This window comes from Pholis gunnellus, assembly GCF_910591455.1.
Source record: "Pholis gunnellus genome assembly, chromosome: 10".
Lineage (NCBI taxonomy): Eukaryota > Metazoa > Chordata > Actinopteri > Perciformes > Pholidae > Pholis > Pholis gunnellus.
In genome coordinates, this window is record NC_136537.1 from 17,370,974 (window position 1) to 17,443,062 (window position 72,089).

General features: G+C 42.1%; 2 protein-coding genes across 2 annotated transcripts in view; one reads left to right on the top strand and one right to left on the bottom strand.

Moving 5' to 3' along the window:
- Nucleotides 1-17,300: 17,300 nt before the first annotated feature.
- apln (apelin) lies at nucleotides 17,301-35,008 on the top strand. Its single transcript, XM_079167767.1, has 3 exons — nucleotides 17,301-17,424; nucleotides 31,473-31,645; nucleotides 34,841-35,008. Exons 1-2 carry the CDS (start codon nucleotides 17,358-17,360, stop codon nucleotides 31,637-31,639), a joined length of 234 nt encoding a protein of 77 aa, XP_079023893.1. The 5' UTR covers nucleotides 17,301-17,357; the 3' UTR covers nucleotides 31,640-31,645; nucleotides 34,841-35,008.
- A 25,804-nt stretch (nucleotides 35,009-60,812) lies between these two features.
- The window catches only part of vimr2 (vimentin-related 2), a gene marked incomplete at its 5' end in the record, with an annotated part of 14,342 nt that continues 3,065 nt past the window's right edge, over nucleotides 60,813-72,089 (bottom strand). Inside the window, 6 exons of the mRNA XM_079167268.1 lie at nucleotides 60,813-60,935; nucleotides 64,573-64,697; nucleotides 64,835-64,945; nucleotides 67,676-67,807; nucleotides 69,597-69,728; nucleotides 71,402-71,497. Of these exons, the coding sequence (XP_079023394.1) occupies nucleotides 60,893-60,935; nucleotides 64,573-64,697; nucleotides 64,835-64,945; nucleotides 67,676-67,807; nucleotides 69,597-69,728; nucleotides 71,402-71,497 (639 nt within the window). The 3' untranslated portion in view covers nucleotides 60,813-60,892. The remainder of the gene's footprint in view (nucleotides 60,936-64,572; nucleotides 64,698-64,834; nucleotides 64,946-67,675; nucleotides 67,808-69,596; nucleotides 69,729-71,401; nucleotides 71,498-72,089) is intronic.

A 72,089-nucleotide genomic window follows, 5' to 3' on the forward strand; every position in this document is an offset into this window, starting at 1 on the left:
AAAGTTTGACAGGCAGGGGTTAGAGAACGGTCAATTACTGAACAATAGCAACATAAATCATATTTTGTGTGTTTCACCAGATTTATTATACAAAGAAATAACTCACTTACCACAACAAAGTGGCCACCCTGAGCTCAGGTCCACACAGTAACTATTGACATATTATTTTTGAGTTTAACACCTTGTTGTTACACCATTATGGTACAAAAATAGAACACGTTCAACTACATAAGAAAATCCTGTGGTCCATTTTTAACCAGTTACTGAGCAGTGCACATCAGCTCTCCAGCAGAAACAATCTGTCCCTGGGGGATTGGAAAACCTCAAGACAAGTCAAAGAAGTGATGAGTGAACCAGCTGTCCTCTCTGCTTCTTAAATCCCATGTGGAAGTGCACACACGCACAGCTCTCATCTGCCTTTCTGCTTCTCTGATCTCCTACTTGTTTAATGTGTGTCTGCTTGGAGGGAACAGAGTAATCTTGCTTAAATGTCAAACTTGGCACATGCGCTCTTATCCATCTCCCCTCCCGAGCGTACAAGCTCCTGTCTTGGGGAACACGATATCACGTCAAAACAGTAGAAGAACAGAAATAAGTTATGGACTGAAGAGTGCCTGGGATCCCTTGAAAGTGCTCAGTGACACACACACAAAAAAAGAGACGACGCTCTTCTGCTTTCTTTTACAACAGGCAGCTGCTCTTGGCCCCGTGAATCCTGAGATAATTGGTTTTGTTTGCAGGCACTGAAACAATTTTTCCATCACAACTGTGGCTCCATGCCACTGTGACTCCTACAGTTGTAAACATATGAAGTGTTTCAAAGACGGGAGCTATTGCCTCACCAACACTCACTTCTGGCCCGGCACCACACCATGCACTTATCTGCACGTACTCTATGAGAGGAATCTTAAGCTGACCTCCTGCTGTTATTACTGCTGCAGACAGCAAATGAGAAATTGTCTCACTGTTTTTGTAAGAAGATCCAAATTATAAGGAACCTGCAGATATTGTGCACATTACATTTTTTAAAAAGAAGATGAAATGTTTTTTGGCCATTTTTATGAAAACAGCATCCAAGCCTCATGCCGCTTGCCGAGTGTTTTCCACAGCAGCGGTTGACGGACATCTACGAGCTGGAAGTGCTTCAGTGAATACTGATGCAAGATGGGATTTTTTTTTTACAGGCTCACACAGAAAGACCCTCAAATTAAACAGAAAACACGTTGTGGGTCCAAATTACATGAAATATTTTGATCTGACGTCACCATTGTCAAGACAACATCGCATGAAGTTTGAAGGTTTAGTCAAAAAAATATTGTCTTAGCGCGCGAACATGATTTGGGTAAGAATAACTACTTGGTTAAGATTAGGGGACCTTCATCGTCATGGTTACAATAATAAACACTTGTTATTAGGCACCTATTAAATCATTTGTACGTTTACGGTTACAGACTCTCTCTCTACCTCCCTACACTCCTAATTTGAGAGTAATTAATTTACCAAAAATGGGACAAAATGCACAGCAAACAACATTAAAGGTAATTTGACTGTAAACTTGTTTTTATTGTTTTCTTATGCGATAATATTGTTTTTCGTGAATTATTGAGACAGACCTAGTTAATTCCTTTTACAACAAATTAATCGTAATTGTAATCTTTAAAACAAAAACCTTGTTCTTAGGTGATATTCAACTAAATATGTTTTATTTTGGGCTGTTCGTTGGATAAAACAAGACATTTTAAAACAATACATGGAGTGTAAGAAAATTTGTAAAATTTGTCACTACTTTCTGACATTTTATAGACCAAAAAATTCTGTGATCAATGAAGAAAATAATAAGGCATATTTATTGATACAATTACAAAAATGTTTTCGGCCTGCCCACACAGAGATTGCAACAATTTTTACCAATATACATCATTTTGAACCACAAAATCTTCCTTAATTTCTTCAATTTCTTCGCAAAAGGTTGACTTTACTTTCACAGGTGTTACCCAACATTTTACCGGAATTCTTTTTTTTATAGATATTGTTATTGTATTGGTTATGGTAAAAGATTTTCTTCAGGAAGTTCAGTCCGAACACTAATGCTGGTCATAAATCAGCTGCTCGTTGCTGGATTATCGAAGAACATGCTGTGAAGCAGGCGTTTGGAGCGTGTCCAACTCGTGAACAAAGAGCTGCCTATCTCTCCCTCTGCTCAGGCAATGCACTTGTTAAATTCTGCTTGACGTCTTTTTTTGGCTTCCTGTAGGCCGGTATCGCACCGCAACCAAAAACCTTCGTCTTGCCTTTTAAATGCTTTTCCGGCCCCCTTCTCTCCCTTGCTCGCTTTCTAATTTGCTGGTCACAGTTAGAAGCCAGCCAAGTGGGACTTGGTCAGTAATTGGAGTCTCTGCAGTGACTGCCTACAGCACAGCTCCAAACGATGCACCGGGGAGGCTTCCTAGGGAAAACTCAATAAGCTCTTCACACTTAAGTGTAGTCATCATTAGGATTTTTCCACTGTAGTGTACAGTACACTACTTGTTGGCAACGCTTTTGAATAATAGGCAGCTGTAAGAAAATACAACCATTGTTCGCTTTTGGGTGCATTTCTTTCATCTCACCTCTATTTTAAATTGTCCTTCATTCATTTCCCACGGCACAGCTCTGTTGTTTAAACTGGGTCAAGGTCCTTTCCATTCACAACATTGTCTTTTCCCAGTCTATCAGCAGTTACAGACATTCACAGTACATCAAAGCATAGAGCAAAATCATTCACAATACAAAGCATATTATTCCTGCTGTTTGATTTCAATCCAACTTCGTTTTTTTCTGTCGATCACAAGGGAGTTATGATTAAAATGAACTTGCCTTGAAGCATTATATTTTTGTCAACATAGGATGGAGTTTTAGTCTAAAAACTCTAGGATCCTTTGAGAGGTTGGTCCACTATACACTGAATGAGAAAGGTCTTCTCAAGTCGCGAAAACAAGGCCAGGGTTTCACGCAGTGGAGCTACCACACCTCACCGGAAATAAAGAGCACTTTCACTAATGTCAGAATGAATAATTATATTTTGATGAAGTAAATATTTGCCGTCTTTAGATTCAGTGAACACTAGCTCTGGCGCTACATCACAGTGCAAAGGCCACATATTTTGTGAGAGAGGAGATTGTTTAAACCCTCATCTGGCAGCTATCTAATGCTTTAAACCACAGCCTTAACCATACAACATAACTCTTCCCAATTTAAGGTGTCATTTCTTGTGATGTACCAGTACAGCATGCGCCGATACATACATGTAGGTTAGTCTGGAACCTCTTAGTTCATTTTCGATTTCCAAGGGGCGTCATCGAGTGGTGTCGACCAAAATGCCTCTGGATGCAATTGTTGAGCGACGGAAAAAGTAAACAGCCGAGACTGTGACGGTGTAGCATCAATGTTTGTGCACAATAACTGCCGTTTTTTTTTTGCCAAATCCAGTCAGACGTGTGGCAAACACATCTTTCTTCTCAAAAAAGCTTTTCGTGTATCTGATTGTTCTTCTTTTAGCATAAATATACCGTCCAGTTTGTTTAATGCTGACAGAATAGCGGCTTCAACAGAAAGTTCCACATCCGTTGTTTCCAAAAAATGCGTCAACGGGGCTCCTCTTGACAGTCATGGTCTCAAAATGAAGATGTTGTTGAGAGCAAATAAAACTCCACATTATGAACTAAACCTACATCAAATAGAACAAATTAGCTAAATATCCTGTTGATTTCAGTGGTAACACTCTATGGTTGACATTAATTCTGGAAGGTATTAAAGGCTGAACTTGAACACTTCGACTGCACATTTGTCTGACATCCTCTGCTGCGACAGAGATATTGACTGAGCTGCACTTGAGTAATAAAAGGCATTAAACGGTGATGCCCCGACCCACTTTAAAGATTATGTGCTTACTTCAGAGCCCACTGTGGCACCAAAGTGAGCGCATAAACAAAGTGTTAATTGCAAAAAATTGATTCGCTGCCAAGTCAGCGGTATGGCTGAACTTCTGCTGCTCCACAAAGGTCTAACCCCCTCTGGCTGACGTGGAAAAAACAGTCTGCAGATTTCGTGTGAAGGAAAAGATGAAAGGGAATTGAGTCCAAACTGCCTTTCAAACATTTATGTTGTTCAGCCTCTTGAGGTCTGTCAAAACTCCTGGAAAGTGAACTCAGGCCTCCACTCTGCCGAGGAAACAAATCCCATCGGTGCAGGTATAGCTCTCAGGAGTGGGAGCATAAATTTCAACTTCAAGATGCTTGCTTCTGGAGCTCAACATATATATATAGTATGACAACCAGACCGCACTATGAATCACGGCTGTTTGCCATCATTTCCTGATTAAGAGCCCAAAAAATTAAGAGCACTCTCACACCTGGTGAAGCACGCTGAGAGTCCTGACACGCAGGCACTTGGGCGACATTGTGATGAATGCGTAAGTGATGAAACACAGAGGCGCTGTGACCCCCCCCCCCCCCCAGAAAACAGTGCCTCTGCCCCTCAGGAGGACAGAACGCATTACATTCACAGCCTCTGGCCTTGGGTAGATGTCAACATGATGTAGCAAAACTGCAGAGAGCACCGCACGTTGCTCGATTAAGTCTTGTTCTCTTCACCGGTGCTGACAGTTTCATGTTCGTTATTAGGCAAGAGAAGTTAAATATGGTATGAAAACCTCCTGCACTAAAGAAAACCGAAGTGAGCTGCTGAAATTCAAGGAGCTTTCACCGTCTGACCAACACAACTCCCTGTCTGTAGTCATTGGAGGGAAGGAAGTGGATGATTGGCTGCTGAAGGGCCCGTGTTGACTAATTAAAACCGGAAGAGTGATGACTCGGCTCATCCTCAGTGAGTTATCGTTTTTGTGAGCGTCTCACTACGCGTGACTCAGCTCTCTGTGTCATCCTCCAGATAGTGCACTCAGGTTTCCTGACAGGACGGTTCCCGGCATGTTTAGCATGGTGTCACCTCTACCACACACGACGCCCATCCCACATCATCGAGACAGTGAGGAGCGCAACTTGTTATGAAACAGCCACGATGATGTAACACCGGGAGCAATGCGGCCTTAAAGGGTATAAACAAAACAATTGGCTGTGGAATGGCAGATGACTCCCCTCGGCTGAAGATTTTGTGCTCTGCAAATTGACTCTTAGCAGGAAGTGGTGGGCGATTTTTGCGATTTTTGAGGTGTAAAAGAAATGCTGCTGGTACAAAACGTCCATAATTCACAAGCTATTTAAGGGGGCTGCTCTTGGTCCACATAATTCTTAATGAGTCGGGGTGTTTTTAAACAAGAGGGTCAACCCAGTCACATTAATGCAGTCCACTGTTGCAGCATTGAACCGCGAAAACCTGACATTAATCCTGAGGGTAATGTGGCCCTTCCTGTGGCTAATGAAATCTGAAGCTTTTAAATGGCTGCACCTAATGACACTCCCTGACAGTTTTTGAATTAAGCAGCCATGACTTCTGGGACTGGACTAAATAGCAGACAGATGGCCCTCACCAAAGTTTTGTCCACCCACCCCCATCAGTGATTGCCCTTGGGATGTTGCAAGCGATGCCGTACCTGCTTGAGCATTCTCGCAGCAAAAGAATTTGAATTAAGACGACACAAACCTCCACTTATCTTTTATCAACAGTAATAGAGGAGAGTTTTCTTCCTTTAGCGAAGACATTCTTTTATATTGTGATTGTTTACATCTTGTTTGTATTCTAGCAGTATTTTTCTCCCCCATCTTTCCTGAAGCATTTCTACTTTTCCTGGCAACTGTCAGTCAGTAGAATAGATAACACTGCTGTCAGGAAGGTCTGTCATGTGTCAGTCAGTCATGCATGTGTGTTCACATGCGTATGTAGTAAAAAAAGACAGGGACCCGCTCATCATTGCTCCACAGTACTACTAGTGGATAAAGCTCCACAAGTTGCCTTTAATTAAGTTGCACATTTACAGGTAAACATGTGAAACTAAAACTTAAAACAAGTAGTTAAAAACAGTGATGATTTTTGTTTTGTTGTAAACAAACAGTTGTGTTCATACTCTTTGTAGGTTTTTCTCAACATGTGTACCTAACATTCATATTGAATGTATTTATTTCCTTGTAAAGTGTTTTTTCTACTATATTTTGAAACTGGCAATGCTTACATACATTTTTGTTGGCTAGCATTCTTATTATTTTTCTTCCTTTTTTTGGCTTATTGGCATGTTTCCTGGCACATTAGCACAACAAGCTGTCAATCCTTGCAATACCTTGAGACCGAGGGATGTCATATATTAACTTGAGAGAAATGGTAGTTTCTTTTACAGTTACAATGGGCGATTGGACGTGCAGGCCTTGCTGGCAATACTGTTTGTTTCCAAGTTTAAATGTAAGATGTTCATTAGCTAACGTGGCACTGGATCATTACACATTTGCATTACTGCCCTCTGCAGTCAGCAGAAAGTTATTTGCATCACTTACATCCTCTTACATGCACTAGTGTAGCAGGATATACAAAATGTGCACTCGTTAATGAAAGAAGTGCTCTATATGGCACTACAAGTGGTCAAAAACACCACGGGTTACCTTTAACATTCTCAGCAAGCTTTCATTTGACTGAATGCTTTAAAGAAAATATTGAACATGTTGCACAGTAAAAAAGATATACAGTACATACCCTACATGTGTAATCTAATACATAATATATTACATCTCCTGCTATTTGGTTGATTTGCTTCCCACTGGTGCTTGGACATTCTTCCCAAATTGTACATTCTCTACCCCAGTAGGCCCTTTCCACCACAGCCATTTTGACAAGTTATTGCAAGGTAAATACAGGTAATGAATTATATTAGTGATGGCTTTGTTCCATTTAGGTGGGACAGCGTCCTGGTATTAAGAATGCTAGCCTACTGGACTGACTGTGACACACTAAATAGAATGGGATCAATCAATTACACCTGTGTTTAACCCGCTATGACATGTCAGAATGGCTGCTGTGAAAAGGGCTGAGAGAAGCATCAGGTATTTTCCAAAGATCGACAGTAATGAATGACTCTTAGTGGTGTAACGGACCATTGTCGATCCGTACGGATCCCCCTCTTGGTTCAGCGTGCATGTGATCCGCAGACTAATTACACAGTTTAACGTTAACTATCATAGCGTGAAATAAAGTTTTACTGACTATCGATAACCGCCAATATTCAGTAAAATCTGCAATCAGGACATCAGCATTTATACTTCGCCGATATCTAATAGTTCAGTGAAGATTAGTATTATGAGAAGGTAAGTTATAAAGTTATCATAATGTGTTCAAATGTAATCTCGTAAAATGTAGTGTTGGTGAGAAACTTGAACAAATCCAGTTGTTTCAAGGAGATGTTTCCATTAAGCAGCTTATAATATATAATTAAAACTACTAATTACAAAAATAAAAAAAGTTATATTTGCTCCCATTTTTCTTTTGTGCTATTACGATCTGGGATCCGATCCGTGTCTCTGATCCGATCCGTAAGTTATATTATGCGAGCTCTATCATGAAATACGTGAAAGATTATAATATATTTGAATAACAACAGCATGTGTTTCTGTTGCGTCGACAAATGATTGCTTTGCATTAACTTTAGACATGATGCCAGGCAATCAGCCTCTTTGAACAGACATTAAATCCAGCCAGACTTCTCAGAGGACAGTTGAGCTCGTCACAGCTGGGTGCAAACATGAAATTTGAAACCACATAATTGCTGATTTGATTGCTCCAAATATGTGATCTGTGCAATCTTCCCCCGCCAAATAAATCCATTAATTTACAAGCTGCCAACCACAGAGAGAGAGCGGTCTCTCATGGACTTCTTCTGAGGCAGCGCCACAGTGAATAAACATCTGCAGAAAACAGCTCAGACCTATTTCTTTCATGTGCAACAAACAAACCATTCCAGCAACCCACAGTGGCACACTGCACCTGCTGCCAGGGGAGACAGAGTGTGAAAATGACTTTACATGGTTTGAAAACGCGTCACAAAACCAGAAAATGGAGCTTATTTCATATCAAGCTCAAATGATATCAGTCAGGGAGATGATGCTCAAAGCTTTTTCTCTCTAATATTAGTCTTATCTGGGTAGAAATAACTCAAAACTTGCAATTTGGGGAAAACCAGGTATCCCCAACAATGTTGACTACTCACGCACAGTTGCACAAATGTCACCAAAATTTTGTGAAACATGGTTTTCAAACAACAGCAGCGTCACCTTCTATGCACTGCGTGCTTTCGAGTGACACCAAACGCGAAGCATACCAGTCTTATCTGAGCTGAAGAGCCTCCCACAGGCTCAGTGTCCAGATAATGAGCGAGCACCGAGGGGCCCGACCACTCATTTGATCACAAACACATCAGAACGAGCAGGGCAAAACCCTTCAGCTGCCTGCTCTCCTTTTAACCAGCTGGAGTGGTGATCAGAGAGGGGAATGTGCTGCCATGTTGGAGAACTCGGCACACCGAGGATCATGCGCCGTTTTCCCAGGGTCACTCGGTCACCTCGTCATCTCCTCGAGTGAGAAATCCTGACATGCAGATACCGTACAACACATTTCAGAAGCAAGATCTAGTGTTGCAGTGTGGCAATTTCTTCTGGAATGAGCACAGTATTTAAAGAGAAACAGATTTTGGGTTCTTTGATTAGAAACAGTTGGTAATGTGATGTACTGTAACCGACAGTGTATTAACGTGTGCTGAACTCTATTGAGCTGGGTTTCATTAGCAGCTATAACTATGGTAAATTCTACTGTGAGTGAAGGTTTGTTTTTTTACTTCACCCTGTACCAAAGCTCTTCCAAAAACTCAACCAAACTGTTATAACTTTGGAAGAAACCCACTCAATTTGACAAAGTTTCATAACAACTGCCGATCAATTTGAGAACATGTTGTTCACTAAATGACGTCTGTGGATTTCGTCCCCCATCCCTTACATTGGAAACGCATTGTAAAGGGATCTCTCTGAGCAGAAGGACATTATGCAGGTCTTTAAAAACATGCAAACTCTCGTCTCCTGAACAAAAGTCAGACGTGCTACAAACTCATACACCACTTTAGCCTCAACACCGATAACGTCCACTGCATTGGCACTGAACATTGGAAATAAATTGTTGTGCAGAAACATCCAATATGGACACAATTTCTATGTATACTGGGCTGTGGTGTTTACAAGACTGCTGACCCACATGTCTGTGGGCAGGGAGGTGAGGTGAGGTATGTGTCTTTGGGTTCATCTGTGGAGTTCGTAGTGTACTTTAATGGTTCGATCGGAATGTAAAATGTATTCCAACAGCTGAAATCTGAAGCAGGAGAAACAGAAGCCAACACAGTACAGCGAGATCCATAACACACTTCAGAGAAGTACAAATACCAGCCTGGTCGTCAGTGTCGCACTCATAACTTCAGAAGATCAAAGAGCTTAAAGTCCAACTTAGAAGTAGACTTTTGAAGTGGGCTTTTATTGTAAGTGCACTGATTTCTAATCACCAAATAATGTGCCCTTAAGGTGCCTTTAAAAAGAAAAAAAAAAAAGTCTTATCGAATTCTTCCTCAAGAAATGCTGATTTCAAGCTGTTTCGAGTGGAGAGCTTGATTATTCCACTCCAAAATAACAGAACATGGGGAAACAAACGCTGGTCAAATCTGTGAACAACCACAAAACATTTGCTTACAATTACTTTTGAAGGTCCCCTCAAGCAACTGTATAACATTTTGCAATTTATCGGAATGCATTTATTTGTAGGCTATATTTTAGATGTATTCCCTTCTTCTCAAAATAAAGCACTAACAAATGTTTTGGTGATTTGTTACAGTGAAAATGTAGCTACGTGTCGACAGCGCAGCACTAAAAGGCATGGCTGTGGTGTGAAAGACTCCAGCTTCACAGTGTTGATGTGCTGGAGTGGCTGTGTGTGTACACGTGTTTTGAGGGTTGGTGGGAAGAGTTTATACTGAGGCATTTACCATTTGTTGGGCTCTGTCAGATCTAATGCCAGAAAAACAACGTCTGGCAGTTAGTGAAACCAAATAGCAGGAACTGTTCAATTGACCCCAAACATAAGCCGAAGAGTTAAGAGAGAAAGAGTTAGGAAAACGTTATCCTTCTTCTTTAATGGAACACACGTCCGCTTTAGATTTATGGCTGTGTGCATTCATAGATAAAAATGATGTGAAATATAATTCCCAACACCAAACGTCTAGTTGGAACTGAGAGAGGTCAGGCGTTCCCTGTGAGGAGACGTCCATTCATCAAGCGCTGCCAACATGCCAAAGCTACAAAGGACAGCATATCCTTCGCTGAATCCATTTCCCATTTTGTTCGTCTCTCTTGTCTCTTTTGTTCTTTTAGACTCTTCACAGTCGTATTTAACTTCTTTAAAATGGCCACAGCACAAAGGGGCGACCGTATTTCTTTTCCTGAATGGCAAGCAGACTTTGTTGGCGGAGAAGCACCACTAACTCTTTAGCTTTTCCAATATAGTTTTTGATGCCACCCATAAATATCGTGTCCTACCATTTGCCAAGTGCAGCAAACCACAAAGTGGTGAAAATAATTTAAGGAATATGAGCTTTCATTCAACTGTTAGGTGCTCTCTCCATCTGCATTTCATTGAGGTACATATAAAAGCCTCCTTAATGGGTCTCAAAGCTCATGTCGAGAAATGCCCTTCATCTACCCCAACCGAGGCAGGTGGGGACCGGGGTCACATAAAACAGAAACAAATTATGCACAGGATACTTCAAGTTCCAAGTCCACCATAAAACATAATGTGCCATTAATGAAGTTGCCTTTTCTTGCCCTTTTCCTCTTTCTGTTCATAACAATAGCAGCTGGGGAAGGAGTCACCAGATCTGCTTAAACTTTACAGTCTGTGCGAGCATGAATAATTTACTTTGATTGAACGTATCGGAAAAATAAAAAGGTAATTTAAAAAAAAAAAGGGGATTGTGGAGCTTTTCTTCCCGGAAGAGCAAAGAGAATTGAAAATGGGGGAAGGTGACAAGACATCAAAGAGAAATTTTAGAGATAGATAAGACACAAAAGAACAGTGACTTCAAAACACTCAGTTCCCCACTTTTTTCTTAAAGTAACCCTCACTTTTCTTCACTTGCTCACATTCAACTGAAAGAGTCAGCCGAGTTATTTTTCCTCCATTTATTTGCAGTGACATTTCAAAGTATTCCAGGCTTAAGAAGCAGTACACCATTACTCAGTCTGTAAGTATGAACAAAATCAATCACTGTAGGAACAAGAGACATTTGAGCTGCTTAATGTTCCACCATAATCACCATAATATATTAAACTACTTTACTAATGATACCAATAATTTAGCCGTTTCATGCATTAATTAGATATTCCCTCGTCAACATGCCGCAATCATCTCTTCTAAGAATATCGGTGATATTAAGATTAATTTAAGAATCTGTGTCTCCGTTCACTCAAAGGTCAATACTGCCAAGACGGCCTACTATTGGTCTAATTTGCAAGTCAAAAATCAATTTAACAAAGTTCACAATGTGATAAATTTGCACAGATTGAATTCACACTGCGAGCCAATCGACTAACAGTGCTTGATATAGTAATTGATTTTGTGGCAAAAAGTCGCTGTTTTAAATGCTGGTGTGATATTTGCAAAAAAAAACGACACTACCCAGCCGTTTTATGAATTAACTGAGCTAAACTCAAGTAAGGTAAAGTAAAGATTTATGTTTTTGGTAGAGAAACATCTAATATTCCGAGGGGCTGAGAGCCAGAGACTAAGCTTGCAATCTAATGCACTGCCAGTTTTGGTCTTTTCACAAGATGTGTTGGCAATATAAAAAATATATACTTTACCCCACCTCTGAAGAAGATTGGATTCTCTCCATGAATATGGAAAGCTTTGCAATATTGTGCTCCAAAATGAAATCAGATCATGTTCTCTATAGGTGGAAGCTGTGGGGAGATGTGTTTTGTTTTGGAGTTATTGTGTTCAAGTAATGTGTCGACATACGCACATAGAATAATCAAATACATTAAACAGCAAGGTGCACAAATGAAAACACACTTAAATGGCAAAAAGAGTTTCAGAGCTCATGTTCTTCTGTTACATGTAAAAAATATTGTTTTTATGACAAATGTGAACCTGTTTTGAAAAGTGCACTTCTCTTGCTTCTTAAAACATCCCACGCCTTGTATCAAGGCGGAAGAAAGAAGTGAATTTAGCGAAGGTTCAGTGAGCTGGTTTCCGACAAACGTTGATCTCCAGCTCTTTCACTTGGCGGCACAGACTCCGGCTTTGTGAGCTTTCAAACACACCTCATGTCTGTTTTCAAAGTCTGTCTTCTCCCCCAGAAAACTTTTCCTTATCTTTCATCTGTCAAGTCACATTTCTCTATCTCACTGTATGTCAGCAAGACCAAGCTGCGGCATGCTCAGCCCCTAGCTCTTAAAAAAAGAAAAAAAGCAGCATCTATGAGAAACAAATCAGCCATTTACAAACTACATGCCACTGTCCAGACAGATTAAACTTACGATAACGGCAACAATATTACAGGAGAAAAGAGCAATTACCACTTTGGATACAACACCTCCTCCATTCAACTTGTTTTGACTCTGTTTTATCCTCTATTACAATGAAGGAAGGGTGGATGATCATCATCTCTTACTCTTAAACTGAGGGAAAAAAAACACTCCTGAAGAATAGTGCACTCAGGGACTAGAAGATTGGTATATTTTTATGTGCATGGGAGCGTGTGAAAAGCTGGCGTGCCGCCACCAATTCCCTTCTCTTTGCAGCACATACCATACATATCAACGAGTGCGGCAAAGATAAAGGTAGGGAGTCAAACTTTAGAACGTTTCTGAGTATTGAAGAGACAATCAACACTATCAGAGCTCTAAGGGAGGGATGTCAGAAGCTGGGTTGGTATCACCTGCCACCTGGAGAAAAACCCTCAGTAGATTTTCATTACAGATTAGACGTCGGAGAAAAGATAAATTCAAAAGACTTCCCTTATTTGTTGTTTTACAATATCTTGGGAGAATCTGGATTTGACAGGCTTATGAGGGTAGAAAGCGTGTTTCTCCCAGTCTGATCCTGCCCTTGCTGCAAACTAGAGTGACAAATGTATGAAAATACAAGACCGTTTCATGATTTGCAGACCTACTCTGAGATGTGAATAGATTTGTTTTTTTTTAAAACACACGTTCTGCAGGTGCAACATCACAGGATAACAATTTGCAGCTCTGTGCCTGCAAAGCCGCTAAGATGGAAGTCACCTGATGGGGATATTGTGATTAATAAACCGGTACCGCTGATGGAAATAAAAGTTGCCTCTTTATCTTCGACGGTTACGGTGAACGGTCATCTTACAACGCATCTTCCTCCGCTCTACGGGCCACTTTGTTACCAAAGACTGATGAGCCATACTTGACTGATTACAGAGATGTCTGAGAGTCACGCAACGCACCACAGCACACGGCCCCAGAGGATCATCTGCTATTTGGTTATTTTGGATTTCAAATTAAACTGAGGATGAATCTGTCAAAGTAGAGAGAAGAAGCGAGGAAGATGAGAAGTTAATCTGTATTTATATGATTAGTGTGGTGTAAATTGCTTTCCTCCTTGGACTTGCAGCACTCCGATGTCAAAGGTTTGCGATTATTCTCAGCTCATGACTGAGTTCAGAACCTGTTCAACATTAGTGGAGACAAACCCCAAAAAATGTGCTTTACACAAACTGTTTAAGATAATTGTTAACTGCTGCATTTCGGGGGAACAGCAGTTATAGTCTTTTCATGATCACTGTACTAGGAACTCTATTTATGCAAGTCTGAATTTACAGAAAATGCGAGTGAATATACGACTGAATGAGAACCACAAACTGGCAGAAAATTGCTGCCCTAACTTCCAGGGGGGCTTTGGCTAGCCCCGAGCATTTCTCAGCTGAATTTGCAGTGCTGCTGATAATGTCACGATTAAAAGGCAGATAAGTTAATCCACCAAGCCTCTGATTCTTGACATTTCATGATACGAAGCACAGGCCGCCTGAGGGGAGAATCACATTTGTTTAAAGCTTCAGTCGCGCAAAACATAGCTCAGATTCTCTCACATCTTCAAAACAAAATACAGACTTCGCAATGTCCTAATGAAGATGTCCCACTCTCTTCTCTCAGTACTGATCTAGGAGCTAATTATCAACCACGACCTGATCTCACATTGACATTGTGCGTTCACTCCAGCTGCTGACTGTGACTCTTATCTCGATGGAGGTTTGATTTGTTTTCCATTTTAATAAAAAGTGTGCGATGTATCTGATCCCTGGAAATTGAAACGGACACGGAAGAGTTCACTTTTGCACAACAACAACAACACGAGTGGCCTGCCACTGTTCATTCAATCATCAAAACAACAATGCAAACAAACATCCGCACAATTCATTAGCATTTCAGAAATCAGGGGCTTTATATAAAAGCGGATGACAAACAGGAAACATATTAATTGTGAACACAGTAAATAATGCCGCATATCTTTTCTGAGATCCGGGGACTAATTTATCCACAGCTGAGAGGCCACCTGTTGACAGTTCCTGCAGTCTGACTAATATTTGAAAAGAAAACTCAGAGGAAATGCAAAGATATCTTTTCCATCATCTGGGTTACACTTATCTGTGGAATGTCTGTCTGGTATTAAAAACTCAGGAATCAGGAAAAGTCGTCATCTGTGCCCGAACACAGACACGCACCGCATTCCTTCATCAAACACTTCCTGTAAACAACCAAGGGTTTCCTGCGTTGAGGCACATGTGGATGTATTGCTGCCTTCTGACTGTCATGTTGCCAGGTCTCGCTCTGCATCCCTGGATGCAAAAAGGCAATCCTCCCCTGACTTACACAGATACACTCTGAGGAAACACCATCTGTTACATTTTCATTGAAGGCTTTGCTTCAAGCTAAGACAATTAAAGCTAATTGATTGCAAATGTTTGAGTCCGTACTGCCAACTTTACAATGTCTCACATATTCTTATCCATATCCAAAGGACATTTTAATGGCTGCTAAATCCACAGTCATAAATTATCACGGTTAGCACCTGGATTGAACACATTCTGGATAGTTGCCTCATATTGATGCCCACATTAACTGTTAATTTGAAATAACTCTGCAGGCAGTTATCCCACATTGCTTTGAAACTGTCCTTGAATGTTGAATTAGATTGAATTCTGAATCACTCCTAACTACTCCTGCCCACTAAACGGGCTGGTAATGGTGCTATAATCCCCACTGTCTCTCATTAAGTACAATTGGAAAGAATCGGTCATGCTTTCTGTCAGTGATCAGCGAGCACCTTTGAGAAAATGTTCTGAACAGATTCTTTTAAAAAGGCACTTGGGCGAATTATCTTTCAGCTAAAAAAAGGACAAGCTTGGATAAGCATCTTTAGCCCCCCGGGGGCTTGGCCACCCCTGAGGTGAGAGGATTTTCTTCACATGGAGTGAAGGCTTCAAGTGCTGCATGTAAAAATGGAAGGTGCTCTTGTTGTCGGATCTCAAGTGGGTGGCACAGACATGTTGCCCTCTGGGACCTGGAGCCTTAGGGAGACAATGGGCGGGCTGTGTGAAGCCGGAGCTGCAGAGCCGAGGGTCACGGGGCCCCTCTTCTCAGGTCTACACCACCAAAGTGACTGTTTAGTGACAACACATAAAAAAGGGGGTTGTGTGGAAGACTATGGTTGGGGGGTTGTGACCAAAGGCGGTCCATCCATCATGTGTCACTTCAGCCTTTTGGGGACCCAGATCTATGAGCCCAAAGTGAACTGAAGTCACACCAAGAATATTTCATAAACAAAACCCTATATTAAGATGATTAAATTGCATATTTTCAAGTATTTTACCAGTGATTAGTTTCCTACGGGTTGTTGGAGCAGATCTGCAGACTCATTGTATGAAGGCGGAGTATAAAATGACGTTCAGTGTTTCTTTTACATATTCTGTACACATAGTTCAAAACATACACAGTTTATGGTCCTTCCCGAACGATTCTCTTCTCAAGAGGGGATGTAGACAGTTCGCATTGATGTCGCTCTGTGGCTAAACACGATAAGAAAACGTCTTGTACTTCTAGTGCCTGCTTACAGTTCTCACAATTCACAGCAAGAAATGCAACCTTTCCTGTTGATTGTATGATAAACAAATAGAAAAAAAGAATTGATGTATTTTCTAGCCATTGCAGGGTGGTGGTTTTCTTGCGGCTTTTGTTTGTGGAAAGAATATAATCAGTGCAACAAAATAAAACAAATGACTTCAGGGACAGGGGAACAAACAGCGCGAGCAACGTCATCGAGCCGAGTCTGATAAGTTTTTTCCTGCGGTTACTCCCAGCACACTGACTTCAAACAGCGCGAATGATTTAAGCCATAGCTTCAGCACCTCTGAGGGTAAAGAACAGTGTGCGGAAGAAAGGTTCTATACAGCTGGCATAGATACAAAAGCAGGAAAGCATGAACCTCATCTCACACCTTCCCTTCTTTCATCTACTTCCCCTAATAAGCTGGTATTTTGATTCCTGGATTCCTGGCAATCTGCCCTGGTCGCAATTCAAAGAGTTTTCAACAAGAGCATCTGTTTGGGTATTATCATAAACCTGCATGCACCCCCACCCTTCACCTCCCAACTCCCCCCCCTCCCTTTTCAATCCCTCCCTTTGCTACCGCTCTCCTCCTCTTTCCTCAGCCGTGTGCACTTGCATGTTCGTGGAAAAGGGGTGGATGATGGTAGGGTTAGGGGGGCTTTTCCTTGACCCACAGAGTCAATGATACATAAGCCACATGACCAACTAGACTCATACACACACACACACGCCGACAGACAGACCTGCAAGCTGACTTCCAGCACGCTCACAGCTCCACTGAACTTGTCTCATGCTGCCGGGTTTTTTCTGACAGAGGAAAAGAAGAAACACACACACCTCCGTGGGAGAGCTTGGATAAAGACGTGCCTTTCGTTCTTGGAGTGGCGCTGTCACACATTGATATACAAATACGCATTTAGACAAATACACAGGCACAGTCAGGGAGCCACCACACACACACATATTCCCACGAATTGACACAGTCACTTCTTACACACACACACACACACACACACACACACAGGGGAGCAAACAGTCAGTCTCTCTCTCTCTCTCTCTCTCTCTCGCTCGCTCAGCTGCTCTCTCTCTCCCCCTCTCCCTCTCCCTCCCATCCACACACACACACACACACACACACACACAAAACACACACACACACACACCACTACAGTATATCAGCGAGTGACTAGCGGAGAGCCAGAGGGGAGTGCAGAAATGAATGTGAAGATCCTGACGCTGGTGATTGTGCTCTTGGTGTCTCTGCTGTGTTCTGCCAGTGCTGGTGAGTACAGGAGCGGCTCGTCGCCGGTCGCCTCTATCTCTGCTTTCTATTTCTCTTTCTGTTTGCCTTGTGCTCGTGCAGGCATCTGTAGTTGATCAGTTACCCAGCATGGTTAGCCTTGTGTGGGCTCTAAAAGGCAGGAATATCAGCACCTGGCTGTGTACAGTACTGCACTGCAGTGGTTATACTGTCTGCTATTGTACTGCCATTGGCTTTTATGGTAAACTTGAATGTGCTTTCTAGCTTAGATTGATCATTTTCCTCCCTGCCTCACCTTGATGTAAGCTTCTAAGACTTGGGGATGAAAACATTAAGAGGTTTTTTTGTTGATAGACATTGATGTGTGGAGCTATGCCTGAGCGATAGATAATGCTGGATGTATGGGTGACTGTTGTGGCTGTTATGAAATGTGAGATATGCATGGCACATGTTCTGTAAGGTGGAGTGAAACAGATTAATGTATGGCTTCATGTATTCCATCTGACCCCGGTGCTATATGATTATTACATGACTGTGATTGTGCAGCGGGGCAACACAGCACCTATATATGCATGCGTGCCTCCTGTGGTGATGATAATGAGGACTGTAATTGTTGTACGCATCGATGAGGGCAACACAGATCCCAGATGCATGGATCGTCTCCTGAGGGGCTCAGTCTTGATGCCTTGTCACAGTAAATTTCCATAAAGTGCTGCTGTGTCTCTGGAGCCATTGTTGGACTAGATATCAATTCCACTGTGGATCTAAAATGTCTAATATATTGGAACAAAAACACTGACTTGGGACAATTATACAGGGGCAGGGCATATTCATCTCTTGATTGTTCACGGGGTCAAAAATGGGTTCTGAGAAATGTGGCCGGGAGGTTTTAGTTTGGAGAACGATGGAGAGCCTGCAGATGTGATGCAGGTAACATTGTGGTGTGAAAAAACAACAGTTAGGCCTGTGTAAATGTCTGGACCATTCTTGGGATAATCACCTACCCACCAACTACAGTGGCTTAGAAGACAACCAGACACACTGTGTTTGTATTTAATCCATGTGAACGATGCTGCTTACAATAAAGAGAAGATGTAGCGGTTATCAGAAGATGCATACACTACATCTTTAGAAGGTATTGGCTTAAAGGGAGATATTGACTGTATAGGCTATAGCTTGCTAGGTGCTGGATAGACAGGTTGTAAGATGCTCTGTAGACTTTATGCCTGCTAGATGCTGTCCACTCTGTGTATCGATCCGCGGCCACAGCACTCACAGTTCCCATGCTTCCCAGCACATTTGTTACAGCGACATGCTATTTTTGTCTGAGGCTCTCGGCACATGAGTAAATGGGAAGCAATTATCTAGCATCATGGTCAGTGTCGTTTTTCACGCCCTGCATGTGGCTAAGCATGTTCCACGCCTGAGAGCCAACCGTGCTATACACCAGCAAACGGGGAAAAACAAGGCTGCTGTGCCTTCGGGCTTTCACGGGAGCTTATCCTTCTCAACGTTGTTCAAGTCATGCCGCCTATGTGCCTCTCTGTTCCCTAGCTGCTACTGTAGTATCAGAGCTCCATTGACACAGGGGAAGAGAGAGAAAGGGACTGAAAGAGAGGAAGGGATGCAAGTGTGTTGCGGCGTTGATGGGTGTGGGGAGGGATGCTAGCTGGAGTGTGTCTGCGTAGCACAAGCCTCTGCTACAGTATGCGCTGTCGCGGGAAGGTGTCGGAAGAGGCTCTGCATGTAGGCTGTGGGTGTGAAGCCTTTCATCTTGAGACAAATGCTTTTCCAGTTCAGTGGGCTTTCTCTTTCTCTCTCTCTCTCTCTCTCTCTCTCTCTCTCAGGCATCTGTGTGTGGACATGTGTGTCTGAGAAAGAGGAAGGATGCACCGAGAGTGAGACAGAGACAGCATGTGTGTGTGTGTGTGTGTGTGTGCAGGAAGCAATGAATATAGAACAGAATCAGACTGCTATAGGGTGGGGAAGTGTACATGATTGTATTTATGGATGTATTTGCACATTAGCAAGAAGTCCTAGTGCAACAGGCAATTCAACTCAACAACCTAATGCTCCTTACAATATTCATTTAGTACACTAAAAGAGCTGCTGTGGCCTTCTCTATGTAATATTAGCATCCTTTAGCAGCGCACTTCAATTACCCATCCTTGAAAAGCACTCTGGCTCAAGAGTGGGCTCCAGCTTTAGAAATGTGGTATCCATAATTCATCCTGAGGTCGATCGCGCTACCTCCCTGTGTAACTCTTAAGACTGGTTTATAAACAGTCTCAAAACATCCTTGTGTCTGTCACAGCCTCTCAAAAGATATCAAAGCTACATTTTTCTCTGCCGTGGAAACACCCTGCCAATGTTCACCAAGGGATGCACAGGATAAAAACAATAGCAGCTGGCTCAGACATGCACACGCGCACACACACACGCACAGACAGAGGTAATTCTGAGGCTTGGGTTGAACAGGTAAGCCAGTTGTGAGTGTAAGCGGGGCACAAGGCCCAGATCAGAGCCATTATCTGGCAGGGAAATCGTCTGCTCGGGGGGGGAGGGGGGATTTTATGAGAGCTGTCAACAGTGCTATTATTCCATATTAAACTTTGATGTATTGTTGGGGCTGGCTGCTCTGTGGCACCATCATGCATGCATACTGTACTGTGGCTCACCTCGCTCACATGCTCAACCAAGTGTTACGGGTCAAAGTACAGCCCAAAAGAGCAGCGCTCTTTAAGGGCATAAAACGCCGCCGAGCAGGGTGTGATCATTTAGTTAACAACATATATAGATTTAAACCAACCGAAACCAGGAAGCTTTGAATCGTAATCCCAGGTTTTCTAATGTAAAGAAGGTGTTTGTGCCTGTGGACGTGATTATGGTGGCCGTGGAGAGAACAAAAGCAGCTAAACTTTTCCAGATGTCCAGGCATAACATAATAACAGTGGGCAAACATCGGTGTCAATGGGGGAGCGGTGGAAAGGTTATTAGGGGATTATGAAGAACCACAGAGCCTTTTCCTTTTCATTTTTGAGGCACAGGAGCTTGTGAGCGCCAGCTGGGTTTATGTCTCTCTCAGTCACACACACACACACACACACACACACACACACACACACACACACACACACACACACACACACACACACACACACAAACAGTGTCAGGTGAAATTCATTTCATGAGGAACCTGGATTTCCTCTTCATGCAGTATAACGTGGAAATAGAGCCAGGAGCCTTCAGCATCAGTGTAGTTTATCTGCTGCAGACAGCACACACACACACACACACACGCACACACTCACAGATACGCACACAGACATACACACACACACAGACACTAAACATTCCATGAGTTGTGTTTGGGATGTGAGTAAAGAGGGATTTGTTATCTTCTTGTTACTTTGTCTCTTGTTTGGCCTCTTAAATAGCAGCATTAGAGCTTGTTGTTATGTCAAAGTATCCACACAGTAATATCCATGTTTCTTGGGTTTAACAATGGACATTTGACAATGTATAATGTTAGATGATCACAATTCATACTGTGGTAGCTAACCCTTTTATATTTCTGGATATATTATGCCAGTTTCACATCACATTGTTTAGCCAGGGAGGAATTATATTGGGAATTTCTGACAGTGAACATTTCTCCCACTTGGTGAAAAGATCTACAGAAATCTTTTAGAACATTTGAATAATATCCAAAATTAACAATAACACAATTGATGTTTGTTTCACTTGTTAGCGAACAAATATGCAACAGCCAAAGTAGCAGCTTTAGGCTGTTTAAAGGTTTCCACTACAAGGTTAGCAGCCGTCATGGAATAATGCATGAATGCTCAACGAGGTTTTCTAGTTCTTCACATTCTGCTGACATTAAACCACTGTAGTCTGTGTAAATCAATAAGAAGGACTTTTTTGAGATGAGGTACTTGGATTTGTCAGGTATTTAAATCTGATCAGCCCAAAACGTTGGATTGTGGGGTAATTCTATCTATTAACAATTTTTCTATTATAATATTTTTGATTTCATGATATACAATTATATATACAGCGATAAAAGATCTTATCCATAGTGCCCGCCCCTATAGGGTTCATAAAATGTAACTCAGTGTAGCTGTTCGTACTTTTCAAGGAGGAGTTTCTTTTTTTTAAAGGCTCTCTGTCATAAACCACTACACATCTGTATAATATCACCAACATGAGCTCGGTGAATGACACTCACAATTGCGCTGGAGTGGGTGGGAGTTAAGGAAGAGATTTAGTGAAAAATCATAACTCATTTGGTTGGGATATAAGGCTAACCTTTGGGCGAACACTCCCCGGAGAGCTCAGCTGTTGAAGACTTTGGCATATGTGACTGCTGGGCTGCTGTAATGTAATTCAGAACCCTTTGAATGAATAAATCTACTCACTTAGATCTTCCCTTGAGAGCAAATGCAGTGACGGGGAAAAAAAGCAAAAGGGGGGAGTAAAAGACAGGCCAAGGGACAGAAAAATAAAAGGGCGGCTATCTGGGAGCTGAGAGGTTGTATCAGTTTTCTATGGTGCAGGAAGTCATGGCTACATCCAAAAACTCACAGCTGGTGATCGAGTCTTTCTAATTAATATGTGGAACAATGACACTTATTGTCGGGTTCAACTCTATTTGCCCAAAGTAAATTTTGACTTGCCCCTATTCAAATTGGTTTATCCATTAGTGGTTATCAAATAACAACACAGAACGAAGTTAATTGTCATGTTTAGGATAGATGTAGAACATTCAATCCACATCCTCTAACGTCACCCAACTAAACTCCTGTTTCCAGGATCATTTAAATGCCCGATTGCTCTTCAGCTCCTAAACTTTGTCTTTACCCGCCGCCATTTTCTGTGCCCGATCTGTAACAGTGAATGTGCTACTGTCAACGGAGATGAGAAGGAAGCGAGAGGGCTCACCCCTTAGCTACAACAAAAAAACGTGTGTTCAATTCAACTGAGTTGCTATATTTACAAGCCCAACATGTTTTTTTACTTGCCCGAGGCAATGGTTATTATTGAGTCCTGTTCTTGGCTGTAAAGAACAGCTAAATATGCTAAATTACTTTTAAATTAAAGTCTGACTCCATTCTGATTCCTTATGTACACGTCTGTTGCAGTCCAGACCCCCCTTTGAGTTTGGAGGGCACAACCTGGAGGTTTGGGGTGGAGGGTGTGTGGAAGGGGGTCCTGTGTTAACCAGACCTCATGTGATCACCAGACCTTATCCTCAGGCCCGGGGCGCTCCTTACAACTTAATTAGAGCCAGATATTTCCCCAAAAACTGCTCTGTTTTCCACCAGTGACCAATATTAAAGTGATTTATGACTCTCTTTTTGAACATTAAGTGTTACATTTATAGCGGTAGTCCCGGCAGATCAGATTCCTGATCAAGATCTGAGTGGACATTTTTATTAACGGGCTGCCAGGCAGTAGAATAAATAGTGCGGTGTTTAGGAATGCAGGTGCTTTAATTACTTTCATGCTCAATTTGTAGGAGCCCAGAATGGAGAAATATGACTTCTGTGTATTGCTTTAGAGATGTCGTTTGTGGTAGAAATTCGTACTTACTGCAGCTAAAACATTATGTAGCAGTAGAAGTGAATTACCTGGGAGAATTAGATAAATATGGTTTTGGGGAATTGTCACCATTAACGTCAAACCTCTATAGGCGCCATCATGGATCAGAGAGATTTTTATATGGCTGAAAGTGCTGCCCAGCTGGCTGTTGTTAGGCAGTTCTATAAGTCAGACAATAGATCCCATAGCTGTGAAGATGGCTATAAGTCAGACAATAGATCCCATAGCTGTGAAGATGGCTGTGTGGATCGGGGCTATGGATGGTGTATAGGGACTTAGTCGATTTTGAGTTCATTTAGTGACGCCCCCACTGGGATCTGCGTAAACTCCAAGCCTTAGGCATCAGCATGTGCGTGTCGCTTTATTCTCAGAGAATTATAGGAAGTTGTGGTACACCTCATGTGGTTTCAAACTGTCATGCACCTCATGTTCTCGCCTCTAAATGAAATGCTCGGAAATGTAAGATCTCTTCCGTCTTCCACAGAACTGGGGTGTGACAACACAGAAATCATTCATTGATGAAATCGTGCATTATTCATCACAATCGCTCCGTCTTTGATCACAAATGTTACTTTCCCTGGGAGATTATTTTTACATGCAGGTCCACGCTTAAACGTTGGTCAATCCAATGATCTGCCACTGACTGGCAGCGTGGATCTCCCCACAGACAGACAGACACAGACAGACAGACAGACAGACAGACAGACAGACAGACAGGGCCCCTCGCTGTGTCCCTCTGTCTCAAACACTGTTCAGGGGAGGCCGCCGTTCTCTCAGGGCCCCTTGAACATGAACAGATGTTTGTAAAAACAGAAGAGGAAAACAAGATAAAGAATTCATAAATATGCAACCACATCAGGCAAACGGCTCATCCCAACAGTTGATGAAAACCTTGTAACCACAGAGGGCCAATAAACCCTTTAGCTCACCTGCAGCATAGATCAGCTGAACCTGTCCGTCAGGGAAAATCCTCGTAAATTTTATTTCCTCACTTAATATGTGTGAGAGAATTGCTTACTACGTTTTACTGCGTAACCTTTAGGCAAAGGTGCTTCTCTCCTGCACACCATATGCTCAGTATGTTAATAATAAAATTCAGACAATGAAGTCAAATAAGCATCCAAACAGCAAGAATGAATGGGAATTTAAAACAAATCACACGTTGACATTTATAATGAATAATGCACCTTGGCCAAATTCAATATGTGTCTGTATTATTATAGACATTTTGATCTCAATGCTATTGTTGTTTGTGCTACAAAGCATATTAATTTAACCTTACTCGTTTATTTTTATAATTCTTAAATCATTTATTCTATAATTCAATAACAGCACTACATTTAGAGGTATCTAAGTGGTGTTGATGTAGTATTTTGCATTATAGTAGTTTTAGAAAATTCTGCTGTCAAAATGAATAATTCTGAAGAAATGTCATTATATACTGAGACATTTTTTTTTGTTGTTTTTCATTTATTTGAAGAGTTTTGCCTTTAGGAATGCAGAACAATGGATCACAGCTGAATGCACAAACCTTCATTTTATTCTCTTACATGTAATTTAACACATATTTGCCAAATACCAAAATATATCAATATCTCAAATAGCGATATCTTTTGTTGAGTTTATCTATCCAGTTAAGCTTTCAGTGTCAGAGCCATGTTTTGTATTCTTCAGTTTGGTTGAGAGGTAACACAGTCTGATGCAATGCTGCTGCTATTTTCCTTTAATAGCACTGTATATGCTATAGGGAGCAACGGTGGTCCCCTCAGGCTTTAAGAGCTGCAGTGAACCCTGCGCGGTGACGTTTCTCTCCCTTTTTTTGTCTCTCTCTTTCTCCCACATTAAAAATGGGAGATGGCATGCAGGTTCACAGCATGGGGGGGGGGGAGTGATGACACAGGAGAGGGAGGGGGCTGTGTTTCACATCCGATTAGCGTGCCCATGGAAACGGATGGTTGGAGGATCCCTTTGCCCTTGACATGCAATCTCTAGAGAGCAGGGCAACGGTTGGTATCCTCACCTACCCGACTGTACCTGCCATGCGCAAAGGATTCAGCCACCAGCAGCTCTCCTTGTCTTGTCCTCAGTCTTGACACTCTTCGAGGAAAGTTGTGAGGAGAAATCTCGCCTTGCTTCTCTGATTGCTCGTGTTCAGTCTGCTCCAACCTGCAGTAACCTGGTAGCCACAAATTCACCCCTTCTACTGAAGTGGGATTGTGAATAAACCATCAGGCAGTCAAGTGGTGAGGGGAGTCGGTGGCTTTATTAGTGCTGCTGTCGGCCCTTTGAACTCACAGCGCTCTGATCATAGCAGAGCACGCAGTCTCACACCTCATCATTTCATACACTCTCTAATTCAGGAGTATATATAACTGACTCAAAGGGACAGCTGCAGAAAGCCAGAAACAAGAGGGCTGCACAGTTAGTTTTTAATTTGCTCTGAACCTTCAGAGAGAGAGTGGGGGGTTGTTTTCAAGGCAGGGTGGACGAGGGGTTAAGTTTAAAAGCTGCAGCAATGGGAGCAACTTTTCATGCACTTTGGTTTCCTCACTGGAGTTTGTATAGACAAAGCGAGCCTTCAACTCAGCCACAAGCCAAGCATTATCACAATACAACAATGCTGCATATCAAACAGTCCCCCAACAGAAATAAAAGAAAAAGCTCACGACCAAAACAAACCCCCCTCTGAGAGGAACACTCAGAGGCCAAGAGCGGTGGCCCACAGAGGAGGTTAAAAACATCACAGTCACAGTCAGAGGGCTAATCAGGGATTCAGGCTGTGTGCAGGGAAATCTGTAAATTGAGAACCTGCTCGATTTCAGCTGACAATGTCATTCTTTTTGCTCCAAACTGAGCGCCTTTCATAGTGGCTGCCATGGTAACGTGGTCTGAAAGTCGGCAAGCAATTGGTACCAGTTTCTGCCAAGGACCAGACTTACTGGTAGGCATGCGATAAGCAGCATTTCCGACACTAAACGTTGGATTGTGAACGCTGAACAACGAGCGACTGCCTCCTTGGTTAGGCACCATTCCATATGTGCAGGATGAATGTGTGTGAAGGGGGGGGGGGGGGGGGGGGGGGCATCAGGCAACGAGCAAATCCCCTGTATGATGCTGTAGCAGTGCCGGGGCTTATTCTAGGTTCAGGGAATGTTTGGCTTGAATATGGCACAATTAACACATCTCATCCATGGCTAAATAATCCTGATCCCCTAATGTGCTTATGCAGTGGGAAGCATTTCTTCCCGTGACATGTCTCTGTCTGGCTGTGTGGGTTTGAATGTCTGTGGTAATGGCATGCTATAGAGGGATTCATTAGGTAAAGCTACTTTTAGTGAATGAAGGAGGGAGGCACGCGATGGAGACAGCAGGCCTGCTCCTCCAACGTCATGGTAATAACCATGGCTACACACACCAGGGTATTTATTCTTCTTCTCTCCCACCAACACAAATATTGCTCCGTTACCCATAAGGATTACACACACACGTATAATGAGCTACAACTACTTCCCGTATTGACACAAATAATGCTGTTGTCTTTATCATACTGTGCAGGGCCTTCGTTTTATGTTGCAATAGAAACCCAATCCACCACTACAATGGAAATATTGTCAGAGTATGCTTCACTATTAATAGTGTGTGTGTGGTATGTGAATGTGACGTGTAGCTGTGAAAAGAGGGCAAGCTTTAATTGGGTCTCGGATTTAGTCCATTCATAGTGCTAAAAGGGAGTCTGCTGCCATTCTTTGAGATAAATGCAAACATCAGCATGCTATCAAGCTCACAATGACAATGCTAACATGCGGATGTTTAGCAGGTATAACGCTCTTCACGTTCACCATTTTCGTATAGGGATGTTAATAATTACCTTAAACCTACAATAAAAACAGATTAAGTTAAAAGAAATATGAAAAAGAGAACTCACTCTCATTTCAGTACCGACCCGTTCCCATTCTCCCAGTTGTTTGTTCACACTTCAAGATACATCTGTACAAACTGCAGTGAGCAAGATCCATAGCGCAGAGGTGTCAGACAAGTGATGTAGGGACAGTCGAGAAACACAGGAGAGATTAAATGTTTTTGAGACGCTCAGTCAACCGAGAAAACGGATCAATGAGATTGCACGCAATTGATTCATAATCAGCGTGACAGTGAGCGATGAACAAGACGAGTAAACACACAGACAAGATTCAAGAGGACAGCTAAATCAATTTGCCGTGACACGGAGAAAATTAAACACAGCAAGGACTAAATATTGGTGGCCATGGTTGACTGTGCATGTTTACATTTGACGCAACAGTTTCTAAACCGTGAACACAGCACTCTGCTTACTTGTTGCTACAGTTAAAATTCACGGGCTGGTATAGTTTAATCTCTCGTGTCATAATAGCAGGAAAAACATTATGCTGTGGCTGCATTCACAAGTGCAGACATTTGTTATGTGGTCGTTTTGGCAGTCGATACACACAAATCAGCTTTACAACTATTAATAAGCCGCTTTGGCCCATTCGCCATGCTGTCTGGGTTCCTGCATTGACACACAGCGCTGTGATATGCAGTTTGCTCTTGCCAGCCATGAGGGCAGCTGATGAACTTGGCATTAAACCAGAAGACAGCCATTTCTCTTCTCTGACTGGACGGACAAGTGCTGGAAGATGTACATCTCTCCGGGCTCCACTGATGGACTCTTTGCAGCATCAATAGGGATAAGCTGTCAGTATTCCATTTGCTGGGCCGTAATAAGACGGAGAGACGGCCATTTGGAAAACACAACATAACAGATATCACCTGAGGAGGTGGTGGTGAAACTAGGGCGGCTATTCATCTTTCGTCTGGAGACTGGCCAGTTTGTCACACCGTCAACTATTCTCTTCTCTGCCTGACTACTTCTATCTCTCCTCTTCTAGCCTCTCCTGTCTGAGGAGGCGGCAGCAGTAGTAAGCATTAACCAGGCATTCCTGAAATTCCCTCTTTATTAAACTTTAATTAGGGAATTACCAAGTAGGGGGGAGGAGTGTTGAGATGTGTTGGAAAGAGGGCAAAAGCAGGGCTCCAAGGTCATGAGGAGTAGAGATAAGGCACTTTTTTTTTGTAAGACATATGTTATCCTGCCATTTTACTGTTTTACCAGCTGAACATAAACATGGGAATCTCTCATGAGGAAAGATCAAATGGGATACTATAGGGACTGGAACCAATTTCAGAGCAATAAGATAGCAGAGATATCTTTGTTTGTAGAGATGAAATATGCATTAACCAATGATAAACCTGCCATGAAAACAATCAAAAGGTCTTAGCCAGATGCAACAGACACTGCCACATTCAATCTAGTTCCTCTACAGACGGGTAGACACAAAGCTATAGCTGTTGCTGTTTGTCATATCTGTCACACAGAGATGCTTTCCCGACAGGCTGCAAGAGTTAATCTATACTGCCAGTGTTATCACTGGGGCCCCGGCTTATTTTTAGCAGCTTTCATTACACTTTTCTATCCTGTAGCCAGATTGCATGGGCTGAGATTTGTCGGGAGAATCACAAGATGTTCTCCCTTCAAACCGCCGCGCCGAGCAGTGGCTGACAGCTTGGTGTGGCAGGAGACGTCTAAATTGTCTCATTATGGACCCGGGTCATGACAGGCTGAGCCACCCTGAGAGAGGAACAGCAGATGAGTTGTGTGAGCAGAGGTGTAATTACTTTACCATTTTGCATTGCAGTGTGTGCATGTTTGTTGTGTGCATAGCGACTGAGTGCGACTCCATGCATGTGTTTGCGGCACCTCTTAAACTAGCCATCGCTCAAACACCAGCTGCGGTTGGGCGAAGCAGCGTATCTGCTGCAGGTATCACAGTCAGACATTTACGGTGTCAGTATGCTTTAACTTTTAGTGCTTGTAAATGGTCAAACAGTGTCTGAAACCCCCCACGTTTGCATGTGACAGGTTATGCAAATTTCCAAAACCGACAATTTGATAATAACGCTCACTTCATGCAGCAGTTGGCAGGGTGTGTGGAGGAGGCAGAATTGTAACTTCTCTCTCTCTCACCATTGTCTTCGAGGACATTCTGACCACAAGTGTGCACCGTTTGATCAATGTCAGACTTTTCATTCCACCTTAAGCTGTGACCATATGAAACGGCTAAAACAACTTTAGACGATATGCCACAAACTAGTCATATAGCACATCGACTCCTCAAATAGCGAAGACCGTGTTTCTGTGTGTTCTGCGTCTAAATGCTGAGAGTGTTTCAGAGGCGAGAAGAAGCAGGGCCCCCCCATAATACTCAAAACACAGAGTGTATTCACATTCAACCCCCTGGATTTGAAAGAAATGAGCTGAAAGCCTTCAGAATGTGTCAACGTCCCTCATTCACAGTGTATCTGGAACAATAACAATGGGATAATGCGCAGCTTAGTGCTCCAAGGGGCAAAGATGGGCTTTAGATGCGGAAATATGCAACAGAGACTTTCCCCGCTGCAAATGAATTATCCTACTGTTCACCCACAAATACAGTGTGTAACGTGCTTGTGGAAGAAGATTAGTGTGGATGTGGAACTTGAGATGTCTGGCCTTACAGGGATATACTTTGAAAACATTCAACAATCTGTCTAGCTCAGACGTGAAGTCGCCACTATTTAAGGCCGAGGGCGAGAGAGACTTTTCCTCTTTTACTATGGAGAGTTGTTCTTTTAAAAAGGTCTTCGATATGCCACAGCTGAAGGTCACTAATTAAGAGATGCTGCAGAGAGCCTTTGCCTTCCTCCTAATGGTGCTTTGAAATCTGCTCTTGAAGAAACAAGTTGAACAAGTTGATCTCGGCTATTAGAGAAGTCTGAGTGTTTTTAAGGCAGCCGACGGGTTTTACAGACAATTTTTAACTCTTTGCCTTGTCTGAAGTATCACCACTCTGCCACAACATAGACACTAACTGATGAAAAACAGTATTAAGGAACCAGGGAAGCTAGCATCATCATGGCTTTTGTAAGCTGCTCAACTGCTGTCCTCAGTATACGTTCCGCTTTTCAAAAAGAAAAACTGCAGTCGACTGGCCGACTTATCTCAAGCTGTGTCCTCACCCGAGCCCTCGTAAACCAGAGGAAGGTCATTCTCTTGGGAATTCTAAAAATGGTGCCAGTGTCTCTAAGGAGAAGTGTCAGGAATGTCATGACCCCATGTGAGTGATGTCAATCAGCTCTTTGACCGGAAATACCCAATGGGGATTGGTAGTTTCTTTTGAGAGAAGGGTTAGTGTCTGGAGAACTCTTGTAGAAGGCTTCATAAGACATACAAATACATTTTAAAGGGGTTCTCCCCCGATTTCACCTGTCTAATTGGAAAAAGAACCCTCAGAATGGTTATCTCAGCTTGGTCTTGAGACTTAATATGTTTAATAAAAGGTCTACATTACAAACTAGAAGTCTGGCATTTGGAAAAAGTAGTTATTTAGGAGTTGCATTGTGGGAAATGTAGGATCCAGTGTTATTGGAGTTTGACCTACACTATGAAGAGATCAGGATATCTCGGCCTCTGTTGAATCCTTCAATCAACTGCTAAATAGCTAATCTACACAGCTCCATTAATTTACATTCTTTATGAGATGAATAAAAGTTTATGTACCTTTAATTGTTCATTAAAATTAAAAATGCATCACTGTATATGTCCTACAATGACTCGCTATTATGATATATAACCTTTTTAATGTCCAAATAAAAACTCCTTCTCTGCTTTTACTCACGTTTTATTGGACCTAATAACTGGCTAGAGTGTGAAAGATCACCCACATTAAATATCCCATTACACATAAAAATATTACTGCAAAAACATTCTTATAAAAAAATCTCTGGATCTCCAAGAGGAGGTCTTTCAGTTTATAATAGGTTAAAAGGTCATAGAGACACTTAAGGTGGACCAAACCATTTGCAAAAGAGGGGGCTTAAGGGGATCAGGCCACACTTATTGAGAGATGACTGAGAACATCTGGGATTGCTCTCAAACACACACGTACTCACACACACACCCAAGACATTCACACACATTCTCACACAGACACGGCGCTATTAAACTCATCTCTAATCTTGGATCAAACACTGCGACAGGATGCACCTCCACGAGGTCTGGTGCTGCGCGGTGTTTGTAATCTTGTGGGAGAGTGACAGAGACATGAGACACGAGGGTTTGGGTTTTTCTCGACTATCTGCTGCGCTTCGGTCCTACCACTCTGACTTGATGAACTACAATGCTGGGTGGGCTTGAAGAGGCCCACACACACACTTATCTATACATGTCTCTTGTTTCATCATCCATTACCAGTGTGATACCTCTTTGGATTTTGCTGCACATTTTTCGTATAGGCACCGATGGACGTAGCTGATAATCAAAACGTGATACTCTGGGTGAGAAGAGGCTGTGAAATACCATTCAATGGAGAGGTCAACTAATTGGTCTGTCCTCTATGTGTGTCCTCCAGGTCCCATGGCCTCCACAGAGCATGGCAGGGAGCTCGAACAGGCAGCTACGGTGAGAAAAATGGTCCAGCAAAACCCTGCGCGGGGCGGTCAGAGCCACAGACCAGCCGGCTGGAAGAGGAGACGCCCACGGCCACGTCTTTCCCACAAGGGGCCCATGCCGTTCTAGAGCAAGGTAAGTTTACAGCCGTCGGGCCAAAAGACACTCGTTAGGTTTTGTTTGTGCGCCATCAAACCTGTGATAAAACGGTCCGTGTCACACAGTTAAAAGTGGATTCTCACGACAAAGTATCCGCCTATCTCTGCAGCGTTGGACCAACTTTCTGTCAAGTCAGAGCTACTTGTTTCTCAGTAGTATATTAGCAAAAGCACTTCACGATATATTAACTCAGCTGCTGACTGAAGAGGAAACACAATTTCACAGAGGAATTTTTAAGAGGAATAGGATTTTGTTGGCAGGATCTGTTCGGATGTTTTCGATGACGAATGGGAAACTCCAACTATTACAGGAACACTGGAAACTCTACAGCCAGACTCACGTCCAACACAAGGATGTTATTGTTGGCACTGAAAATAAGGACATGTTTTAGCAGATTATTGGACTTTAGCCTACCAGCTTGCATGCCTTCATAGTACAGACAGAGGTTGTCTTTAAGGCTACATCATTTATTTCCTCATATGGGATATAGTTCTACTTAGAAACCGAACCTTCGAGTCACTTCAGCCAGCATAAATCTTTTCTCTCCAGCTGATTCTGTAAATTAAACGCCTTTTTCCAAAGATAACACTTTGTAGAGTTGGGTTTCCCAGCTGCACCGCTTTTTCTTGTGAGGGAATGTTTAACTTGCTGTCAAGTAAAAACAAGTCTTTGTGTGAAAACTCTTTCATCCAAAATCAGAGACAATATTTTACTTACAGTATCACCTTTACACAGTTGTATTTTCTTTTCTGAACCAAAACAAACTCTGTATTTCTATTAAAACAGATCAAGCTTCATTGAGAAACTAAAAACATACTACAACTAACTAAACAAGATGATCAAATTTACAATATATACAGATTAATATACTCTTTTGACTTGCTAATGTTAGCCCATCTCTGTAAATGGAAGGCAACAGCAGTAAAATTATGTGCCTGCATTAGAAGTGCGGGACCCATTACCATGACTCTTCCAGGCGCTGTGAGAGAGAAACTCAACCAGACACAATATCTCTGCAGGAGGTGCCGACCATACAACACTGACCTGCAGAGGGTCGCCATAAATTTGAGCCGTAGTGAGAGGAGGCTGCAGCCAGAGAGTGTCAAGGCATGGTTAATCAGTTTAAGGAAAAAGGGATAAAAGCTATAGAAGTTTCCTCTAAAATAATCCCAGAGGTTTTACAATCTAGCGAATATTTGATCATTATTGTTTCTTGTATTTTTGAAAAGGTTAGCGTTCTTTTGAACTGACTCCTGCTTTCAATATGGGACTGTAGAGGCTCAGCACAAAGGTGAAAACAATGAGTAAGGACCCGGCCAGGGCAGACTGCACTTGAAGGGCAACGTGGGTCCTCCAACTTTCCTCGCTCTGCCAATAAAATGTGAGAATCCTCTCTGCGAGTTGAGTGGTGAGAGCTTTAAATGGCCAGCGCCAGATTGCTGGCCACAAAATACAAGGAGCTTCAGGAAGTTGTGAAGCTCTGTGAAAGTGAATGGCTCAGTGAGTCACAATGCCGTCTCTGCAAACACCCCCTTAACCACAACACGCTGAAGATTTCCCTTTTTTTGTTAGCTTCCCACTCCGGCTTCTCTTATTCTTTCTGAGTTCATAGTTCACCTCATTCAAGGGTTTCTTCAAATACCATGCCAATTTACCCAAACCTGACCACAGTGGGAATTAGGCTGTCCGTTAACAGCGTCTTAGTGATAATACTACCAATGAGTAGACAATCCAAGGAGTTAAACTTCTTCGCAGTTCAGTCCCAGTTTGTGCTTAACTCATCAGTATGATTTATTCTTACTGAATAAATGTGCACGTATATAAGTGTCCCACTACAACGGTCCAAACACAACGATACACATCAAAATTGCAGCCGCTTTGACCGTCCTGCTCCGTTGACTTCAATGGGAATGTCGGTTCCATTCCTATTCTATTTCATCGGCTGTGTGAATCCTTGCGTGTCCCGTTTTCTTCTTCAGTTTGAGCTGAAAAACACCTCTCGAAGCAGCTGGAGATGCAGTTTGTTTGATCAAAGCTAGAGTTCAATGAAGACATCCAGCTGAGGGCTGGTGAGACGCGTAGGCAGACGGACTGTATGTGGATATGTCATTATTGGCCTCAACTTAATTACCGCGCAATGACTGACTTGACAGTGTTCATCCACCAACTCTGTGCTTTTTAGCGACATCCTCCCCCATTTCAGTGTCAAAAGCAGCTCATCTTTTATTCCCTAAGACACCAGAGGCAGAGTTTGACTTTTTCATCATTACACATTCCAGATGTGAGCGACTCTGAGAAGAAAGATGGCGTCCCGGGTCATCCTCTTTGAGCATCTGAGTAGACTCAGATACAAACGTGCTGTTACGACTCTTAGATCTAAGCCATGCCAGTGACGGTCTAAAGAAAAAACGACAGGATATTACAGATTTAAAGCCACAGGCAATTTATGGAAACCCCTTGAGAACCTGAGTGTGAGTAAGCTCAGTGAATGAGTCTTTCATCAAAACAATGTAGAACAGGTCTGCAACTCTTCCCATACACTCAGTCTGTGATGTAGAGTGACATCAAGGGACTGCTGCACTGAGATCATACCGTGAACCCAAAAGCACAAAGGACGACAACAGACAACAACTCCATGAAGATTAGAAGGATAGAAAATCAGTTCTCGGGGCATTACATGAGCACAGAAATATGCCATCTTGAAACAAGAGCAGGCTCTTATCAATGAATAAACCTTATTGTCATGCGACAAAGCCGACTGCACTACTCCTCTGAAATCTTGTGAAGTTATCACAGAACTTGGGAAGATAAAAGGTCGAGGGAAGATAAAAGATTTCCTCATCGCTAAGGAATGATCCAGTGCCCGGAGTGTAGAATACTGTTGTGCTTGTGTTTTCGAAGGCGAGATATACAATTGTTTTTCTTACTACCTGCAGCTCTTTTCTGTCAAAGACCATGAAATCCGGTTGGAACATGCCTGGGATTTTCTTCACTGTTTTCCAACTGGTGCAAGACAACATAGGGTACAACACAGTGAAAGCTCCCATAGAAACTCCCGAAGGGGCATCGTACTAGAGAGGAAATTGAAATGTCTGCAGGATTTTTAGGAAAAAATAAAAAATAAAGCACATGCTGATGGCACTTTTTCACTGTGATTTTCTTGTTTTGCAGGCACTGCTTTGAGCGCCCTCCCAAAGGTTCTGATTTCTATGCTCTTCCTTTGCCTTGGGGGGCCTTGCAACGAAGGGCCTACGTTTGCCCAGCCTGAAGAGTGATGTCCATAGCACCTGCTGGTTCTTCAAGCAACTCTGTCCACAAAAAAAAATCAGGACAAGCCGCTCACCCTCAGCTCTAGGAGGAATTGGGGGCAGGGAAAGTGGGTGGGGGGGTATGGAGCCCGAGCTATCAGACTCTATTTCTCTGTCTCTCTCTTTCTCTTACTCTCACTCCCTCACTACTTATCTATCTCTGTCTTCTCCCAAGTGTTTTTTTTTGTTTTTTTTTCGATCATTTGCTTAATAGAGCCCAATCATAGCGATCTCCCTGAGTGTCTCACACACTTTGCATGACATATGGTGGAGAGGGAGCCCGGTCAAAACAATCTGAGTCTTAAAGCATCTGTCACTTCTTCACGGTGTGCACGGTGTGGCATTCCCATCTCTCAGATCCAAGGTTACTGCAGCTACCTGCTGATTTAATTGCCGTGTAGCTACTTAATGGCTTTAACTAGGGGGAGAGGGCGTTGATTATGTGGAAGGGCAGCGTCAGTTTTAATAGTTGACAATAACCAATATCAAGTTCAATTGTGATACTCTGGGTGTCTGCTGCGAAAAGGAATTTGAGGTGTTTCAAATGGAAGAGCAAGTACTCTGAATGGCATTATAACCATCGCTTAATTATCATTATTAATGGTGCTTTGTACAAATGACAGTACGTCCACATGCAAAGTTAAGTTGGACTGAAAAGAGAGCACATTTTTGTCAAAACAATATATTTAAGTGACAGAATAATTCCTTCACTTCGGAGATTCTTTAATCCAAAGCTATTTTGGTGGTTCTGAACTCACAAACACCTTGGGGGTTTTACTGACGCGCTCAAGGTTACTGTAACATGTCCCACCTTGGATGAGCCCTTTGACCCCAAATCCCAATCCTGTCCCCAATCCCCAGCCTTCTCACCACAATGCTGCCCTGCGCAGCCACTCTACACGACTGTTAACTGGCAGAGGCGGTCTGCTCCACCGACAGGCTGCCTCGCCTTTTAATGAAGTGCCAAATAATAACCTTCTCCACAATGCTGCCAGGAACGAAGGAATGAAAGGTTAGGGAGAAACACATTACCTCTGTTTGAAGTCTTGATACACTGACACATTATGCATTTAACATTTTTTTGCAAACAGAAATCCCCTGTGAGACAATGTTAGTGAGGAGGACAGTTAAATTAGACCAAAAAAAGAGAAGAAAAAAAAGAAGCAAATATCAGCTCAGTTAATTATGCCACCATAATCAGCCTACCACTAGTGCTCCGGCTGTTTTAATATTCAGCATAAGGCTGGTTTGACCCTTTGACCGAAATCTTTCACTAACGAAATGCTATGCCTTTCCATTATACTGGAATATATTACTGTTTATGTTTATTTCTGTGTTTAAGTAGTTTTATTTCTTTTTCTCAGGGTGCTGTGATAGAGGCTTGTACTAGAGCAGTCTATTTTGTGCATTTATTTAACAGAACACAAACATACAGTACATTTAAATCTTATATGAGCATATTTTCGTATATTTCCTTACTCTCCCTCTATGTATTCACCTATATAGCCATGTATCCAGACTCAGTCGTTTCTAGTCCTGATCCTTTCCCTACATTATGTTGGGTACAGTTGCCTTTCTAGTCGGCCCTACCACAGCACAGGTGGTCGTGGCTTTGATCATTACGCTCATTAAATCCTGGAGTTAATCTTTCTCAGATGGATCTCCCCAAGGCTGGCCGGGGCCACTTAGTCTGAGCTCATTGTTCAATTGGCTTAGACTGAAACCACACCCTTCCCCCCTTTTCCAATCCTCAAACCCCCGCTGATTCCGTGTGTAACTATGTAACATATTAGGACTGTAACCTGTAGCGCAGCCACCTTGCAATCGTTTGTTGTGTTTTAGGTGTGCAAAGCAACTTCCTAGTAGTTGTTTTTAGGTGAAAATCGGATTTCAATCCACTGCGATTCAATCAGCAAACACACATATTTCCCCCCACATAAGCCGCTGGCAGGTTAACCTAGATTTCCAACACCTTTTCCCTCTCGCCATGTCTCATGCAAATATTATAATCAAAAGCGGAGTCTTCTCAGTCCCAGCATGAGAAGTTTTTATTAAGAGGGCATCTAAAATCACAGTGGTAATCCACCCAGCCAAGATCACCTTGATTAAAAATGTATTAAATCCTAGGGCACTGTGGAGATGTAATAATTTCAGTTCCACCATTATTTTTTCATACCCTCTCAGACAGAGATGTAGATTTCATTAATACTCCTCGGGAGTGAGACAGCTTTGCTGAGGATGTCTCATGTATTATTGGGGAAGACAGTAGGAAGATATGAGCTGGGGATGGAAGTTCAAAGCCGTTGGAGTTTGGATGCTGGAAGTAGACTGGGGTCATGACAAGGGGTTCAAATCAATATTTCCCCATCTCAGAAGTTATTGTTGTGGAGCCGAGCAACGTCTGTATCCGCACTGTTCTTCATGAATGTATCCACACCATCTGCACCAGCCATGCTGCCCTTTCAGAGACCAGAGCAAACCGATGTTTATGTAAAGTACTCTTTTTAATCTTGGTCTGGTTATCAGTTGAATCCAAAAAAAAATCAAAAGCCAAAAATCCCACTGATCCAAAGCCTCCAGTGTCAACTAGTCCCAACAAATAGACGTGGCTTTGCTCCAAGACTTCTCTGTGTGGGTTCGCAAAGGCTGCACTTTTGCAATTCCATTATGCTGCTGGAAAAATACACCCTGAAAACAAGAGTCTCTTGGTATGGAATGGTTTTCCAGTGTATTGTGACAATTTTTTTTGTCTGATTCTTGTCTAGCTGGTTGTCCAAAGCTTACTTTTTGAATACAGTGTGAAAAAGCTGTATCTTTTGTGGATGTAACAAAATAGAAAAGTAGTCTGCAGCACAATATGTCGTGGACACGTGAAAGCTTTCAGGCATTCTTTTCTTGTAGATCACAGCCCGCAGCCCTCCCCTGCACATCAGGTTAATGGGCCTTGTGGTGTGGAAGGACAAGCACGTCCAGACTCAAACTGAAATGGTAAACCAATACATTATGCTAGGGGAGCAAAACCATTTTCCTTAATGGGCTTTTCCAGCAAGGCTTACACAAGAGAAACGATTCCTATCCTCTCAATGTTTCCTCTCCAGTTCCTCTTCTCTGTGACCATCACAAGGCCTGAGTAATGTTCCTATGCACTTGTTAGCATGTTTTCCTGGTAGAAAAAATGTTTGTTCTAAGAACTTGCCCCCTTTTGTGTTTAGTTCTTTTTGTCCAAATGCATTTGGCTGGGAGTGTGTAAGAAGAGGGAATGAGCAGAGAGATAGATTTGTGTTATTGGTGAAGAAGAGAATAAGCTAGCAGCAGGTTTTGAAACATTAGCTTAGCCGTCGATCTCTGCTTCCCGATAGCTGTAGACACAACACCCACACAAAATGATGAACACAAGGTTTTTAGGTTGTTTTTTTATACCACTGTCATTCTAAACTCGGTTCTCTACCAGATAAAATTCATTAAAAATGACAAACAAGCATTTCACTCATTGTAGAAATGGAAACAGAGTTGGCAAGCAACACATTCCATGATTTTACTTTGTGAATCTCTAAGCCCATCAAACTGTATCATGTTGGCCTTCAGAGTGGGTGTCTGCAAGATCAAGTGGCTGATATTCAATCCAATGGATTCACACATTTCCACCAGCTGGGCAATCCAGAGGATAACTAGATTTTATCTCCCATGGGAAATGACTAAGATCTGTCATTATCTTGGAGCCTCAAAATGAGACTTCCTACACCCAGAATAGCACAGGCTCCTCCTGCCTTGATTACGACACATTCTCCATCTATGTAACCACGGTGTCCAAGATCAGCTCCATTCAGAACAATCTGAGGACAGATGCAATCTGTAGGCTTACACACCATCGCAACAGTGTTACTAGATCTCAAGCAGATACCATTTAAAAAGGAAAATGTATTACTCCTGAAACTTATATTCTGTTTATGGTGTGTGCTCATATTACTCACCAGGCCAAATGTACAGTCCCTGTCTCTGTTTTGATGTTGAACTGGGCAAAAATAAATGACATAAATAAATAAATAAAACAAGTGTATCAGAAATGGTTGAAATACTGTGTACATATTTGAACTTTTGGTTTCTAATTTATAAAAGATAAGCTTTAGCTCTTGGAGTACTTATTTTATTTTTTCCTTTCATGCGTAGCTTTGTGTTTTTATTTTCTATTTCTGTAAAGTGTGTAAATATATCTTTATGATAATAAGTAATATTAAAAATCTTATTTTAAGAAAACATTGTGTCATGTCTTTCTTGTTAGATAATGGGAAATAACTTAAGAGTCTGCAGCCATGCTAATGTCTGTGAGGCTATTGAGGAATAGTGGTGCTTTGAGCTAAATGTCAATGACAATGCTAACATGCTAATGTCCAGCTGGTAATGTTTATCATGGTCTCACATAGCCAGACCTATCTCCACAGAGCGGTGTCAGCACTAAAGACAGGCATTGTAACAACCATTAGCATTCTGGTATAAGGGGAAAAACACTCTGGCTTGTTTGTATTTCTTTAAACCAATCACAATCATCTTGGGCCACGCTAAGCAAAGTATGCAGCAAATTAGATAGCGGTGATTAGCCACGTAAAATACACGGCCAGTGGCAGCTTTATACCCACAGCCCACACCTGGTGAGTCAGACTTATGTTCACCATGTTCACCGTCTCAGTCCGATATTTGCTGATTAGAACCAAACACAAAGTACATTGGGCTGATGATGCGCTAGATAGAAAGTTACAGCAACAAGAAACCAAAGTTATTACAATTCAACCTGAAGGGGGACATGAATGTCCGCATGATAATGTTATTTAAATATATCGAATAGTTGTAAGAAGGCATTTTATACAAACTTTACTTTATATCATAGGTTCAGCACTCATTATCAGGACACTAAAAACAGACAGAAGTTAAATGCAGAGTGTGACTAAAGTTCAGCGAAACTGCACCTGGCAGAAACGTTGACACAGTGTAGTAGCATCAACGAGCCAAGTCACAGTTGTTTAATTTAAATGGGATGCTTTAATCAGAAAAATCTGCCTTCTCATTACTCAACAGAAGTGATCAGCTCCCTCACATTTACTCGCATTTTTGAGATATTTTACTCCAAATCAGCCCAGTTAAATTGTTTATGTATTTTACCTTTGTGTAGCAGAACCTGGCCTGAAACGCGGCAAAATACACATTTACCTGACGGCCATGGGCATTAACCTTTACTTTCAGTTGAATCTTGTGTAGAAATTCATTTGCTGCTGTATATGCACACGCCTGTGGAAATGTAAATCAACTCCTCATCCATTAAGGAACACTTCACCACTGACAGGTAGTCTTTCCAGAGCTTATAGTGCATACTAAGCATGCTGCACAGTAATGCATCACAGCTGCTGAGCATGCATGAAGACTATGGATGTGTCTAGAGGCACTGAGATTCAGCATGCATACATGTCATCATATCTACATACAATGGAGGCTCCTCCTGTTTTTACTGGCGGATAATCAGAAAATAATTCAGCAGAGTTACTGTGTCTACATTTATATTCAAGATTCTTTTGGGACACTTACTGTTCTGCCAAACCTGTCCAACAATTCATAATCCTTTGATTAATCATTTCTTTATACATATGAGGTGCATGTTAAATATTTACAAAATTTACACAAAACATTATAGGTTTGACAAAAATCACACAGGCTACTTTCTCATTATAAAGAGAACCTCAATGAGGCAATGTGTTTAAATGTACTGGGCCTTGCATGTGAACCAGTCTTCCTCTCAAAGCCCCACTGGGACCACTCAGGGAAGTGTCTGGTTAACGCACGAAGCTGACATGCCGTGATGGACAAGAGGTGCACCCCCGAGCCCCAGCAGCCCCCAAAAGACGCCCAAGGTTATATCATCAAGCCTGGGTCAGCTGTATAATTGGGCTCGGGGTCAGCGGGAGGATATGGAGCGTGACAATGAGGCTATAGAGTTACAGTTTGTAGCCGGGCAGTGAGAGCCGCCAGTGGGGCATTACTGCGAGGCCAGACGTCCCTTTAAAAGGGTTCATGGTCCATCTGTAAGAGTGGCTCCAGCCCTGTATACTGTCACTGCCTGCCAGCCACCAGTACACTGCTGGGAGGGGTGGGGGTGGGTGAAGGAGACAGTGGGTATATTGGGTTTGTTGTGAGAAAAAGAATACAACTTTTCAGGATGATGAGCGAGGTGCTGTGGATAATGAGCGTCAGACACAGTCGCAAACTCCCCCGAGGTAAATTATTGACAACATCCCTTCAGCGCGAGAAAAAGGAAAAGCAGTGGGATTTACCCATCGGATGGATGTGGTGCTCTGTGCCTTCGGTACTTCAATGTACATATATATATATACACACATGTATACTACAGAAACAGACCATATGAGTAACATCTGGATTGCTCTTGGCACAGAGTCCCAGAATCAACTTCTGCCACATCATAAAATCCTTTACTGCTGTTGGCTCTCCCACAATACCACCAACAAAGCCCACAGAACCGCTGACAAACCCACAACGATGGATATTACCCAGCTCACTGCTGTCGCTCAACCACCTGGACTCCACAGACTCACATTATACAGATTGCAAATGAAGCACACATGTAAGGAGCAGGTGTTGCCAAAGTTTCGATTACATTTTTGCTATTTTTTCATCTACGTATGTTACTCTGTAGTTGTGTAGCGACATGTACATGATTCAAAGCCAATTTACTGGAGCTCACATTTAGGTATTAGGTATTTCATGCCTTTATCAGGCAGCCAACAGTGGAGACATGACAGGACATAAGGGGGGAGAGAGAAAGACACGCAACAAAGGTTCTCAGTCAGACACAAACTGGGGACAACTTTTTCCTTATTCTAATTATTACATTCAAAAGTGGAATTATATTGATATTGAACTGCTAAAAAGTTGCCTTATTGTGGTAATAATGACAAACTGCCGGTAAGTTATGTCTGACAATTAATGCTGAAAATATCAGATATTGTTGAAATTGATCCTAACAGTCTCCCTTTTAGCTGCTGAGCTAACATCATGTTGTAATGTTTATGTTCACAGACTGACAGGACAAGCTGCTGCTCAGCCGTGAATGGCCAGAAATCTTGATTGAGGTGATTAAGATACGGATCTATCTAGCTACAACAGTCAGGGCTCATCACTGTGTTTGTCAGTGAAGCAATCCTTGCCAAGTTTATTAACATCAAAATGAGACACGGTGTTGTTTCTCTCTCCAACAAACCATCTTTGTCCGAGCATTGGTCCTTCGTTAAATTTTATGGTGGACAACTGGGCACAGAGGGCTGCAGTGACAGGATATTTTATGTGTTGGTGCACTCTGGCTCAATCTCTATGTGTGTGTGTGTGTGTGTGTGTGTGTGTGTGTGTGTGTGTGTGTGTGTGTGTGTGAGAGAGAGAATTCTTGCATCTCCTTCTGAAGTCAACACAAAACAACTCCTGACTGCAAACAGAGCCTGGAGCCCGGTAAGAGGCAGGAACAACAGTGTGTGTAATGCACCTCAGCTGTGTTAACACCAGCAGCTCTGCAGTGGCGACGGATCACTGGAGTGGTCATAAAAACAAAGCCAGCCACCAAACAAAACACTGGACCAGGGGGGGGGGGGGGGCGGCTGGAAGAGAAATTTAAAGCTGCTATGGGGGTCAAATAAAGAAAAAGGAACTTGTCGCTGCATGAGTTGCCAAGAGTTTCCTCTCTACTGTACATGTGTTTGGGATTTACTGTGAGTTTTAACCTCCCCTGACCTTTTGAAACATCAATTTGAAAACATGACAATGGCGACTAGTGAATTTCTCTGAACTTGAGTCCCTTGTTAATGAGCCAAGACTTCCTTCAGGATTATTCTATACACTGTGCAGCTTAGCCACATTAGCTTTAGCTCACAGGCCGGGAACAAAGCGAGTGCACCGGCCCATAGGCTAACATAATCAGGGTCATAACTTTCCCATCATTGGAACGTTACACGTTAATGACGGATGAACTTAAGATATAAACTGTTAGCCCTTACTCTGTTAGTTAACCTTAAGCCCTTTCTCAAGTGTCCTCTTTTGGGGGCCAAGAGGACACTTCCTTTGTTATTACACAGAGATATGTTGGCAGCCATCGCCCTGCCATTCTCTCCTAATCATAGACGCATGAAGGTGTGCCGTCCATGTAGAGGAATGGGGACACTAAGTAAAATCTTTATGGTCCTTTATGAGGTGGTAAACAAGCAACCCTCAGGGAATTTATGTGGCATAGTAAAGCTGTGTAAAGCCACTGTGTTGCGCCGTCATGTTAGAGTGAGCCTAAAAGTTTTTATTGAGCAAGACTATTCACAGGAATGCTTTCCATTGTTTGGATGCTTGTAACATTAAAACCGCCTCATGCCTACACGTTATATTTTAACCACATAGGATGTAAACAGCTTTTAAAACAAATATCAAAAACACCCAGTTGTCCTTGAGGTTTTCTGCGATAGCCTTATCTTTAACCACACTACATAGACGTGTATCCAGAGCGTGCTCACAGCCAGGAAGTGAGTGAGCAGATCATACGGGTTTCACCCCAAAACGACATGTTTATCAGCTGTGTGCACGGCACAGATTATCTGATAACACATGCTGGACTTTAAAGACATTGTTGATGAGATCCATTCAAGGTCGTGTCAGTCAAGCTCCCTCCTCTTCTTCACTAACCCGAAGCATTTAAAAGACATAGTTTGCTGCTGATCAGGGGATCCGTGCGGCGCTATTATCTTGTTGGGGCCAGTTAAGAGGCCGCGTCTCTGAGGGCTGAGCCGACCCTGTCAGGAGGGCGTCACTTCGCTCTGTGGGCTGCCATGCGACCACAAAGGCGTTAACGGTCAAAACCTCTTTGCCACATGAACACTTTAAAGAGACAAACACACACACACACACACACACACACACACACACACACACACACACACACCCAAAGACAGACAACAACAACATGAGTCACCTCACTACCCTTAAGGTGTTTCCATGATCTGGCAAGAGGCTCAAAGGAGTCGGGTCTGCTGAGAGACGCTGAATGGTTTTTGTCTCAGGCTGCTAACAGCATTTCAATGTTTATTTTCTAATTAGTTAGCGGTCAAAGTCAGACACAGTTGTAGATTATGTCCATGCCACAGGCTGTAAGTTAAAATGTAGCTTAGGTTAAACATAGTAGGGTAGTTACTCTATAACGTACAATAATGGGCTGCACCATACAAGTTATATATTATAATATACACCTCCTTTATGTGCCACAGTCATCTGCAAATTGGTAAAAAATACAAATAAAACACATCAAACCACAACAGAAGCAATCAATAAATGAATGCTGAATTATTAATGATGGGACAGACAAACATGTGTTGTTAGCTAATACACACATGATTGCACAAATTCCGTTCTCCATTTCAATAATTTATTTTACTGGAGGTCTCTTGATTTCCATCCCTGCTTATTATTTGCTTTCAGCCCCATTTTATCCAAGTGTTGCATTTGGTGAAACACAACAGCCTGTGACAACTTGCCTTGATTACAGTCTACTTTGTGAAAATATGTCTCAGTATTGATGAAGCAAATGAACAAAGTGGTGAGTTAAGTGTGAAAGTAAGTTGTTAAACAGCAGTTAGAGTTAACTTTACACTCAAACGTATGTCCAGCTGGTCTCAGGTCCCATAAAAAATGCTCAAGTTAATCAAGGTGAAGATCTATTTGACCGAGGTTGGAAGCTTCAAACTGTGATTTATGACGAGACTGATTCTTTTTAAAAGTAGAAAAAGGGCCAAATGTCTTTATTGCATCCACTCTCATTTGCCTGGTGTTTGGCAATGGAGCTTTATCCTAAAAACAACTCAAACGATACAGTGGTCATGTTGTTACTGGATTTCTGTTCCACTTCAAATAGTAAAGAGAAAAACACAACTGATTGCTGCGGGAGCTGGTAGTGAGCCATTCAAAGCAAAGACAATGGTGTCGTGACACACACTGACCTATAATTGCCAACAGCAGAGTGCTGAGGGGCAGTGATTGGCTGGCTCTTAGGGCCCTGTGGCCTCTGAGGATGAGAGTCATCATGAAATTGCACAGGATCAGCAAATCACTGTCAGATGCCCACGAGACAGACCACTCAAACCAACACTATTTTCCCATCAGCATCAGAGGGTTTAAAAATTGTATTATAGTGAGAATGAGAGATGATTTTTTTATTTATCTTCACACAATACGATACTCTTAAAATATGACGGTCTTGAGCGCATTGAAAAGTAACATGATGAAAGGTAGGGCTTTAGAAATGCTGGCTCATGAGTTTCATTCATTCAGTACTACAGAAAAAACATGCGTTTGTACATGTCTAATGAATGCATTAGTGTGGAGATGGAGGCATCAATTAGCAAGGAATAATTTGGGCGATGTCCAGGCATTTCTAAATCTGCCAACACAGATTAGGTGAACTCCATTTAAACCATAATAGCAGATTTCCTTAAATCACTGCCAAAACTCTTCAGTTTACCGAGCTTTTGAAGATGTTCTAGAAAACTGTTCCTATTAGCCCGTCAGGCAGTTTCTGATGTCTTAATGCAGGTCAGCTCCCAGACCTGCAGCTGCACAGAGAAAGACGAACTGGGGGGAAGGCGGAGGGAGGGGGGGGGGTTGTGGAATAAACCCAGAATCAGCAGCTCTCTCTCTCTCTCTCTCGCTCTCTCTGCCTCCTTTCTTATCTGCTCGCACAGCCAGTTGAGAAGCACACAGACACAGCACTGTCAGACACAGCCAAGCTTTCCTGGCATCTTTATCCCCCCACCACGGAGAGATGAGTTTGTCCTCCCATCTACACCTCTGTGTGAAGCCCAACACACATCAAGCAGCAGCAGCAGCAGCAGCAGCAGCCACCAGCACATTTAATTGGCCAGCTGTCTGAGTGGTCAGAGCTACTAATTACTTCAGAAGCGTCAGACAGCAGTTTTTTCGACAGACACTCAAGCCATATAGGAGGACACATTAGAACTGTGCACAACAGTGCAAGCATGAGCCATATGCAAATATCAGAGAATTGTCCTTGCCCCTACATCCTCACTAGAGCGAATCTGCACTTTCCAATTTCTCCTTCAGGACGTTAATTGATTAAAAATTCAACATATGGTAATCCAAAGCTTGTGACTGAGGCTCTGCTTGTAGGCAATAGATGCAAATAAGTCCCCACAGTAAATCAAAAGTGATGTCTTATCAACTAATTATCTCTATACTGGATTGTTTATCACGCTACAATGTTTCTGTGTAAATCTCTTTGTGTGCACTTATAGTTGTGTGAATTGCATGCGTGTGTATGTGTAATGTCGGTAGGTGACATTACTGGCTAACATTGCGTGTAAGGCTAGTAAACACAGACATCAGCAATATACAAAAGCACACTGACCCTGGATGCCACAGGGAGACACAGCGGAGATGAGTCAGGAGGGCTGGAGGCTGGAGGAGATGATCAAGGGCCGGCAGATTAATGCTGAAAAGAGCAGACGTTGCTTTTATATGAGATGCACTTACAATTTTTAAATGTGGTTCAATGCACTTCTTGTAAACTGCTAAATGAAGGTAATGCAATATAGTTATGTCATATAATTGGTGTTTGTTCTGTACCTTCATCTCATGCTACTTTTTCCATTCCAAAAGACACCGGGCAGTCCCCTTCCCCTCTCATGTCAACGTGTTTGTGACACAGAGGTAGACATCCATTTTTCTGAAAGATAAATCCCTGAAAAACGTACTAACATTTAAGTCACATATTCCAAAATACTATAAGACTCCTCCAACCATCTGGAGAGAAAAGATTCTAACCCGTCTCCAAAGGTGCAAATCTATTTCCTTACCCAAACAAAGCTGGTGCCCAGAAATGTGTTTCCAAGTATATAAATATAACATTAATATAGCAGACCAATACAACTTTAACTTAATTTTTTTTTTAAATACAGTATTTGTAAGAGAGTTCTCTGGAAATACATTAAAAAAAACACAATTAGTTCTGTGATGCCATTAATATTATAATAATACATAAAGCCACAACCAGCTGCTACTGTCAGTCTTAAATGTAACTTTAACCTAGTACAACCTGATTAAATAAAATGTATTTATTTATAAGTGCTGTCTAGTTGTAACTGACTTTCCTTGATAATATATTAGTGAGCTAACGTCAACACTCACATTTGAGTTGGGTTGGACTGCATAATAAAATATTTTCTACTTTATGCACATACAATACAATATGTTGTAACGTTAAGTATGATTTACAGAAACCAAACAATCACAATTTACCTCTATTGTTGGAAGGATTAAGTGTAAGGTTACCTCAAAAAAGGAAGACCCCAGTTAGCCATTAGCACCTAGCTAACGTTATGTAGCTTGCTTCTTAAACAGCTAAGTGAGCTAACATAAATGACTGTAAGCTAGCTAATGTTTCCAATAGCTAATGTTTCACGAAAACTAACTACAAAAAGCGGCAACTGTAAATGACTGATATTGATATAGAGATAGACAAAGACAACACTTGTTTGCTGAAACACTTGCATCCATTTGTCTTGGTGGTTTAAATGTAGAAATGTTCATGTTCTCCCTCAGATGTAACGTTAGACTTACTAAAACTCGGGACTTTACAGCTGTAGTTGAAGCAGTGTTCATCCTCTTACATACATTTAAGAGAGACGTTGAGGGAGAGCTCAGGAAACACAGCCGGCTGTGGGAACATTTTATGCTGACACAGCTTTTCACAACTTCCCCACAGTTACAACATCCAGGTTGTAAACAGCGAAGAGGGAATTTGATTTGAAAATAAAGCACAACATAAAATAAATAACACTAATGTTTGTTTTTTTACAATCATATTTATGTAAAGTGTAATTTTTTGTAACCACATGATAAAACTGTAACAGCATTATGTAGCCGAAATGAATAGATTATATAAATCATAGATTAGATGCATTAAAACTATTTACAACAACATTCACAGAAAGGTTGTTTGAGTTTTCAACATTTTATAAAAAAAACAACTTTGTGTATTGATATTTACAAATAACCAGTATTATAATGGTATGAACGAATACATGATATCCCCGTGCACCAAGGCTGCAGTCCTCAGCAGCAGCTTGGGTTTGAATCCGACCCGCGCCGCTTTGCTGCATGTAGTCCCCTCTTTCCCCCTTTCAGGTCTTGCTGTGTTGTCTATATAACAAAGGCAAAAAGCCCAAAGAAATAATGTTTAAAAAGAGGAGCCTTCAACATGTCAGATTTTATTTTATAGGCCAAATCAGTCAAAACTAACTTAATAATTGCATTTGAGACAAATCATATTTTGATTAAATTGACTTGAGTTAAATCTAAGTTGGCCTCCACCACTTACCATCATAGGCTGCAGAACAAACTATCCTTCCATGCATTTAAAGAAAAGGTTTACAGATAACATTTGTGGCACCACAAACCATACCAAACAAACATGAGGATAACCATTCCACATGAAATAGGTTGACATTCCACATTTTACAGAGTGTTTATAAGAAGTTGAGTGGCACCCTCAAGATCTCTGCAGAGCTGATCCAGGATCTTTTTTTTGGGGGGGGGGGGGGGGTTCAATGCATTACTGGCAATTAAAGATCAGATGCATTTAGGGATGAATTATTGTACAAGTAGAATAATTACTGTAACCTACACCTAACAACAACTGACTCAGAAAGGAACATAGTCATCAATTTCCTGAACCATATTACCTGCATTAAAATAATTTGAACACATGACATGTGTTACATGCCATATAAATCCTCTAGCCAACTAGATAATAGAACTTTTTCAAACTAAACCAACTCACAGACTGACTTAAACATGCCGTCGTTTGTGTTTAGGTACAGTTTAACATGACTGACTGTGGGTGTACGGTACACAGAGCAGTTGACGTCCAGGCGGGACGTGTTCCTACTGTTCCTGGAGAACATCTGCCTGCAACAGGAAAACATTACAGACCACATGGATCAACACACAGCCAACCAATCACATGTCAGGAAACCACAGCGGGGGAAGGCACAGCGGTATTCAGTGTACACACAGACTGATAAGGACGACCCTGGATTAGAGATTATTTGACAAGACTCAGATCTGAAAAGGTCAGATGTGTGGGCGTCAACAAACATTAGGTAACACATAAAACCACAAATATGTTCACAAGAATATTTCAGGACTCCCCTTGCTAATGATATTCCTCATGATATCATGAAAATTGGGTAATTTCACAGTAATTGTCCAATATTATTTAAATCTAAACACAGAGGAGTAACATTGAATGATCCTGAATGTGATGATAATAAATGTACATCATTGTGACTATTTAAAGTCCTGACATTCCGTGTAGCTCAGTTGGCCGGGCCGTCGCTTCTACAGCTACTCCACTAATGTAAACATGACCTCTGCTAAACTAACAACAGTCTGAAAATGTTAAAAAGTAATCTCATTCCAAGGGGACTTGCTATAAAACCAGAACAGGCTCTTTGAAAATCCCCAAGTATGCGTGCGCCAAACACATGGCTTAGCAGAGATAGAGAGAGAAATTCAGTGGCACATTCTCAACTTAAAGATAAATCATGAGTCTGTGTGGCTCAGCGGGCTGGAGGTGAACGCCATGTGTTCCTGTCATCACGGGTTCAAAACCAGCTCATGACCTTTGCTAGACATCATCTGTTTCCTTCACGAATTTCCTGTCATGTTCCACTGAGTACTATCTAGTGAAGCAGAGGTTTCCTTAACGGATAATACTGATGTTTTGGGCTCTCTTTATGTTATTCCTGTGTTGACAAACCCTAAATAGAGCAAATTATTCATGTTGTGCTGCATGAGACACAACAGTGACAAAATAAATCAAGCGCAGTGATCCATTACAAGAAAAAAAGATACATTTTAGTTTGTCTGTGTGTAACGTTCCACTGTGAATGACTTGACTGTTTTCATGTCATACCACACAGCGCTCACTGTCAGTCACCTGAAGAGATGAGAAGTCGCCTTCAGGAAATAATCCCATAAAAACATGTCAGTTTATAAACTTTATTGTCACATTCATGTCTTTTTATTCAGGGAATTATTGTTCTGTGGCAGAGCAGTTAATTTCAAGCACGGCTGACACAGTAATGAAATATGAAACCACAACCTAAAAGTTCTGTTCATATGCTACTATTGTGTTCTGCTAAATATGTTTAAAAGGAAACTTCATTTCTGCCATGATTATGATAATTATTAGTACTATTGCATAGACGTCATGGGACGGTGGTTGAGATGGTCGTGGAAAGCAGACGACACTGACAACTGAGACCGAGGTGCACATCCTGAGTCCCACATGCAGTCAGATTAATGAAACTCTTTGGTTCGGCTTAAGTTTTGGGATGATTGTGGTTTCAGTTTAATTCTAACAAACTAAAGTGTTTCATGCTTCAAGAAATATGAAGATCACCACCTACACATCACCATAAAAAAATATCAATCATGCATTTTTTACCTTGAGCGGATATTGTATTTCAAGATTTCATTTCTAGATATGTTCTGTGTGAACATTTTGCGACTTTGCATAAACGTATATTAAAAAGGTTCGGTCATTATGCTGATAAAACAAGATTAAGAGTCTACAGCCACGCTAGTGGTTCTGAGAGATTCCACTTCATCTGCATGCTAACATGCTCACAATGACAATGCTAGTATGCGGATATTAAGCAGGCATAATGTTTAGTACGTTCATCATCTTGGTTTAGTGTGTAAGCATGCTAACATTTGTTAATTAGCACTAAACACAAAGGGAAGCTAACGGGAATGTCAGTAGTTTTGTAGGTATTTTATCATAAACCCAATTGGAATTTGGACCCGAAGAAGGGGAACGATGAAAAGTCAGAGTAATCAAAGTGATTACAATTCATCCTGAATGTCTGGACTAAATTTCATGGCAAACCACACAACAGTTGTTTTCAGTTTGGACCAAAGGGGATAGACCGACCGACATTTGTATCCGTCCATGCCATGAGCCTTTGTTGCAGGTAGACTATCTTTCTCAGCTGCTATACAGTATATAGTCTAAATACAGTTAGAAACACTTTTCAAGTTGCAGTAACTGCTCCAGTCTAAACCACAGCAGAGGAGTGGTTGCATCATTTGTCTGCTGTGTCTGATTCAGTGAAAGTAACTTTGCGGTCAAAGTTTATAAACTCACACTGTAATGATGACTTCAGCCACTGGCAGCTCTCCACAGACATTTCACAGTCGCCAAAAACACACAAAGAAAAGAAAAGAAAGGGAATAAACCTCTGGCCGTTTGACATGATCAGCGTCTCCTTAATAACAGTGCAGCTCTGTGCTCAACCTGGATATCTGACAGGTTATTATGCCATTAGATATGCTTCATTTGCAGCCCACATAATATTTGAAAGCACAAGCCAACCACAACTGAGACTTGGAGATAGAGATCAGCTGCTCTTGGCTGTGGATTTAACCAACCAGTTTGTTTTTCAGCCTATTAATGGTCACTTATAATTCGTCTGAATGTTATTTATACTAACAGACGATCAAAATGACTTTCCATTTGGGGATAGAAAAATACTTCTTGTTCAAACGGCTGTGTCTTTGATTGTGGGACTTATTAAAAAGTGGGACTTATATTTACCTCAACTCTGCCCAACAAAATCTACTTTGTTTTTGGAAGGTTATGCCCTTAACTTAGACATAACACCATATTTCATATATACAAAGTTATGTTCATCAGTATAGTGCACATGTGTAACAGAAATAATCAGCATTTTAAAGTCCTGCACCTCAATTGCATTAATTATATAGTTAATGGTGTTTGGCCATACATCATATTGTCATAAATACTTTCTTAAAATGAGGCCCCTGCATGCTTTTACAATCACCCCAATTAATTTTCAGCATGAGCAAACTCTTCGTCATACGACGATGTTTAGGGACTCTGTCAGCATCGAGCCGACTGCTCCTCGGTGTAACGCATGGCATGAGGTGGGAATGTGAAACATGTTAAAGAGTGTGGACGGCTCCTGGATGCCGTGTATCAACAGATCCCTGAAATGTGTTTCGACATAACTACAAGATGAGGGAAACAGACAGGATCCTGAATGTTACATGAAGGCCCTGGATGAACAACACACGGACAAACTGCTTGATTTTAAGGTACCAGTTTCCTAAAACGAGACCATTTATAAAGGGGTTAATAAATACATTACTACATGTAACTATAGATATTGTATGATATTGTCTCAGACTGTTAAACCACTGAAAAGGGCTCAGGTATTTTCCACTTTCTAATAATCCTACAGGTAAAGATGTAAGTAAGGCATTAATAAAGGGAAATTAACAGTTACTATGAACTACTACTACATTTACTATGAATAATGTAATATAATAACCATAAATAAAGCAATTATTACAACTTGTAAATCCTTGATAATGGGTGCCTTATTATAAACTGAAGACTTTAGTGAATGAGATTAAAGAAAGAGTTTGACATTTAGGCTTTTTTATTTGCTTTCTTTCAGAAAATAAGATGAGGAGATTGATAACACTCGTGTCCTTACCAAATATGAAGCTACAGCCAGCAGCTGGTTAGCTTAGCTTAGCATAAAGACTGGAAGCAAGGGGAAACAGCTAGCCTGCCTAAAAGGTTCAAAAGAACTTTAACTTTAACAACACGTTACTAATAACGTGTTGTGTTTGTTTAAAAACCAAAATGTAGACATGAAAATGTATTTGCCCTGCCTGTTCCCATTCTTTATGCTAAGCTAAGCTAACCAGCTGCTAGTTAGCGGTGTATTTACCGTACAGACATTAGTGTGGTATCAATCGTTACGTCTAGCTCTAAAAGACAAGGAATAGGCATATTTTCCATTTTTTCGCTATAAGGCACATTGTGTACGGTTCCTACCTCCACACACGCAGGTGTGATGCTCACTTTGCATTAATGTGAAATCTGATGTCCTCATTATTACATGTAGCTCTCTCGGTCCCCTAAGCAGCAATATGGACCAAGCGGGGTCTCTTCTTATATATAATAAATTGCAGGCTTGTATATTCCCTCAGGACCTTCCCTTGAATGGGGAGACAGATGTTTATGCAGTTGCCATGGCGAGGGGTGTCCTTTAGTGAGGGAGCAGCGGAGGTGTCGCACGATCCACATCACCCTTTCAGAGAGTCGTTAGACAGCCCCGGTTGTGTCCGCTGCTGAAATATCGTTCTCTCAACAGGGTGGGCGCCTTCTTTTGGGAACGAGGACATGTTCTGCAAAATATAGGGAGAATTTATTTTCACATAAAATGCCATTTCACCCCAAAACATCGAGGGAGTTATTGATAGCCTCTACACACGATGAAAAGTAAATATTCCCACAAATGAGAACTGCATCCCACTGAAACAAATACGGTTGAACTTCAGTATTTTAAGTGTTGTGTATTATTGCTCGCATGTTAAGCTTTCCGTCTCTGCAAGGTATTGTATATCCTAAATAAATAAATATACATCAAAATATATTTTCTCATAGAAATAAACATAAACTTGGGACTAAAAGGAAGAAAACTGGTTTGAATTTCTTCAGTCTAAAGTTAGCAGTGCCTGGGATACATCCATAAAAAAATGACAAGGACGTTGTGTGGCCATATTTAAGGAGGCCATGAGTCTAATTATCAAATAACTGGGTTATTGCTCTCTCTTAACTCAGTCAGGCAGCACATATGTGCCGTTATGTATGCAGGATACTCACAAGTAATTTCCCATAAATGTTGCAATGAATCCAGGTTTATTGTTAATAATTTTTAGGTATACTCACATGAGAATAATTAGACGTATATATGATGTACTCTATAATGTTAATATCTTGCTCAAGGCTTCTGGCAAAAGTAGCAGAAAACATGCACCTCCGACATGTTGTTGTCAGACTGGGCCAGTAAAACCAGAGGTTTCAATGCTCTGAATCCTCGGAGGTGTGGATCTGGTGCCCTGTCTGGCCCCTTGTCCAAACATTTGTCTTCATCTTCAGGATGGCTGCTGGCTCTGGCCACGCCACCAGCTCCTCGCTGCTTGTTTGATGATTAAATACATTTTTTGGCCAAGCTGTAAACTTCCTGTGTGGTTGCACCATCAGGTCTGTGTTCCACACCGCTGCTCCCCAAAGGCCTTCCATGAGCACCACTATTATCCCTGCAAATTAGCCCAGTTAACCCACTCCTGCTCCAGCTCACTCTTTGTTAACCCCTCATTTTTCATGGTGTCTGGACTATGGACCAAAGGCTTGTAGAAGCCAGTCCCCCCCCCCCCCGTCCCCTCCCTACCGTCCCCGTCCACCCCTGTCCTGGCAGATCCTAACCCCTGTGAATATTAAACAGCACAGACTGCAGGAATGCCTCGGCTAAATTGGCAGCAGATGTTGTTGAGGGGATTTGGTTGTGAGGTGTTTTGTCTGCAAACTGAGCTGTAAAACATCGCAGGCCTGACAGGTCCTCTGCTGAGCCTCTGAGGTGAAACGACACGGGGGCAGTTTAGCCCTGTAGCACGTCTACTGAGGCTCACTGGTGGCTGAACACTCAACCATCCATTTAATGATCACTTATGAAGAAAGGTTTCAGGAGACAAGCTGAACAAAGAACCTACTTCACAGTCGGAGCACAACAAAGATCAGGAGTATTTGCGCTGTCCTACCCATTGTAAATAATGCAGTAGACGATTCCAAGATTTAATTGGTGGATAACCGTCTCAACAACACAAAGTAATCTCAATGTGGTCCATATGTTGTTGTCCCTTACATGACACGGAAAGGTTTTTGTCAAATAAGACAAAGATTCAAGTTCAAGATGTGGAAATCATGTCAACGTACGCGCAGATTACATTTTAATGTATGTTGAAATATAATTTGAAAAAGCTACATGTGATCTAAGAATGGAAAATGTTGCTTACCTGCCGGTCACGTCAGTTTGAGAGGAAGCAGGCCTGAGATGTCTGGGTGTCTGGGAAAAAGATGAATGACTGCTGCGCTAAGAAAATGATTTCGTAGCTTGTTCCAAATTCTAAACCAGCCATTGCTCCGGGCTACGACTACCGACATAAACTGTGACACATGTGATTTCTTACTCCCAGCACAAATTATGATAGTTTGGACTACTGGTGCTCTGGCTCCAAGTCCTCAGAGGCCCGGGAAGAGGAATTGGTTATGTGCTCAAATAAGTCAATGGGTGACATGAATAAATTGACTCTGAAATTTCCCAAGCAAAACATGACCCTGTTATTGATTTAAAGCTGCACTTATCAATATTTTTAAATAAACAATGAATCAAATTACTTTGTAAATTTAAATTGTGATGCTCAAAACCCACAGAAGAAAAAACCTCAGCTCTGTGAAAGATTTTAGTGACTTTCAGCTCATTGTTTTGGTTTTATGGCAGCAGGCAGCTCAGCGCAAAAGCTCTGATAAACCCGCTGTGCTCAACCTGTTCGGCACCAGACAGCAGACAGACAACGTTAGTGGCTATCTGGTGAACAAAGTGGAGCATTTAGCTACAAAAGAGTTTTCTCAGGAGTTGGTAGAGACCAAAAGAGAGCTAAGACAAGTTAATATTGGACTTAAATCCATCAAGTTGCCAGAAACCAGACTGCAAATGAATGCTAACGTTGCTCTATATCTGGATGTGTAGAAAGGCAACTGTTTGCTAACAAATTTAGCAAGACAACAATAAAAGGGACTTTTAGACACTATCATTAACTCAGTCGATGACGGCACATAGATGGTCGTCAAGAGTGTTTACAAGAGCGACAGCCGCCATCTTCTCCTCGTCCTCTCATGCCGTCGTGTTTACATTGAAAAGAATGGAGGCTACAGGTGATTTTATGTCAGTGTTGTGTTTACAGGCTGTTGAGTGAGCAACAACTAATTTAATGCAGGTTTCATAAATAAGATTTTGTAGCACATTATGTCAAATTGAAGGCCCTTCTGGTGATCTGCAAATGCACTTGTGTTTTTACCCGCTAATACTCTATGACAGAGATCCCTGTGTACAATATAATAGAATCAAATTAATCCTTAAAGTGTGTTTATATGCACTGTATATCACAGTACGCCATCTATCAACACAGAAATTCCAGAAAAATAATCAGGTTAAGTGCTACAGTAGGTGGGAGGACCTCTTGCAGCAGCAGCTATGTGATATGATTTTTTTTTTTCTAAGTGATAAGAAACCATTAGAACCAAGACATAAGTTCCTATGTGTAGGGTAAGTGCAGGGAGCAGCCCATTTACTGACAAGTGAAGCTTAACATGAGAACTAAATTCAAGGGTGGCCAAGATCCACGCAGGCCATCTGCCAAGAATCCAATACAGCAAATGGTTGGATCGGTGTAAACCCTAAGCCGACAATAAAGTCACTACGCTTAAAAAGATGCTAACATCCTTTAATGGGTATGAAAGCTACTGCAGCAGAATACAAATCCTGCCTGTTTTCTCTCATGTTCCTGTAGCCTAGACTTGTATCCACTTCCATCCAGCACGCCCTGTGAAGTTGATTAATTGAACACTTTGGGACAAAAGGGAAACTTTTTATCAACTCTGGCCGTGGCTAACCCACTGTGTGGGGTGTTTGGGGAAAAGCTGCTTTGCTTTATCTCCCCATCACAAGACAAGGTACTGGAGTGTTTGCCAAGAAATAAAGGTATCACAACTTCATATCAGATGGAGGATCAACATGGAGAGCCTCGTGTTGGGGCTGTTTGCCACCTGCTTTGGGACGGACACGAGGGGGAGTTTGGGGTAAATGTGGGGTCACAGCTGTCAGCAGTCTCTCAGTTAAACAGCCCAAGAGGGACTGCTGATATGAGGAGGGCAGAAACTACAGCGATGACATGATGGGGGGACCCGGGGGTTATGCAGTCACACTACCACCATCTTCATTCAGCATTGCATGACGTATATAAACAGTGTGTGAGGAGCGGTGTGTGCATTTTTGTGTGTAAACATTCCTTTAGCGAGTATTCTCTCAGGACTTGTGTGACGCTCCCACCGTGGAAAAACTGTCCTTGATAGGACCCCTATAAAAAAAGAAGAGCGATGCCCACTGCCTTCTACCCTTAGGCGTGCCAGTCCTGCCTCAAGGGAGAGGGGCCCCATAATTTATTATTTGTTCCCCTCTTGTTAAGGAAATACTTTCTCAATAGCTCTCTCTCCTTTGTATATTTGTACTGTTCTTATTTTCTTCCTTGATTCAACCCTGTCCTCTCTTATTTATTTGCTTTCTAAACACCAGCTCGGTTCATTACGTCCGAGCTGCCACGAAGAGACTTTAAAAAATGACTTTTGTCCTGAGTGAGGACAGTGTTTATTTGTCTGGGTGAACCTGAAGGTGGAAAGAGTATTTTGGGTATACCTATGTGTAGGTGACAGCTGAGCTGAGTCATACAAGCTGACCTCGATCCCCATTAGCTCAGGCCTTAATCAGATTCCTCTGCTGCACATTTAAAATTTGTGGACCGATGAAACCAGCTCAGATGTCAAAATGTATCAGCCTTGCCCTGCCACTCTTAATGTAAAGACATTCCTGCACCGCTTGAAGTTAATGGGATGTTATATCCACAGCACATGTTGTGTGAAATAGCCTCTTTCAGCGCCAGCAAAGCATCGTGAAACATTCAATCTCACAGCAAACGTTACCCAGAGGAACTAAACTTTGCTTTATTCCCAGCAGTGACTTCTTTGTTTGTTGGTGTTAGGCAGGTTTGGCTGTTTTCTCAATCCACCCCCACCCCCCACATCCATCCAAAGACACCATCAAGGCAAAAAAAAAAAAAGGGGGGGGGGTTGAAAAGGCCAAGGGACTGGCTGACCACTGATGCATGACTCAGCTTTGAAAATCTCCGCCTTCAAATCAAATTGTCCGGCTTCAAGGAGCAGAGGTGCCCCAGTGCTGCCCCGGGCCGCTCAGTGTCACCGACCAGCTTTCAGGGGTTAATGTGCATTTTTCTCAGTTGTCAAGGACGTGTGATGACCAAAGGAATACAGAGGAGCGCCGAGGTCACCTCACTCACAAATATCACAGTCTTTGAAATACTTAATTGTGTCCGGAAAGAAGCTGCTGGAATTAACACATTTATAAATGTATAACCATGAGTCATTTTTCTGTTTCTGCTTTTGTAGAAACACATCGGTTTGTTGATCATAAGATGAAAGCTTTTTTGGTTATGTATTTTCAGGGTTTTCTAAGGGTCATGCTCTATTTTACCCAAAGAGAATTTCATAATGTGTTGTAGACGCTCACTAGAATATTTAACTATTAACTGTCATTATGAGAATTCATGTTTTCCTTAGATATAGCGTGGTTTCCAGGGCAATATTGATGCTTTGTATTTTTGTCAATCCATCACTTTGGTTCAGACTAAAATATCTCAACAACTGTTGGATTGATCGTCATGAAATTTGGTGCAGACATTCATGATCCCCAGAAGATTAATCATGATTCCCTTGGCTTGTCTAGCGCCATCATAAGGCTGATATTTATGGTTTTGAATTAAATGTTAAAAAAAAAAAAAAAAAAAAAAAAGATTGGTTCAGACCCTCATGTTGCATTCATGTAATTATTAATTGTAATAACTGATCACAATTTCAATGACTCCAATACAATGGTTTGTGTGGAAAAATATTGATATTTCTCTCAGCCTCAGCTGTATTTTGTGTTAAGTGCTACTTAGCAAACGTTAGCATGCTGACACACTACACTAAGGTGGTGAACATGATAAACATAACACCTGCTAAACATCAGCATTTTAAAGTTCATTGTGTGAGCATGTTAGCACGCTGACTGCAGCATGCAGCATGAGTGCTGTTCCCACATACATCCTCACAGAGCTTTTTAATGCTGCTCCTAAAGTTGTGTAATAATGAACCTCTTTACATGCACAAAACGTCTTTTGTTGTTTTAGTATATAAATATTGATCATATTTTGTCCTTGTTAGATTACATAACCCTTATTAATACACCTGATTGGGCCTGAAAAATAAGTTTTCTCCTCCTATTCCCCTACCTAGGTATCATTTCATTTTTTGGGGGATATGTGACTGCTTGGTCACTGGGGATGGTTCATAATCTGTGCAGGGGTTGACTTTTGCTACTTGGACTGTACATTTATGCTTTTGCACAGCTGTGCAATGATCAGTTTTTCTTTATGGAAGCACATTTACAAGAGCAGAATATGAAGCTTAAATGTTATTCTGTTACAGTCTATTTCCTGGATTTCCATACAGTCCCCTTTCCTCAAGAGGCAGAGAAGATAAAGAAGGGAAAACAACTCTAAGAGGAAGTCTGTTTTCTTAGATATTCTCATATTTACCTCGAGGCAGAGACAAAGCAGTCCCATGAGATCAGGAATGCTGGATGGTTCGCTGAGGAGAGCACTGAGGGAATACAACGTCTTCCACCTCCTCTCCTCTCTGAGGTCTTGATTGAGCTCTGCGGCCCCGAGAAAACAGACACATGCGGCTTCCTCCTGAGCCGGCCATGTTTCATGTCGGGACAATTAAAACAAGTCACCCTATCCACCCACTCCCAGCCCTTTCTCCAGACACTGAACTCAATTATTACGGAGACTAACTCCTCATCACCACAAGTTCACAGAGTGTAGCTAATCTGATCTGATCCGTTATTAGCAGCATTTTTCATCTTTATGGCAGCGCTAACAAGCCTTTGAGATCGTTAATAGCTGGGAATGTTCAAATCTCTCGCTGAACATGAAGATGAATGAAAGAAGGATCACTGAACATTAATCTCACTGTGCTCTCTGCGTACTTATATTTTGTGGGGGAACGTCTGAAGCATTCACAAGCAGTTCTCATGAAACGGAGATTTTCACAAAAGAAATCAGACAGTTTAAGGTGATCCTCTCATGCGACTAGTTTTATTTCATTTAAACCTAAAAGCACATACTGACACTTGTGCAGAAGCGGGAATTACAGATGATTTATCACAGACAGCTTGAAATGAGGAAAAGATTACAGAGGAATGCATTACCAAAGGCTTATTTCAGTAACAGTAAATTGGGACATTGCTTTTTAAAAAGGAGCAATAATGAATCACACAGTCGTTTCTTGTAGAAACATCCAGGTGCTCATTTTGTAAGAGCCGCAGAAAAAACAACAACTTCATGAACCATTTGAAAAGCAAACAGTGCACTGCACATCTGACAGTTTTATATATATATATATATATATATATATATATATAAACAAAATATGAAGGCATGACTGTAAAAGCAAATGCAAGGTGGGATGCTTTTAGTAACCAAAAGGAGAGCTGTCAATAGGTTTGTTAACAGAGATGGGGTCAAATGTTAAGAGCAGGTAATCAGACAAAGTTTGAGTGATGGATGAGGTGGTATCAGAGGGGGAATGACTTCACGGAGGCGCACAGTTTAACTCGTGTGTGTCTGTATGTGTGTTTCTGCGTGTGTCGGTCTCGTTCAACAAAGAGGGGACAAACCATTTATGAAATGTATCAGTTAGCTGGTAAAGATAAACCCACTTAAGGAAATATCCCTGCCAGACACTGAATGGATACACACTCATCGTGCACAGCCCCCATCCTCCCACCTCTTTTAGACAGCTCCATCTTTCTTGGGAGTTTCGGGGTCATCTGCCAGCGACCTGTTATCAATGGCCCGGCTTAGGCCTCCAGACGGCATTAATCTGTCATGATAAGTTCTGCTTAAATTGCTGCATTGGTACCTTAAGCCTCATCCTAGTGCTGGTGTCAGTGTGTTTTTCCTCATTTCTCTTTGGCCTGTTTTCTAATCCATGCGAGGGGGAGCATCCCGCCTGCTAGTCTGACTCTGCGGCCTCACGTCACAGGTTGCACAGCCTCTCCTCCTCTTCCTCCACCAGACTCCTGACAGGAATGAACCAGAGAAATACGTAAACGTACAAAGCACAGACGACCACATTGAAGTACTCACAGGTAGACATTACATTGCAATTTCTTGAGCTTTAAGTTTCCTCTTGGCATCTCACTCTAAAGGTTCTCTACAAGGAATTCAGAGCTTATATTGCCTCCACACGGCTCTCAACATGGCGGCTGCTGAGCCGGTGGCTAAAAGCAAAAGGTGCTGACAGAGCGAACAGCGTTAACCAACTATTATTTCCATTATCAATGAATCTGCAGATTATTCTCTCAATTGATCAACTGATTAATCAGGCTTGGGCTATAATAATGCACTAGCTGGAACTATAGGGAACATATGACATTTTGCTTGAATATGTAATTAATTAATTGATTATCAACATAGTTGGCATTGAGTTTTCTGGATCATCTCATCTCTCGTCTATTTAGTAGCTATTCTGGAGCTTTCAATCAGAAACCTCAAACATGGACCTTGAGGTGAGATTGTTTAGTTAAGCGCTGCTTCCAGGGTCAAGACTGAACTTTGAAATCAACTTGTAAGAAAACTTCGACTAAAATGTTTAGAAAAAATAAACACGAGAATTGGAAAACTCCATTTGCTGATGAAGACCATGTGATATAATCCAAAGCTTCAGAACAGCAACTTAATTGACTTTGAAATGACACCGTTTGGTCAATGCGAATAATGTTTCAGCCCAGCACACTTCCAAAACGTTAGTTCACGTTATCATAAATACATATTTCACGACATATTAGTAAATTGCGGTTTCATATTTATATCTAAACTTGCAATAACTGATATCTTTGAACGCAATAACAAGCTGTAAACACAACATTGACATCATCTTATAAAGTTGATATGATGCACTAGTGAGCAAACAGTTGATTATTTACACATCCAGCAGACATGAAGTAACTTTATCATTCATTTGACGTCATGTTTGTGTCCACCTGATGAACGTAAATCCAATATTTAATCTCTTTTAACTCTGTTTTTGGTCTCTACCAGCTCCAGAGGTAATATCTGGCTCTTCATCTGCTAAATGCTTCACTGTGTTTACAAGCTAGTCTCTAACTGTGTCTGTCTGCTGTTTGATGCTGGGAATGTAACATATAGTGGGTTTTAAAAAGCCATTTACTGAACACAGCTGTCTGCTGCATCTGGAAACGCTGGTGATGAGAGAGATGAGAACCGCAGCAATAAAGCTGCGAGCCAGAAAACCAGAACAATGAGCTGAAAGATGTTTTTTAGCTCAGTAGTGCTGAAGAGTCATTTAATTAATTGTTGATACAAAAGTATGAATTAAAGCAGCTTTAATATACAGTAGTACCTGCAGTACAGTCATCCACTGCACTTAACTAAAAAGGATCTTGTCCCTGGTCGAGCTACTTGTTGCTGAGTCATGCAGCAGCATGAGCACAGCACAATGAACAGCAGAATGAATTACAGTATAATATGGTTCACATTAGCAGAGAGCAAAAGCCGTCAGCATCTGCCTCAACTGCTCGGAGATGCTTTCACAGGCGATAAGCTACCCGGTAATGGCAGCCCGGTGTCATTAGGGTCTGTTGTGCAGACAGTTTGCCACGGCACGGAGAGAATAAACAACCACCATTTTCATTTCTTATTCATGGTTTTAATCACGGATGACAAAACATCCAGTAAACTTTACAAAAAAAGCGAGGACAAAAAGTTGGCGTTGACTGTGTGCCTTTCCTGTGCCTTGAATGTCTTTGGGACTTGTCTGTTGGGTAACGAGAGGGAATTAAAACTGTGGCGAATTTGGAAATTTGTGTAAGGAGACGGCTGACATTAACAGGCTGGCGTGGAGAAGAGCTGGCAGTGGCCCAGCGCACAGCGCTGACATGTGAGGCCCTCTTTGCCCATTCTAATGAGGCATTGTGAGGGTCTGAGCGCAGGTCTGCAGCAGGGCCCCCTGGGGGTCAGATGCAGTCACATATGCGATGGAGGGACCAGGAGGAAGTCCGTGGCAGCAGGATGAGGCGGCGGTTAAAGTGCGTCAGTCCGCATACCAGGATAGCAGATAATTAAACAACGTCAGAGGAATGAGGGAATGTCAAGAAGCGTCTTGAAGTACATGATGCAGTACAGGATACTGCCTCATATTCAGGAGCTGTTTCCTGTGACCCCAGTTGGCCTGTGACGTCAGTCCTTTGTTTGCAAGAATATCTTAAAATGGACAATGTGGATGTCCAGGTGGCATTATGAGACAATATTCAAGACACTTACGCAGAAACTTCTTGTCGAAAAACAACAATGCTGGACACATCAAGTGTTTTCTCGCGTGATTGATGATTTGCTCATACAGTATGTGAAGAACGTCAAACAGAGTATCGAGTTAATTTAAATCTAATGAAATCATCCCAGGGTTATTGTGTGTGCTTTGCCGCTAACAGCTAATTCTCCTCGACAGGTTTAAATAATGCGTGGCACCGCAGGGGACGTCTGTTTTCATTTGACCCCCTACCGCAGAGACGGGGATCTACAATACATGTCAGGGAAGTCTCAGCAATTCACATTTTAATTGCAATCAGAAACTTCAGCAGTTGACTTTATGACACCTTTAACGGGAGAAGTAATCAGTGAAACCACCTGGTGCCGTGTTTTTGTTGGAACGAACACCTCCATGTTCTCCAGCAGACATGGCGGTCCATCTCTGACCCAGAGTGCTGGTTCACAGTTGTCCTGTTGACTGACAGTCTCGCTGACAGTTGGACCTCACTGTTTGAAAGGTCTCCTTATCTTCTCTGGTGTAATTGTACGTTGTGTACGCCGTACAGCCAATTGAGGGCTCTCGTTTAAGAACAAAGACCGACAGCTCTTTTTTAGAGGAGAATGAGAGTCGTGAGTGCTGTATATACACGACAGCTCAGACAATTGCATCAGCACTAATACTATGGCCTTTATAACATATTAAAAGGTAAATGTAATTATTGCTGTAAGTCAACCCCAGAAGGAAAGATCCATTACATCTTCCCAGACACTGTTGTATACGGAGCTTATTCAGACTGAAAACTCACAACTGTAATGAATGGGTTGCTTTAATAAATGAGACCAAATAAATGCATTTGGGCAGAGTTAACAGGCTATCTTATTCTTTTCCTCTCATCAAACTGTTTCTATAAGTTTACCAATTGCACAAGGGTGAGTGCAAAGAGTGCTGGAATAAATACTGAATGGATAGTGTAATTAAGTTTTATGTATACATGCTGTAAATACAGCCTGCATAGATTTATATTTGTTAGTAGTTTCTAGTTTATGCAGTAATTCAGTCTAAATTAAAAGTCTATTTCATGTCATTTTTGTCTTTGCTACATTTTGCTGTACATTCCTCATATAAATGTTTCATCTGTAACAGTTAATGTTCAGTATTTTTGTATTATGTGGGTGTATTGATGATGACTAGCAACTGCATTACTAGAAGCTAACCGGGACCCTTTAAACTAAAAAATAGTTTCATCAGTTCCAAGTATATTTTTATGTTTGCAAGATAAACTGAACCTCAGTTTTGTCTTGAGTTGTGAAGCACAGGTCATTAGTTTTATTCAGAGCAGTTTTGCATACATAAAAACAACTAATTGATCAGATATAAGAGTGTCTGACCTGTAGGCAGTAATTTCCATGTCTCTGGCCATCTTCTCACTGAGCAGCTCCTTGTAGTCTTCACACTGCTCCTTCATCTGCACTTTGAAGTCGGCCTCCTGGTGCTGCATTTCATCTATAGTACACTGAACACACACACACACGCACACACACACACACACACGCACAGTGGGATTAGAGGGTGGGAATAAAGGACAGAATTAGTCCAAACCACTGGTCCTTTACAGCCTATGATTGATCGTTAATCAGTCCACTCTCAGACCTCCAGCTCTGCAATCTCGTCCATGTATGCAGCCGTCTTCATCTCAACCTCGTCTTCTAGTTCCTCGTTACACTGCTCAAGCTCAGCGAGCTCCTTTTGTAGCTCTGAAATCTACAGAAATACGGACGAAACACAGCAGAGGTTATTCGATCAAATATACCTCAAACAATGATTTCCAGTTAGTTATCGTGTTAGTAATAATGTAATAATGTAATGATGGTCCCTTCATGGCCACTGTCGTGTTTCTGACCACCTAGCAAAAAAATCCCATATTTAATCTTCTTTAGCTTCAGGTCTCAGCAACGACGGTGAACTTTGACTGTAGCTGGAAACAGGAATAATGAGGCAGAACTCGTGGGTCGTAAAACCAAAAACAATGAGCTAAAAAAGAGATGGAATAATTCTCTGTGGGTCAATCACCACAAATAATCACATTCAAAATGGATAGAAATTGAGCTCTACCGAACCAGAACAACTAACTGAATACCCCTCCTGACCCAAGAGTGTTGGACCTATGGTTGCCTTCAGAAAAACACAGAAGGCCCCGTCTAGAGCCATTGTTTGGTTTGTTGGTTCTGGGCTACTATAGAAACATGGTGGTGCAACATGGCGGACTCCATGGAAGAGGACCTGCTCCGCGTGTAGATATGAAGGGCTTATTCTAAGCTAACGTAAACGATTCTTATTTCAGGCGATTATACACTAATGGAACATTAGTCTCTTTCTGCTAACAGAGCCCCCTAAGTCCTACACTCTGGTCCTTTAAGTACGCCAATCAAACCAACCTTCACGGATAAAACAGGTTCCTTCACTTCTACAACAAACTAAAGCAGGAGTATAGCTGCCCCCCCCCCCCCCCCCCCCCCCCCCCCCCCCCCCCCCCGTGTCTGAAGCTGTGGTGTCCTGCCGTGAGTAATTACAGCAATCACAGAAGTTCAACAATTAGCTGTCACAGCCAGATGGGGATCCAATGCGGTCGTGCTCGTCTTTCAGCGGGATCATGTGAGCAGAAGAAGACCCGGGCAACAACTCACAGGCTGATGATGGCTCTCAAACCTGGTCGAGTCACTTACTCCCACACTCCTCCGCTCCCCCTGGCATGATAAGTGAGGTCTGGGCCGTGTGCGAGTAGCGACGTACGACCCCATCAGTGGCTGCTCTATTATATACATTTCTGCGTCAGGGCTGATTTCACTGCAATCTGTTTGTTTGGCCATGTTGTGTCTCAGCGAGAAACCAGACCCGAGGCATCCATCACAGGCGAGAGAGGAAACAGAGCAGATCAAGCCGTGCTGTTCATCCGTCAGGCTGGATTGAGCAGAACTGGGGATTGTGTGCTGCATGTTAGAGAAAAGTAGATGATGCTGGGAGAGTTCTGCTGTGGTTACAGAGGCTCACTGTTTATTTAAAGAGCTGGAGGTAGACCTGCAGCCACAGTAATGAGAACTAAACCACCGTGTTTGTTACAGATGTGGTTAGGTGTCAGCTGTGGTCGGACCACTGATGGATATTCAGGAGGCTAATGTGAAGGAAGAGGAGGTAGTTTCTGGAGTCACCTGGTGATTTTACCGTTTCGTCTCCTTATTGATGCCTCACTTTGCGATTTCATTCAAAGCTCCCTTGCTTTCATTTTTCTGCTGGTTGGATGAGAAATATCCGATGAAGGTTTATTTCCTCTCTTCCGTTTGCAGAGTCAGTGTGTGTGTGTGTGTGTGTCAAGTTTTAAGACGTTTATGCAGGCGCTCTGAAAAGACTGTACTTAATAACCGAGGACACGGAGGGCAATAAATCCTGTCTGAGCTGAAGCCGAGCCCTTCACATCTCCTGCTGAAAGTGTCCGCAGAGTAAACACTCTGGTCAGCAGGATCTCCCACACTGTTGCTCTGCTGTCACTCAGCTGCTCTCTACTCCCTCCGCCTGCTGTGGGAAACCATTCATTCTCACCATAATGTCTGATTTAGGAGCTGACGGCCGAAGCAGAGCCAGTTGAGGGTCGTAAGACTCCACTGTTGTCAGTAAAGAGGTGGGAAATGTGTTATGGGAAAATTTGAATCAGAAGGCCGTAACTGAAGGATTTAAAGGACGTGTAAATGTGAGACTTAAAGGGTCAGTTCATCCGCCAAAAATACACATTTATTTTGCCTTACATGGCAGTAGAGTTAACCAGCATGCAGAAAGATGTGTTTTGATTTGCAGAGGTTTAGAAGTATCAGTTTCTGAGATGTATACTCAAAACTACAATGTCCCCATTACTCTGGATAATCTTGAGAACACACAGTTATTTTTTTAAAGCAATAGTTCAACATTTTGGGAATTATGCCGATTCACTTTCTTACTAAGAACTAGAGAAGAAAATTGATACCACTTTCATGTCAGTGTGGTAAATATGAATCGCAGCCGGCTAACTCATCTTAGCATAAAGACTGCAAATACGGTCAAACGGCTAACCGGCCAAGACATAGTCTGGCACATAAATCAGAACTTGTTGTTTGTAAACTTTGTTTTTTTTCCAGACTGATTAAACTAGTGATCTTTAGAGATGCCGGTGGGCTGATTTTGTTCCCTTTGGACGGAGCCATGATAGCAGTTCACGAGTTTCCAGTCTTTGTGCTAAGCTAATCAGCTGCAGCTTTATATCTAGTGTACACACATGATAGTGGTATCAATCTTCTTATCTAACTCTCTGCAAGGAAGTTAAGAAGAGTATTCAGTATCAGCTGGCTTAGTGCAGATGTCTGCAAAATATGTTGTTGAGATTTGTGAGTTGCAGAAATCTGAAAAATCTCAAAATCTTGGCAAAAAAACCCAAATCCCATAGTGAGCAGCAGTGAGTCCACTCACCAGCATCTTGATCTCACTGATGTCCTTTATCTTTGACACGTCTTTGACTGTTGACCCTCCGGCTCTTCCCTCTTCCAGTTGTTTTCCATCAACATGGCGACTCACAGCAGAGGAGGCAGCGCCACACTCGCACTGCAAAGACAGAAAAAAAGAGGAAGAAGCGCAGTGGTGAAAGTTACGACCTTTCAGTTTGAGTCTGCAAATGCATGGGACCGTGGAGGATAGTGCTTTCTTTTGGGCAGTTAAGTGCACTCTGACAGGGGAGCAAAGAGCAATCAGAGCCTCTCATGCCGGCTGATGGGTGAACCTCTCCTCGTGTGCCCCACACTTCTGATTAGATGGAACAAATGCAGCAGAAACGAGAGACATGAGTGTGCACAGGTGTGTGGGAGTCAGCCAGCAATCACCATTACTGTTCAGACCCAATAGCAATCATTTTTTAGCATTGAGACAATTGCGTCTCCTAATTGAGGGCGGTGTCCAGCTGGCGAGAGAAGAAACTGAGTGGGAGGTAGAGAGAGGGAATAGACGGGGTTTGGGGGAACAAGAAACACACCGACGCATCTAGACAGACATACAAATATAGAAATACGCTGGATAACCTTCAGCAATGCTTTAAAATGAAGGATATACACACACACACACACACACACACACAAACACACACCAGCGTCCACTCCAGTACTGCTGAGGAGCCTGGGAAGGCGGCCAGCAGTCTGATTACAGCCATGACCTCTGAACCGGGCAGACATCCTCGACCCAGAGGAGGTCAGACCCACCGGAGCTATAGTCTGACCCCAATGCAGCACCCCTTAGCGTGCACCACACACACACGTGCACACGCACACACACACGTGCACTCTGTTCGGGTCCAGTCCTGCACCTCTGATTCTCAGGTTCTTCCCCCGTGTTGTGTTAAGAGGGAAGGAAAACAAATGGGAGTATCATTGTGTGATTTGTGGAAGTTGAGATTTACATTCTGGACCTGAGTGAGACATTTCGGAGGGAAAGAGAAGGTGACCAGCAGTCAGGAGGAGGATGAGGATGGCAGCCAGCGGTGGAAGAAGTACTGAGATCATTTAACTTAAATGAAAGTAGCAATGTGACAAATTTAAAATGCTTCAACTAAAAGTAATTCAAAATCCTAGTGAAGTAAAACTACACAAAATGCACTTTAAATATCAAATTTAAAAGTACTTGCTCTGCAGAAAAATGTCCTTTGTCACTGATATACATACTATCATATCAGAGGTTATTAAACCTGATGCATGAATGTGAAAGTGCCATTTTACTGTTGTAGATGGTGAAGGTTCAGCTGGCGTTTCTTTATATTCTGTTAAGTAGTTTCGTCCTGTGGTTGACACACTTAGGGGTCGGCCCCTCCAAAAGGTCACAAGATAAACCTGAGGGCTCGTGAGATAATTAATGGGAGAGGAAAGAAGGAAAAACTAAGTTCCGCTACATAAGTATATATTCATAGACTTTCCATTTTTTGTGAAATATTGGATAATTTTAACAGTTATGCTCCAATGTGAAGCGGTACGAGGGTTTTCTCTGTGGTTTGGAAACACTGGTTTAATCTTTCACGGTGTATTTTAGTTTAACATGTTTTTTTTTAATGTAATCTTAATCTGAAAAGTAACAAATATATACAACTGTCAGATTACATTTACTGACATACCTTCCTCTAACATAGTGGAGTAGTACCTTCAAATTGTCCTCAAGTGCAGTACTTGAGTAAATGTACTTGGTATGAGTACGAGGTTTGTCCATTCGTGTGCAGTTTAGTGTCTCTCACTGGAAACTAAAGCCTTGATGTGATGTTACGGTTGTATACGGACATGCTACTGTAAAGCATTTGGCACCAAAAGGCTTGCACTTCATGACATGTTTGTGTGTCTTACGTTACAGCGTGTTGTACCTGGAGGCTCTCGGCCAGCTGGCAGTAGTACTCCTTTACATCCAGGACCGGAGTGATGTCAGGGCTGCCAAATGTAATGGCTGCCACCGCTCCTGTCGTCCCTTCAGCCGGCTGCAGCAGACTCTCCACGGCCTGTTCATACAAACACACAGTGGTGAAGTACATTCACATCCATTACTCAGTGGTGAAATGTAACAGAGTACAAGTGTTGTACTCAAGTTGAACTTTTGAGGTATTTGTACTTTACTTGATTATTTCCATTGTATGCTACTTTACACATATATTATTTATTTGACAGCTGTACTTGAGATTTTACATAAAAAGCCTGCGATCACTTGATCAAATATGATGCATAAATGATCAAACTGCTAAGTTACTACTTAAAGTAGTTAAAATTTGCTCCACCAGCTACTACATTAAAATGAATTTTAGTGCAGTAAAAGTACAATGCATGAAATAGAAATACTGTAGTACTTCAAATATGTGCTGAAATACAGTATTTGCATCAATGTACTTAGTTTCATTCCACCTCTTCAAATACAAACACATGCAGTACATTTTGGTGTATTTAGACACACGTCAAAGACCTCAACATACTTGTCTCCAGCTTCCAATATGTAGCCCCTTTAGTAACAAAACCCACATCCATTACGGAGATAAATGAACCGCTGCAGAGCTGCAGTGTCAGTCTTAACATTTTCCCCTCCACCTAAATAACGACATGGCTGCTGATTTGTCAGGGGAATATGGGGGTATCTGAAAGTGCTGATAACAACAACAGTTAATAAAACAAAGGGAACTTCAGTTTTCATTTGGTATTCAGCTGCATTTCCCGGACCGTGAGTTATCGAGCGTGTCCCAGAGGGAGTGTGTTAAACGCCGGGCGGCCCGGCTTTGCAGAGAAAAACACAGTGTGATGGAGTTGGTCCTGCTTCAGCTGCCTGCCTGCCTGCCTCTCTCTCTCTGCCTCTCTCTCTCTACCTCTCTCTACCTCTCGCTACCTCTCTCTCTCTCCCCCTACAGCCTCGAGATCTGATACTGGGACACGTCTGTCATCTCCTGGCGAGGTGGAGAATATTGTAGAAGGTGGAGAGAACAGGGTGTGTACGGATGTGATAAAGGTAATGATGTGAATTGGATATGTTTGCAAGCGTGTCCCTATTTCAAAGCAATAGTTTGACATTCTGTGTTGTGTGCGTATTCGCTTTCACGTCAAGAGTTACATGAGAAGATGTCAGTGTGTTAATATGTGGACGTTCAGACAGAGCGATGAGAATTTTCACTTGTGTCATTCATGTGAAGTTGACCTCTCGGTTTGGTTCATACGCCCCCAAACAGCCGATATGCAGACAGTACTGATGTTAGCTGTACACTGGCTAGCCTAGTCTCTGTGTGTGTGTGTGTGTGTGTGTGTGTGTGTTCAGCCTGAATGATCTCAGAACTCAGTTTTTTCTGTTATTTAGCTTCAGTCTTTCTCCCCTTTCCTCTCGTCTCTGTTTATGATTATGGATAAGTGGAAATTGTTCAAACAAGGGCCTAATTTTGACTGGTTGCACGATACCCTCAATTACATAATTTGTGTTTCAATCCTCTCCCCATGTGTTAATGTTGACGGGGCTTCTTTTTTTTTTTTGGCTCTTCATCAAGGTGAGTGGGGTCATCACAGCTGTGTTTGTCACCACAGGCCTTGGCATTTCTCCATCACTCCTTTCCAACCTAAATGCCTCATTTTGAGTCACTTTCATGGCTATAAACAACTCCTGGTTCCTCACAGTGCAGCTATATATCCTCTCTCTCCCCCTCACCGTCGTGTGCTGGTCCACCATGTTGGCCAGCTGCTCCTCGTAGATAGCCACTTGCTCCCTCAGCGCCAAACACTTTGCTGTCACAGCATCGACTTCCTGCGAAGAAAATCAAATTAAAAAGAGAACAAGGCTGCAGGTAAAGAAGTTCAACTTCATTTCTGGAGGAGGAACACTGCCATTTGTGTAGTAAATCACACCACAGGTTTTCTTTCTGCACATCCACCTGTTTCACTGAACAGCAAGTAGACACCGCAATGCAGAGGAAGGAGGAGGAGGAGGAGGAAGATCAGAAGGAAGCTAACTAGACACAAAAGCCCTGTCCACCAATCTATCCGCCAGCAGGGGTTCTCAGCTCATCTACTCTTTTTAAAAGAACCAGACTCATTTGTGTTGGATGCAATTACTGTGGGTGCCGGCATTTACATTTGGACACACGCAGAGAGAGCTTGGTGGTGAAGTTGTGGCGCCTCGCAGGGAGGGTGGCAGGGTCCATGATGGACAGCAGCGAGTAAAAGTAGTCTGGTCCTGCAGCTGCCGGTGTTCAGCCGCTGAGGGACAACTTGTTGTGAATCACATCCGGTACACCTTTAGCATCAGCAGCATTAAGTCTTTTTGAGCCCTTAGGGGCAGCAGAACAAGCTGTAAACACGACACTGACACATTATCATTAATCTGAAGTCGTGTTCTG

Bases quoted from the DNA above. Each gene is read 5' to 3' on its own strand.
- apln (XM_079167767.1), top strand. From the start codon at position 17,358: ATGAATGTGAAGATCCTGACGCTGGTGATTGTGCTCTTGGTGTCTCTG. The intron at 17,425-31,472 runs GTGAGTACAGGA...TGTGTCCTCCAG, and splicing joins GCTGTGTTCTGCCAGTGCTG to GTCCCATGGCCTCCACAGAG.